Genomic DNA, 72,089 nt, shown 5'->3' with positions numbered 1-72,089 from the left:
TCCAACAACTCTATGAAACTTTTATCGGTCCATCCATTCCTGCTTTTAAACTAAACAACTTCAAAGTTACAGACAGACGTGTAAAGTTCGAGCATCTTGAGAACAACGGTTGCTCTGATTCATTTATAAGAGAATCATACAAATTAGCTCTTCCAAATTTATCTTCACCAACATCACGTATGATGTCCTCTAAATGATCACTCATCCATTCTTCCAAATAATCTGTTCCTTGTGACGTGGTAGGCTGGTCCAATAATTCTCCATGCCAAGTCCAAACGGTATAAGTTCTCATTATGCCGAGCATGAATAGATGGTCACGCACATTGCCTAAGTCTTGTCGTATTTCATTAAGACAATGAACACAAGGACAAAAATATGTCTCGTTCATAGACTTTTCATTTTGTTGAACATATTGCAAGAACACCGAAACACCCTTCTCATACTATGTTTGTAACATACTTCATCAATTTCAATTTTTTAACTCTCACAAAGTTCTACCCATTCAGAAAAATTATTTTTCATAATTTGCTAAGTCACGTGCAAAGAAGTCTAACATGATAAATTTGATAAAATTTCGACAGCATTTCGCATTGGTCTCCGAAATACACGAAATGAGAGTGGTCACGAATGACCACAATCAAATATGCATCCGGAGAACAACACAAATAATCTGAACCGAAATTTTATCAATCTTATCCATAAACTCCAACGTACATGTTATAACAACTTATGAAAAATAATTTTCTCAAACTGTCTAATTGGACAATTCAAAATTTAATACAAACGATTAAAAGATTAATCATTTGTGTTAAATTTCAAATGGGAACTAAGTTTCACTCAATGATTTGATACTTATAATCTAACATGCCAATCATAATAACACAACAGAACTTTATCACATGCATATTCAAAAGCCAATAACACATGCATACGTAAAAGCCAATAACATGCATACGCAAAAGCCAATATATGCATACACAAAAGCCAATAACATGCATACACAAAAGCCAATAACATGCATACACAAAAAGTTTTCAATAAGTAAGCTAACCTTCTTAGCAGATTAAAAACACAATGGAAGGAAATAGAGGAGTGCACGTCCAAAAACACAGGCCAAAAAGGGTAAAAAGTTTAATCACGTCCCTGTCTTGATTATGTTTTGTTCATTTGATTATGAGTCGTGTTTATTTTTTTTTTGTTCATTTCCGCTTTGTTTCAATTAGTATCGCGTTTTCTGTTTTCCTTGTTTTCTTAGTTTTGTCTTTTTGATCTGATTCAATTTGTGTTCATGTAATGTGCAAGTTATTGATTTTGTCTTCTCTATTTGAGATTCAAATCTCAATGTTTAGGATTCTATAATTGTGTGTGCTTGTTCTATGCCTTTGAGTCATTATATTGAGTATTATTTCATTTTATTTCGGTGCAAGTCTTGGTTTGAGTCTTTTAATTTGAAAATCACATGTTTGTCATGTTCTAGTCTTGTGCTTTGTTTTAATTGTCAATTAAATTCGAGTTTAACTAGCTGATGCTTGTGTTTTGTGATTCATTTGAGTTGCCTACACTAAGTAAGTTATGTTCACCATATATAAGTTATGACATTTGGATAAATGAGCTTGATGGCATATTTCAGTGGTAGAGATAATGAATCTCATATTCCTGAATCTGTTTAATGATAGCTTTGCTTAGTTTTTGCCTAATCAATAACAAGTTCATACCAAGTGAGCAATGAAAGGCTCAGCCTAGCTCGGTTGCACATTGATTAATTAGCAAATTTGAGATTTGGCCAGCTACATCGAACTGGTTTTTCTTTGAAGAATCTGTGAGTCATTCATACTTGGTTTTAAATTCTTTGCTAAGTTCGGAGTCAATTTTTTCCATTATTGTCTTTGTTTCTTTGGCATCTATTGAGGTATATGAATCTATAGAATTGCATTAAAATTGTTTACAACAGTGCTTGAACTTAGTTTGAATTTCTGAGTTTGTGATCCATAGTGTGCATTCACTATTTTCATACTTTGCTATCAATTCTGCAATTGAGAATAAATTTTTGGTCACTCAAGGAAGCCTAAACCAGTGGTATTAGAAACTATAACTGTGGCTGAGAGTGATTAGCCTCTTGTTTTCCTTTGGATTTTTTTTCTTTGAGTTGAACCATGTTCACTTTCCTTTTGCAAAAATCTGATTAAGTTGAAAAACTGATTAGGTGATTTGTTGTGAACTGTGACTAAAAATAGAAAGTTCTAAAGTGTCATCCAACTCTGATTTGGCTATGCAATTGTAAAAAAAAAAGAGCAAAGAGAACTAGTGCATATCACAATAGAGTTCACTGTTTCAGTAGACTGTACTGCCAAAATCAGATATCATTTTCTTCAATCATAACTGGTTCAACTTAAGTCCTTTTTCTTGCTTTACTAATCTGTTCTAGTTCTATTCCTTAGGTTCTATTTGAGTGCTTACTTTGATCAAAAGTTTTGTTTCTTGCTTGTCATTGTTGAATGTTCTGGTTTTGTCTTAGTGCACGTGTAAACTCTGATCAGCTATTCATAATTGAGCTTTTGTTGCTTTCATAATCTGATCTAGAGTCTGTCTTGAGTTTGTCTGATCTGTTGTGCTGTCATTGCTTTGATTTGTCCTGTCTTGTTCTGTCATCCCTTTTCCTTAGCCTAGCCTTTATTGCTTGAGAAGTTGTTTACTTTGGTTTCTAGAATTTGAAAGAAAGGTTGTGTTTGGTAGCATCTTAGGTGGTGGTGGTCTGAAAGACTCTCCAACCTTGAACTGCTAAGGGAGAATCTCCCTTCCAAACCTTTCATTTGTGCGATTTAAATTTCTAAAGAGAAGCCTGAGTGTAGTGTGCTTTGTAAGGCTGACTTGGCCTAATTCCTTGGCAATTTGAAATAGAGAATTTCATTGTTCATCTAACTGTGTTGCTGATTGTTCACTGTTCAGGAAAAGGAGTTTGAGTGATCAAACTGGAGCAACTGTGATTGTACTCATTTTAATCTGCTCTTGACTTCATTTTGAACCTTAATTTGTTTGTTGAATCACTGCTATTTTACTTGTTCTGATTGCATTTTGAACTTCTTCATTTCTGCATCAACACTATTTTAATCGCCAATTCCTGATTTCATGAGTGACTTATTTGACTTGTTCTTGCTTCATTTTTTTAAAAATTGTCACTACACATATTTCTGCACATTGTATTTCATTGGTTTGATCAGATTGGTCTGCTACTTTTGATTAGTCTCGAACATTGTTGTCACCAGTTTGGTCCATTGATTATGACCAGTTTAACTCACTGATTTGTTGTACAGGCTATACTGGACATTTAATTGTGAATCAACTTGTTCTTCATTTGTCCTGCACTGTATCATGTGGTGTATCTGTTGTTTTTGGTGTAGCTGTGCAGACCTGATTTAATTGGTGTCATATAGCTAGTGCATTAGTTTACAAGAATACAGTGTAGGATGTCTACAAGTGAAGAATGGATCTGCTGATTAGTTGAGCACAAGGAAGAACATACAGCAAAGTCCACTAAAACCAACAACTAGAAATAACATTAATCAGGGAAGTTGCTTAGTTATCTTGCTTCTGTTTGTTTAAACTGTTTGTGTTATATCTTGCAATTTGTTGTGATTTGTTGAATTAGGTGTTATTTTCTTGCAGTTTATTCCTAGAGAGCAAAAGACATTTTCTTTGTAACTGCATTAAGGGCACAAGACTGAGAAAAGGGAAGTTATTACTGCCATATCTATACAATCATCTTGTGCAATCTATTGTAAATAAGGGAATACTCACAAATTTTTGTACATGTGTTTGTAGGATTGGACTGACTAGGAAAACCCAAAGAGAATTGATTCTAGAAGCAAGAAAGGACCAGAAGCAAGAAACCAGATTGGGCACAAGATATTCCTGCAAGATGAAGCATGACCGTAGCATTGAGCAGTAGCATAGTTTTGTTTTCTTTGTATTTGATTTGTTCAAATTAATTTGTAATAGGCTTGTGTTTGTAATAGGCTTGTGTTAGCCTACTATTAGTGTAGTTTTGTTATGTAAAAGGCCTTTTTTTTAAAAAAAAAAGTCGAAGTATTTGGAAGAGTCCTTGGTGCTCTTTCAACTCTTGGCAACTTTCTTGCTTTTAATTTAGCATAGCTAGACAGGTGAGTGTGTCTTGTTAGCCAAAGTTACAAGCCTCACCATAGGAGTAGACTTTAATATTGATTGTGTGATTTGTGTTTCACGTTTAGGTGTCATTAGAGTCCGTTAGTCTTTTTATTGTCTTTGATTGTGTTTGTTTTTGAGTGGTGTCCTTTGATTTTAAAGGTGATTTTATTTTAAGGGGTAGTTAGTTAGTAGCCTAAGACATTTCTGTTAAGATAAGACTTGGTACTTAAGCAGCTCTTTAGCTCACTTCTCTTACCTGATACTTGTCTAAGTGGAAGCTTTTAATCCTTTAGATTAAGAAAACTTTTAAAAACAAAGATGTCTTCATATAGGTCTTTTAGGTCATCTTGGATAGAAAATTATGATGAAATGTTTAATCAAGCTAGGAATCTTCCATTCTTTGGTAAAGACATAGGTGCCTTAACATACCTAGCTTGGGAAAAAGAAATTGATAAAATAAATCCTTGGTTGTATAGAGAGAGTGAATCTTATGTTCTTGGCATATATCTCTCTAAGTTAGAAGAGCATGCAAGAGAGTGGTGAGATGAAAGAAAATATCATGTTAGGAAAGGTAGAAAGTCCTCCATACATGATTGGTATGATTTAAAAACTTGCATGAGAAGAAAGTTTGTGCCTTCAAGCATTAAAAGAAACCTAGAACTAATTAAATATTGCATTGAAGATGGAATATTATTTCTTCAGGGTTTAAATGATCATGGGTTTCTTCATAGAGAACTAAAATTTGGGGCAAGACTTAAAGAGATCAAGGATAAGAAAAGAGAAAGAGAGATTGAGAGAAAAGAAGAGGAAGAAAGGAAAGAAGAAGAGAAGAGAGAGAGAGAAGAAAAAGAGAAGAAGAGAAAAGAAAAGAAGAAGAGAGCAGAGAAAAAGAGAGAAGAGAAGAAGAAAAGAGAGAATGGCAAGAAAGAGAGAAGAAAGAAAAGGAGAAACTGTTACTGATGACAAATCCTATTCTTTCAAAGACCATGGAACCTAAAAGGGAAGGATTCCAAATCTTTACTTCTTTTCCAATCATGGTTTATTCTTCAAATATTAACTTCTCTTTCAAATCAACTACCATCTCATATTCATTGCAAATTTTTTCAAAATATGGCAATTCAAATCTTGAGTTATTCTTATCTTTAAAGAAAGAAATAACTCAAGACAAAAGTGAATTTGGACTTTTAAAATTTCAAAAGACTACAAAACAAAATATTAGAAGTCCTTATTTCCATGCTTTTATAGAAAATTTCTTTCTTGGATCAATATTAATTGCAGATATATTTGATGTGTATTGTAGGTTTGTGTTTGATCCAGGAGGAAGAAAAGTGGATATAAAAGAATAAGCTCACTCTAAGATGGCCATGCTCCCAAGACTGTGTGGAGCTTCTTCATAAGGCGATTGTCAGATTTAAGGACAAATCTTTTTTTAAGAGGGAGCGTATGATGGAATCCTGCCTGATGTACCTTTCTTAGTGTGCTCTTTTTGTATTTTTACATTTCATTGTATACGTAGCTTAGCTTGCAAGGAGCATGGGTTACTATAAATACCCAACTATTCACTTGTAATGGGACTTTTGGAGATGAATGAGAATTGAGTTTTCTGAAACCAGAACCAATACAATTCTCTCTTGAGAGTCAAGGCTAGAGAGTCCAAAGACTCCCTCTAGCCACCTTCCAAACACACTTCCTATTTTTCATTCTTCCATTTTACTCCATTGTGCTTCCATTAATGCTCTCCTCCACAACACACTGTTCATTCCTCCAAGCCAGCTTCTTACGCACATCATTCAACCAATCTTCATTCATCATGCGTCAGAGGCCATTGCCTCGTCATTTTCTTTCTCACGCATCAGAGAGCATCTTCATTTCTCACATTTTCCACTTCCAAGAAACCTCATCTTAGGTTTTCCTCTCAAGTGCATCACCATCACTATAGGTCTTGTTTTCATCACAGATTCACTTTGTCACTCTCATTTCTCCCTCGCCACAGCCTCTTCTCACCATTTCTTCATATTTTGACCGATTAAACACCTCTCCTCACATCGTTTTCAATTTTCCACCGATTGAACCCTCTTTTGCTTCGATCTAACACATTTCCACTGATTAAACTTTGTTTCTAATCGATTAATCGGTTCTGTTTAGTGATTCCTCACTGTTCTAGGGTTTTCCACCGTTTAAACCTAGGTCTAGGGTTTTTCCCGAGTTCTTCTCTGATTCTGCTTCGATCTCGAGTTCTCCTTCGATTAGGTCTCGAGTTTGGTTTCTTCTCCAAGTTATACATCTTTCCGCTGCGTATTTCTTTGTCAGAGAAGCTTTGAGGAGGTTTGGTTCGTGTTTCCACAGCTTTAATCGACCTCTCCTTGGAGCTCGTCCATCACCTGTTGAATGATACATGAAGATCTTAAAGGGATATGTCAAGAATCAGTATCGACCAGAAGCTTCAATCATAGAGCGGTACGTTGCAGAAGAAGCCATTGAATTTTGTTCAAGTTGTGAACCAGTGGCTCTTCCTAAGAGCAAACATGAAGGAAAATGTGAAGAAGGGTTTTCGAGGTGTGAGAATTGAAAGTGTTAGTAGAAAAGAAGTTGATCAAGCTCATTTGTACATCTTAAACAAGACATGTGATGTGATTCCTTACATTTCTGAACATGTTAATGAAATAAAGGCAGCACACCCAAGAATGAGTGAAAAATGACATCTTAATGAACATGTCAAAACCTTCTTACAATGGTTTAAGAAAAAGATTTATGCTACTCGAGATGTTTCTGAAAGTATATTGAGGCTATCTCGTGGATCGAACACAAATGTCATCACGTATGGTAGGTACTATATAAACAATATTTCTTTTCAGATAAAGGTAGAAGATGCCAAAAGTAGAGTTCAAAATAATGGGGTTACACTACAAGCTGAGGCTAGTTATTTTGGAATAATACAAGAAATATGGGAAGTTGATTATGTCAGTTTTAGAGTCCCAGTTTTCAAGTGTAAATGAGTTAATATAAATTCCGGTGTCGTGATAGATGACTTTGGTTTCACATTGGTGGACTTTAACAAGATGAATTACATTGATGAACCATTTATTATGGCTAGTCAAGCAAGACAAATATTCTACGTAAATGATCCAGCAAATGAAAAATGGTTAGTGGTTTTTGAAGGAAAAAACATGCACGGATATGATGATGAAGATTCTCTTGATATACTTGAGACAACATCTGTTGCATCAAGACCCATTGACGACAAGGTTGATGACGTAGCCGATGACATCCATGCAATTCCTAGTGATCATAATGAAGGGATCTGGGAGAAAACAATATCTTAATAGGTTTTGTGATATTTTTTAAGTTAAATGTTGTTTTATTCATCATATTTGATGTAGTACTAACCTTGTATATAGTTTTCAGGTATGTCGACCTTAGGATCAGGAAAGACCAGACGTGGTCGATCTGTCACACGATTGCCAGATGTGACATCCCGAAGCATTGATGGTCAAAGGGTACATGTTGACATTGACCTTAGATCAGGTGTGCCATCAGGGCGAAATGCTTATAGGTTTAGGAGTTATCTGGGTGTGTTAGCAAAAACTCATGTTTCTATCCTTCTTGCATCTTGGGATGACATCCTAGAGGTCGACAAGAACATGTTGTGGCAAGATATTCAGGTATGTTTACTTAAAAACATTTTGATATACTTTTTTCTTTGTTCTTATTATGTCATTGATATGTTCTTTGTTTTAAACATCATAATTATGATATTCCAAACACTAGTCAAATTAGAAAGAAAATGTTATCCCATGTAGCGACTAGATGAAGAGATTTCAAGACAAGAATGACACATTTATATGTCTTTGGAGACAGACAACATGAGAATCCATGTGAGCAATACACTTTCACAGAGGAGAAGTGGATGCAGTTTCGTGCATCTAGAGAATCTGAGGAATGGAAGGTTTGTTTCTTAACATCTAGAGAGTCTTTAGTTAATGCATTTTATTATGATTTTACATTTATGAATATACATGGTTTCACAGGGTAAAAGGTTAGCCACCCAAGAAAGACAAAGGCTAAATGATGCATCACACGTGTTATCACGAGGTGGTTATGCAAAACTTGAGAAGAAGAAGAGAAAGAGTCGAGCGGAGGCCTTAGGACTTGAGTCCCCGACCTAGCACCTACACCTGCTAGGTACGAGATGTTAAAGGCTGCTCGGACTAAATCTGATGGGAACATGACATCTTCCTCAACTGCCTTGATCTCACAAAGAATTATAAGTTCAAACCAAAGCATTGTTTGATTATGTATTTATCATCGCATGTATTTTATGTAACAAAGTTTTTTATTATATGTAGGATGAGTTGGTTGAGCAGCAAACTCAAGGAACATTTGTTAGCCAAGGTAGGGAGACCATTCTAACAACGGCCATTGGAAAGCCCAAGCACCTAGGACATTTACGTGGAGTTGCTGGGGTGATTGGTCTTCGTGACTACTTTGGCCCTACACAAAAAAACACTCAATCCATAAGTCAAGAGGCATTGAGGAAGATGGATCTTCAGTGGGAGGAAAGACTCAACCAAAGCATGAGGTCAATGGAGCAATGATTCTTGGAGCAGCTACAAGAACAAAAAGAAATACAAAGATCGCTTGAAGAGAAGCTACACTCCATGACTCATGGCACTATGGGGTTGCCCACTGAAGCTCCCACAACACCTCGGGTCAGCACTAGAGGATCATGCTCTGCTATAGACCCTACTGACCATAGTGGTCAGTATGAGCTGTTGGTTGATGGGGATCCCCCACACATTGTGGTTGTCGGACGAGTACTTGAGGGAGGCCAGACTATTCATGGTGTTCCCCTATTACCCCACCACGTGCGTATGACGATTGACGATGTTCAGGATTCCCAAGCTCAGGTGTTTGTACCCACTTCAGAAATTCATTTTGTGGGGAAGGCCATAGGAACATTTATAGCCTGGCCTAGAGCATTGATCATGTCACACATTGCTACACCACAGGTATAATATTATTATTATTAGTATTTCTATGTTAAATTTAAAAATATTTATTGATAATTTTGAAATTTTATGTTCAGTTCATATTTCCTCAGAGGTAGCCGATGCATGAGTCAGTCATAGATGAAGATGATGAGATGGCTGAAGCGGAGGATGATCCTCTAGCAAAGCTCATGAAAAAATTACCCAGGTTGAACAGAGGACCAGTACAAGAGTATTGGAATAGTAGAGTATTTGGCATCCTCCCCCATGTGCTAGTATATATCACATTCAATGATGCACTAGAGATCATTGGGGGAGACAAGATGTTGAATATTTCCATCCATCAACTATGGTGCATGTAAGATAGTTAATTTTGTCTTCCATATTAGTTTTATTTAGATTCTTAGTTTCTAACAACTTAACTTTATTGTTTTAGGTACATGAACACATTCATTGTGGACCAAGGTCGGTCTTCCATGTACGAATTTGTTGAACCTCAAACCATCCAACCTTCTGGTAACACAATTGAGGCCAAACAAAATTATTTGGAAACATGGATGGCTAAGTCAAATATAGACATATACCTTGTGCCATACATTGATGGGTATGGTTTTTTCTATGTAAAAGTTCATTAAAGTTTACTCAATTAGTTTACTAACTATTTATGATTCATGATAGGTCTCACTGGCAGCTGATGGTCATCATTCCCAAACAATGTCAAATTATACGGTTTTGTTTGCTACACAAGAAGATGAAAACTGACTTGAGAAACATGCTTCAAGGGTAAGTGTTTCTCTTTTTATGTTTCAAATTCATGTTGACCTTCAATTTTTATGATAAATATAGTTATATTAATATTACCTTGTGTTTTTAATGTAAATAGAGTTATGGGTAAATCCCAAGGTCAGCTAGTTCAAGTCTGTATCCAAAGGTTGTAAGTCATTTATAGTTCTAATTCATTTTTCATGTTATTGAGTGATCTAAATGTTTTACTATTTAGTTTGTTATTTTAGTGTAACAAGCAGCAATATTCATGGGAATGTGGCTACTATGTCATGTCTTGGATTAACACCATCATTTGAGCTGCCATTACAGATGACTGGAATGAGGTAATGGTGCTTACCTTCAATACTTTACAAATCAAATTCATCTTTCAACATATGAAAACATAATGAATCTTTCTTCATTTTGCAGCGCTTCAAGAGTACATCTCCTATACTAGAGGACGCAATTAAGAAGATAAGACAAGAGTGGACATCTTATCTTTTGGAAAGATGGACCTAGGAAGATTTATTATTGTTGTCGAACATTTACATTTAGTTTAACTTTAACTTTTGATAGTTTAGGATTTGAATTGATTTTTAGTACTTTGTTAACTTCAAATGCATACATATATTATATTATATTATTCTAGGACAATTTTCTGTATTTCAGGTGTGGTTTTATTGCAAAAATAAATTAATTAAAAAAAACATCAGTAGACGTCTGTTAGCGCATAGTCTGACGTCTATAGACGTTTGTTAGTGCACACACAGACGTCCAATGAATTACAGAGGCTAAATACGTTATAGGGCCTTAGACGTCGGCTTCCACCCAGTCAGATGTCTATATAGATGTCTGATCTGTACAGGTCGGACGTCTAAATAGACGTCTGATATGTACTCTGACGTCCCATTAACGCCACCCATAAAGACGTCGGGTCGAGATCGAATGTAAAAAGCCCAAATATAACAGACGTTTAAAGCCTTTTTTACACTAGTGTAATACTACTATTGTCATAACTTTTGTGTTTTTGCTTATATTTCATAGTTCATGCTATAGAACAAAAACTGGATTACATTTGTTATTTTTCTACTTTTCAAGTATCGTAGAGTTGTAAAAATGCATCACAATTAATTAAAAAAAACAAAAATATATTTCAACATCCAACATAGACCAATATAATTCTATGTCCAACGCTAATTAACGTCAAATTTTTTAAATCTGAAGATCAAATTTTTTAGATCTGATATCAATCTAGTATCTTTTAGACGTTAAAGATAAAGAAAACATAGACATCAAAAATCTTTTTCACTAGTCACGTCTCATACTATAATATGAGACATTCTATTAACTTCAAAATTTTAAGATATCATACATTAAAAACTTTTGATCACAGTTATATTACAAATTGTACGAAGATAAAACACAGTTATATTACAAATTATATCCTTCATCACACTAGAAAAAATATTGGCCCGAACTTGCTTGACAAAATCATATCAATCCTCTTGATCATGTTTCATGTATAGACATATTCACATGCGTATTGACTGGTTTAATATATAGTTTATTAAAATTTTAAACTAACAGAATAAAAAGCTCTTAAAATAAATATTAAAGTGTAACTCAATGTTACAAAATATAAGGTGTAATTTACATTGACTAAAGATTTTATTTTATTTCAAGAATAATTACAACGAAAATAGATACAGAGGAATGTATTTACTCTTTCGGAAGTTGGCATATTTCTTCGTATATATTAAATTAGGTTAATACAGTTAAAATAAAACACATCATTTAATACTTGTCTTCTCTGTCAGATAATTCTTTGTAGGCAAGTTTACGGCTTTGCTTAAGTCCTAAGATTATTTTAATAACTAAATTTAAGATTAATTTAATTTTGTAAAATAAAGTTTGTACAATATTTATATATTAAAATTGAATGATGCTGTTAATTGATGGGGACGTCCAACAATAATAAGGATTTGAAATTGATTAGTAATTTAATGACGTGTTATGTGAAAAAAACAAAACATAACCTCTTAGGGAATGGGAAGAAGTTATAAATGTTGAAATTCTAAATAGAAGAGCATTGGTGTTGGAGGAATGAGGATGTTCCAAGTGTAATCGAGATGTTCCTAGTAACAGTATAGCATCAACGTGGGGGATGGAAGCCCCGTCACGAGGTTGTCGACGGTGGTTGAGCCACGACTGTAGCATTCATACACAGCGAACGTGGCACAATCTGCCACCACAGATATGTCTCCATCACTAGCCCCACCTCTGTGCACCGCTTTTCCAGTTCTATAAATTCATTTACACTCCCATCACCCTTTTTACATTTCAGCTCGCAAAAAAATACAAGCACGAGTGGCTCGCTTGCAACTTGGAAAAGACAAAACACACACTACACATGATACACTTCTCCTAGTGTTCTGTTTTTCTTAAACCTGAGACATGGGAAGAGCTCCTTGTTGTGAGAAAGTAGGGTTGAAGAAAGGGAGGTGGACATCAGAGGAAGATGAGATCTTGGCCAAATACATTCAGGCCAATGGAGAAGGTTCTTGGAGGTCATTGCCTAAGAATGCAGGTATACTAACACTTTCATTTCCAACTATACAAATTTCTCTTTCTTTCTCACTTGCATTACCAATTTTTTTAAGGATTATTGAGGTGTGGCAAGAGTTGCAGACTCAGATGGATTAACTATTTGAGAGCTGACCTTAAAAGAGGAAACATTTCTGCTCAAGAGGAGAACACCATCGTCAAGTTGCACGCTTCTTTGGGTAACAGGTCAGCGCCACTATATTATACGTAACAAAATTAATTAAGCCCAAACTTTTTTTTAATTTTAAAATAATTAATGTTTTTTTTTACGGTTCAAATTACTGTTACTTAACACACACGACATTCCAATTCACTTTATTACCCTAAATATATCCAACTACTTTCTAACACGCAAAAGATAAAATAAGTAAACTGACTCACCCCCTTATTTGTCATCACCGAGATTCGTACAGATCTCTTTCAACCATCGTTTTAAAATAATAAATAAATGTAATATATAACACTGGTAAATAATTTTACAATGTTAGTCAAACATAAATTATTATGTTGTCATCTTCTATTATAACTTTTTCTAAAATCATAGTTATTGCAATATTTATAAAAATAATATAACGATATTCTATAAAAAATTAAGCTGTTAAAAATATTGCTTCTAGGATTATCTTTTAACATTAAACACTTAAAATTTTGGCTAATTTTTATGCCCTAATTTCGTATAACAAAATGTATCTTTGTATGTACTTTATTCCGACCAACTGTTGTAATAGAAAAAATTATATATATATATATATATATATATATATATATATATATATATATATATATATATATATACACATATAAAGTGAAAGAAAGTATACCCTTTAATCGTATATGTATATCTGGAAATCGGAGACTTTTGGCACGTATACCCTGTAATCGTATAGTATATGATGTTGAAAGAAAGTGAAATTAATTGCATCTCGTCGTACACTCATTTATATGTTAGGTGTGCAGAAAACAAGCGTGGATTGAATCACCTTATTGGTTGAGGCGAAATTAAAGAGAAAAAAGTTGCCAATGTATTTTGCTAGCTGTATATAAACCTTTTTCTTAATAATTTTTGCGTTAAATAATAATAATATTATTATTAAAAAATTAATAATAATCATTTAATGAAAATTATTTAACTCAATTAGGAAAAAAAATCATAAATAGATAATAAGTTCAACGGATAATTAAAATAAAATTATAAGTGCCATTTAAAAACAAATAAAATTTAAAGATTAACAGAAATAAAATTAAAATTGGTTGCTTATTTATAGATAGAATAAAGTTGATATCAATTAAAACAAAATTGGTTGTGTTAAATGTTACTTTTAAAAAATATGTTATAAATATCTTGAGCCATTTATTCGGCTTTTGACTCTTAAACGTTCCTGAAAATGAAGTATATACTATTTTTGTTCTTTTATCTTCTTTTGTATGATTGACAAGTACTTTTAACTTTTAATTAAGTAAATTTTTGTTTAATTTTATTGAAATATTTGAAAAATAAGTTTATTTTAGTAGTCTAAAATGATTTTCTTCTTTTGTTTTTTTTTACATAAGGTAGGTTTCATTATTATTTTTATTTACTTTTTCTTCTTGTTATTGTATTTTTTCCATTTTTTACCATTATTTTTAGATATTTTAATATCACATTCTTTAATAAAAGTCGTTTCATTATTTCGTATTTAGTAGAAGAAACTTTTTGAGATTTGGATATTCCTAGCCTCCTTTAGAGTGTGTAGGAAAGATGTTATTTAACAAAAACACCATTCATTTAATATCACGACCATCACTGAGTTGCTTATGCTTTTCTTTCAACGACCTCAAGTCTGATAAAAAAAAAATATTAGCTTTTCGTTCTTCTTAATAATAATTAATCTTTGAATACTTAATTTTTCTGTCTTTCCAAAAAAATAGAGGTATTATTTAAAAATTAATATTATTAATTAATTTTTTTCAAAATTATTGAATAGTATTTTTTTTTAAAAATAATTTATTAAATCTTTATTATATGTCTATTAAATTGTTTTATCACATTAAAATAATCATTCACAAATTTCACTCTCACATTTATTCACTTTCTCTTTCGAATATGTTAAAAAAACAAAAACTTTATGTTTATATTCATAACTCACTCAGATCCATATTCAAAAAAATAAATAAATAAATAATCACATACCATTAATGTCTCACATCTACCATGGAGTACACCCAAAGTAAACAAAAATAAGTTGAATACACAATCAAACTTGCTCTAAAGTAATTCATGAAGATAAAACGACAAATATTTAATTGTATAATATAGGATAATTTCCACACCAACAATAAAATAGACAAATAATCCTCACAATTAAATTTTAAATAATCCTTTTAATAATAAAATATTAAACTCAGATAATAATAGAATTATAATAATAATAATAATTTTTATTATTATTGTATTAATCCATTTTCGATTTTTATTTAATCTTATAATTCGAAAGACTGTAGTTAAAAAAGATTATATTTTATTACACCAGTTTTTTACTTTTGTCTAGTCTCATGTACCTATTTTGCAACTAGTATATTAGTCATATGAAATATAATTTCAACTAGTTAAATAATGAAATTTCAATATTTAATTCGAATAATGAAGTCATTAATTATATAAATACGTAATTATTTACACGAGATATTTTATGAATAAAATTTTATCGTACAAATTATTTAAATCAATCGAAATATTAATATGTTAGGTTTACATGTATATAAAAAGACATACAACATAACAACACGTTTTAATTTAAGGTCCCATTAATTATGACACTTATAAATAAAATTTTGAAATAAAATAGTTAGATAAAATAATAAAATTGTGAGCTTAGAAAATATGAGATAAATTTGTTTCTGACTGCGCATAAAGTCTCTGAACATTTGCATTACTGCTGAAATGTTTGAATGCGACAGCTATGTCCTATTTTGACATTCCTTTTACCTTGTATAGAAACTACCTGTCCATGCACCTTTAGAACATTTTGGATAATTTTATACAATTATAGAAGATTAAGTATTTGTAGTTTTTAAATTTGAATCCGAAATTGAATTTTGTTTTTATTTTTATTTTTAATATATATTGATGTTTAAATTTTAAAAACAAATAAATATAATTTTTTAATTAAAGTATTAACTTTTATATGTTAAACTATGTTTAAGTGATATTTAAATTTACAAATAGTGTAAACAATCTGAATTTCAGCTAACATGTAAAAAAGTTTAATATATTAAAGTTTAAAGGATTATACCTATTTATTTTTAAAATTTTATTAATATTTGGGACAACAATAAATTTTAATTTCACGTCATAAATAAGAAAGATATATGAAAAGAAAAAATAATATTGACAGAGATAAATCATGTGATGTCGTAATGTTTACTAGAGTTTAGGATGAATATTTTTCTAATTATATACTTAAAATAAATGCTGATTTTTCTTTCTTTTTTGTACTAGTACTACGTGATTGTTATATTGAAGTTTTGTTTATGTTTGATGATAATCTTTTACGAAATATCTTCCGTGATTTAAAATTATTTTAGTGAATTATACTGTAATTAGCATTAAAAACTAAGATAATAAAAGGTTAATTAGTTTGTCTGACAACTTTTTTCATGGTTCGTCTGATTAAGGGAAGGATCGAGAATAAAATTAGAGAAGACAATTATTTGTAGTATTCTAATATAATTTTAAGTGGTTAATTGTACAGTGGAAGAAAAATAGTAGTAATTGTGTGTGAGTTAATTATAGAAAGAGATTGATTATCCATTATGATGGACTGACGTAAATAACGAAGCGACGGTTTTGTTGGTATTATAGATGGTCTATGATAGCAAGTCATTTGCCAGGAAGAACAGACAACGAGATTAAGAATTACTGGAATTCTCACCTGAGCAGGAAAATTTACAGTTTCCCAAAGATGGAGAACCAACAAGGTGATACACCTAAAGTGGTGTGTGTTCCTCCGAAGAGAAAAGGTGGCAGAACAAGCCGTTGGGCAATGAAGAAGAACAAAAACTACATCGTAAATGCGGACAGAAGCAAACAGAGTTTGAGTGAAGAAGATAATACTGTTAGCATAGTTCCAAAGGCAGGCAGTTCGTGGACAGAGGGTAGAAGGGAAACAAAGGTAGATGAAAAGAGTGAAAGGGAGAAAAGTAGCGATGAGGAGATCTTAAAAGTGTGTGAAATTGAGGGCATTGATGAGGGGATGAGTGAGATGTTGGGAAGTTGCTTGGCAGAAACATGTGGGGTTTGGGACATAAATGAGGAGAGAGAGAGTAATGATATGGAAATGGTGGCTAGTGGTGATGCGTGTCTCAACAAAACATCGTCGTGTGATAGTAGCGTCAACGGTTATTCGTCTTCTTCTTCCGTGGCCCAGGGCTTGGATCAACACTGGGATTGGGAGAGCGTGATAGAGTTCAATAACATTGTTGAGTCCCAACTCGCTTCTGACCATTTTAATCACAAAGATGAACTGCTCACGTGGCTGTGGGAGGACGACAATTGGGTGGGAGAGACAGATTTAAAGATACAAGACAACGTTGTTGATTGGCTTCTCTCTTGATTCCTCCAACTATGTATTAGAATAGACCTAGTGTGTGCTTAGCCTTCTTTTTCCTTTCTCCCCTCTTTCAAATTTGTATGTCCTAGGCTTCCAATTCAAAATTTCCCACATTTCAGACAAATATTGCTGTTTTTCTTACTTCCATGCCTTGCTACTTCCAAATGCAGATTTCACTATGTCACTGTTACAAATTTATTTTATTTTACATAATTAATTTAGAGTTATGAATAAACTACGCTGAAGTTTTCCATACTATTATTATCTTCTTTATGCTTCTTTTAGATCTTTTTTTAATCTCAACTGACCTTTCAAATTTTTTAACTTTGGTATATTCCTTTTTCGGGTCTAATATACTATCAAGACACCGATACTCCTATGCAAGATATCGTAACATCTCAAAAATATAATATCAAAAATATAGTTTTAAACTATATTTAAGGGTCCTTACATTTACAATAAAATATAATAGTTACAAGAAAAAGTATAGTTAATTTACAGTTATCCTAAAATAACCATAAATTAAAAACTTTATAGAAATAATACTAATACACACCAAAGGAGCTTACCAATCAGTCATACAAAAAGTGTATCGACCAACGGTCCTACACAAATACAACAGGAGTACAAGACCGAACGGTCTTACTCTTAAACTTCCTTCTTCTTTAGTGCATGCTCCAGAGAGTCATATGCACCTTATGCTCACACCTACCAGGTGATCATTGCAAAGGCAAGGACGACCGAACGGACCACATGACAAGACAGGAAAATAAGGGTAAACTAGTGTAATTTAATTAATTAAGTACAACATATAATACACACAAATCTGAGATAAATCAATAGGTCAATCATGCAACAGCCAATATACATTTCCAACCATAACCATACAGTAATACATGCAATGACCGACCACTTTACTCTGACTGTCCGGACTGTATGAATTATGTGTAACTATGACGTTTTTGCACCCGAGTGATGTAATAGCTTAGATGCCTTCAACAGCTGCTACCCGAGGTTAGTCCGTTCCGCCCAAGTTCACCATATGGTCTAGGACCTCCTGACATTCTCACACATGACTTACTCCTCTCTACTTGAGAATGAGTAATCACAGAATATCAGGATAAACGCCAGCTAAGCATAACCACATTCATACTTTACCATTCCATAACCAATCCTGAGATATTCCTCCCCGGAATACTCCTTCATATCCATATTATTCTATTCATATCACATTATAAATATCTCATAATACCTTCACATTACACATTACATTAGAATTATCATACCATATTTCAATACCAACATACTTCTTCATCCATCACATTTAAGTATAATCAAACTGAATAGTAAAACCACCACCATTCTTGAATATGACCGAACAGAAAAGATCAACATAACCTATGAACAAGACCGAACACCCTATGAATAAGACCGGACACCCTATGAATGTTGGGGACCGAACGATTTCTCATTATCCTAGTATAGAACCGATCGGTAACGACTATCACACATAAGTATGACCGAAAGGTCAATTTGAAGAATAAGGCTCAAACATGAGCCAAATACAATTCGAGGGTCAAACACTATAACAATCGAACACTTAGAGCTTGGACCGAATACTAAGAACTTAGACCGAACACTTAGTGTAAGACCGAGCGGTCTTTCACTATCCACTGAATAGAACCGAACGGTCCATACTAGGTAAGGTTAAGGAAAAGGTCGAAAACTATTTAGGACCAAATCACTAATACGAGTCCGAGCACTACCAAGACAAAGTACCCACTTAAAATCGAACACTCTGGACTTAGACAAAATACTCTCTTAGGACCGAACACTAAAGCATGACCGAACGGTCATTAACAGGTAAGGCCCATCAGAGGCCGAACACAGTTAAGACCGAACATGAATGATAGACCAAGTACTAGTGCAAGACCGTCCGGTCATTAACTGAAAACTCCACAGAAGTAGAACTCAGTTAAGACCGAACACTAGAGGAAGACCACCCACACCTAATACCGAACGGTCATGAACTGGTAAGACTCCATAGAGACAGAACCCAATTAATGATCGAGCACCTTATGGCCGAACGGCCAATCAGCGCATGACCGAGCGGTCAACATTGAACCCTACGTTTTCTGCATAATTCTGCAAAAACTTCTGCAAAATTCTGAGTACATCAAATTTTACCAAAACTAAACACTTTTCCAACTTCTAATATTCCAAACACGAATCATATACACATTTACATCTATCCAAGAGTACCTAAATCTTTCTAACATCATTCCAAAGAGTCTCGTACCAGATTTCACTTCAAATTCTAAATAATTCACCACTCAAAGACCCAAAATATGTTTTCCTACTTTTGACACATTTTAGGAGGACTTAAAGGTTCTAACAGGTCTAAATACACTTGCTCAGACTCTTCCCACTGACCAATTTCACTCTCGGCTCCAAACTGTCATTTTCAATTATTCACTTTCTCAAAACCAGAATAGACCGGACACTTATGCAGAGACTTCAACCAGTTCACAGGTTCCATCATTCATCAATTCAATACAATTCAATCAAACATTCAATTCATATACATGCAACCATCCAAGCAATAATTTCATACAGAGAAAATCATAATTAAATTAACTAGCTTCCCTTACATCGAATTAAAGAGACCATTTTTCTTTCACATTTCAACCCAAGAATTTCTACAACAGCTACAATTTCTGATCGGTGCAGCGAAATCAACCGAAGAAACCAAAAGAGAAAAGACTCGGGAACAAAAGCAAGAACACATGCAAGTCGATCAATTCTTGCATGCATAGAACATGCAAAGAATTCACAGGAAGAAGGTTCGGACCTTACCAACTTCAAGAGAGGATTTTGATTGGTGCCAACTGAAGCCCTTTATACCAGGAGTGCTCAGGCACCAAGTGATTGTTGATCGGAAGAAAAAAGAAGAAGAAAATTTAGAGAAAAGGTGAAGAAAAGAATAAACTTGAATTTTAGAAACAAGTATAGATTCTGATAAATGAAATGAACTGAATTTTGGAAAAAATTCTATAAAATGTTAAATCCTTTTGACTGGGACATTTGTCCCTTCTTTATACGTGTCATTTTCGAAATTTGTCTCGTATGATAAGAATATATATATATATATATATATATATATATATATATATATATATATATATTACAATATTTGGAAATTACATATACCTGTAATCGATAGCATATGCTGTAGAAAGAAAGTGAAATTAATTGCATCTCGTCGTACACTCATTTATAGGTTAGGTGTGCAGAAAACAAGCGTGGGTTGAATCACCTTATTGGTTGAGTCGAAATTAAAGAGAAAAAGTTGCCATGTTTTGCTAGCAGCAAATAAACCTTTTTCTTAATAATTTTCGTTAAATAATAATAATAATATTACTATAAAGAATAATAATAATAATAATAATAATAATAATAATTTAATGAAAATTATTAAACTCAATTGAAAAAAAAAACATATATAGATAATAAGTTCAACAAATAATTAAAATAAAATTATAAGTGTCATTTAAAAACAAATAAAATTTAAAGATTAATTGAAACGAAATTAAAATTGGTTGTTTATTTATAGATAGAATAAAGTTGATATCAAGTAAAACAAAATTGGTTGTGTTAAATTTTATTTTTGAAAGGATAAATTATACATATCTTGGACCATTCTGATTCAGTTATTCGGCCTTTGAGTCTTAAACCTTCCTGAAAATAGTATATATTATTTTTTTTCTTTTATCTTTATGTTGTATGATTGACAAGTACTTTTAACTTTTAATTAAGTGAACTTTTTGTTTAATTTTATTGAAATATTTGACAATAAGTTTATTTTAGTAGTCTATAAAATGATTTTCTTCTTTTGACTTCTGTACATAGGTAGGTTTCATTAATATTTTTATTTACTTTTTCCTCTCGTTATACGATTTTTCCATTTTTTACCATAATTTTTAGATATTTCAATATCACATTCTTTAATAAAAAGTAGATTCATTATTTCTATCTTATTAATTTGATATTATACTTCAAAAAAATTATAAAGATACATTTTTTTTATTATAATTTTTATTTTATTTTTTAATAATTGTTTCTTCATATTATTCATTTTCACGTGGACTATTTATATTATTTAACATTATTCGTCTATATATATTTTAACTAATATGGGTGTGTTTAGTAGAAGGAGCTTTTTGAGACTTCAATATACTTAGACTTGTCTGGCATCTAACATGGAGTATACCCAAACTAAAGAAAAAAAAAATAAAAATAGGTTGAGTACACAATCGAACTTGCTCTCAAGTAATCCAGGTAGATATAACGATAAATATTTAGTTGTATAAAATAGGACAATTCTCACACCAAGAAAAAAATAGACAAATAATCCACACAATTAATTTATTTAATAATGTTTTTTAATAATAAAATATTAAACTCAGATAATAATAGAATTATAATAATAATAATAGTAATAATAATAATTTTTGTTATTATTATTGTGTTAGGTATATTTGTATTTAATTTTATAATTCAAAATAGTTAAAAAGAATTATATATTATTAAACCTGATATTTACTTTTGTCTAGTCTTATATACCTATTTTTCAACTAGTATATTAATCATATGTAAAATAATGTACTTCTAAATAATGAAATTTTAATATTTACTTCAAATAATAAAGTTATTAATTATGTAAATAAGTAACTATTTACACGAGATGTTTTATGAATAAAATCTTATTATACAAATTATTTAAATCAGCCGAAATATTAATATGTTAGGTTTAAATGTGTATAAAAAGACATATCACAAAACAACACGTTTCAATTTAAGGTCTCATTGATTATGACAGCTATAAATAAAATTTTGAAATATAATAGTTATATAAAATAATAAAAATGTGAAATTATAAAAATATAAGATAAATTTGTTTCTGACAGCACAGAAAGTCTATGAATATTTGCATTACTTTGAATACGACACCTATGACCTATTTTCCTATGACTTATTTTGACATTCCCCGTTACCCCTCTTAGGATAGAAACTACTTGTTATTCTTGCACTCTTGAAATATTTTTCATAATTTTATTTAAGTTTAATTAGTAATTTAATCGTCTAACGTTAGTTTGATTTATTTTTGTTTTTTTTTAAATTTAATTTAATTTTTTAATTTGGTCTTTGATGCTGACGAGGTTAAAATATTTAAGGAGTTAGAGTGTTTATATGTTATCTATGTGTTATGTGGTCTTGTAACATGTTAGATGACGTGGATTATTGGTTATGATGTATTTAAAGTTTGGTTGAAAAAAATAAGAAAGAACTCGTAACCTAAATTTGGGACAAGAATTGGAGATTTTGGTAGAGAAGAAGAAGTATTTGCATTTGTTCAAATTGTTCATAGTCAAAGTATTGAAGGCATTCAATTATTAGTTCGAAGGTCAATTTTAATGGTTTATATGTGATTATGGGTTTAAGGTTGGGGTTGTCTTATTGTTTTCTTATTCATACATCTATCCGAGGAAGTTAATTGTTGCTTTTGGTATGTGATGAAGTAAATATGAAGTTAATTGTTGTTGGTGTGTGATGAAGTAAATAGGAATAAGAATTTGTAACGTGTTGGTTGTTTCTATGGTGAGTGGTGGTCTTCGTTTAAAAGAGACTACATTTTACTTTTTTTGGAGTATAATATATGTTGTTTCCATGGACATTTCTATTTAATGATGTAACTTTTTATATTTTATTTATAACTTGAGATGTCTGATCATTTTTTTTAGGTGGTGGTCCACCATGGTGGTCACTTTGAAAACAACGACACCCTGAAATATAGTGAGGAAGCAAACACATGGTCTTGTGACTTAGATAGATGGAGTTATTTTGAAATTACTAGAATACTTAAGGAGATGTGTTATGTTGTAGCCAAGGAGTTATGGTATAAAATTGGTAGTGGTCCTTTGTTAGACAATAGGTGCAATGCACATGGTCAATGTTGCAAGAAGGAATGGTTAGGTGCACTTGTTTGCAACACAGTTTCTGATGATGAAATAGTAGATAATTTCTTGGAATATTTCCCTAATGAGGATAATAGAAAAAGAGTAGACGTGTCAGCATCTAAGAGCATGTACTCAGGGGGAGTACACCAGTACTTAGGGTAGTATAGAATTAGGAGGAGGTTTCTCTATATTCTTAGAGTTTCTCTTAGGAATCTATGTTTACATTCATGCAATAAGTTTTGTTTTAATACAAAGTTTATGATTTTGTGATTGTTGTCTATTTACTTTATTTGTTCTATTTGTTGCTTATTTACTATTTTATCTGTTGATTATATTTATTCTCGTTTATTCATTTATTCGCAATATTCTTTCGACTGTGACCACTAACAACATGCAAAAAGATAAAAACAGAAAAATATAAAACACAAAACTTAAAACTAAAAGCTGAACTAAAAATGACTACATCGTTTAAATGTGTGTTTGTTAAACATAAAAAAGAGGGAGATTGTTACAGACAAAATCGTCTATACGACCAAATGCTCTCATGTTTTGAAGTTTAATCAAATAAAATTAAAACTAAGTAATAATAAAAAAATAACTTAGGGTGAGAACACAAAACCTAGAGTCTAAACCCCAAACAAATGCAACCTAGAACTAGAATCCCTAAACATAGAAAAACATAGGAAAACACTTAGGTCCTAGGAAATAGAAAAACATCTAGGCTAAAACATTCAGACGAATGGCTAAACGATGTTCTTCCTAAGAGAGCTTGAGATAAAAGCTTAATGCTTATAATACTTGGAATAGGTATTTAACTTAAAAAGTTGTATTAATTTGATAGCTTCAACGACAACGTATCAAATGCTCTAGAGCTTCATTGTCAAATTGCTTACTCTTGTAACAGAAAAGAGAGAAACACCTGTGAGTGTTTGGACTGCATTGTATTGTATTCAAATCCTCTCATTGAGAGATATAGTCTGAACTACTTGTAAGCAATCATTGATTGCAACTCTGAAGAGAATTAAAACACTCACAACTGAGTAGCAAGAGTGGTTCAAATACTTAAAGGAAATGTCGGCTAAGGTTGTTGAGTACCAAGAGTGGTGCGAATACTCAAAAGAAATCTCTGCAAGGAGTTGAGTACTAGGAGTGGTGTTAATACTTAAAGGAAATCTCGGCGAGGTACTTGAGTACTAGGAGTGGTACTAATACTCATTTGTAATCGTGTGAAGAGTATAGTGGAACTCTCTGCAAAGGAGATTGGATGTAGCTTAGTTGGAGCGAACCAGTATAAAATCTCTTGTGATATTTTCTCTTTTCTTAACTAAACGATCCTTTTGCAAAACCTGCAGTCGAGCTTTATATTTCAAACACAGGAACTTCCAAGATAGACAATTATTTTTCTTTCAAATACGTGTTGGTCTAAGTCAAAGATTTGTATGAGTCAGCTCAAACCAAAGTTTGAGCCAAGTCGACCCGGGCTAAAAGCTTAAGTCAGCCTAGGTTGAAAAATCAAGTCGAGTCGATCCAAATCAAAGGTCTAGACATATCTACTTAGGTCGAAACTCGAGCAAAGTCAACTAAAACAAAAGATCGAACCGAGTAAGTCTGAGCCAAAGATTGAACTAAGTCAGTTTAGACCAAAAGTCAAGCCAATTTAACCCGAATTGACCCATATTTAATAGACCTACTAATAGTTAAGTATATTCATCAATCTCAATAGATTTAATTTAACTAATAAAAGTAAATTCTATATATATTTAATTCAATTTAAATTAAATATATATATATATATATATATATATATATATAAATCTAATTAATCCAATTAAAATGAATTTAAATTTGGATATAATCAATTTTATTGTACCTAAATCTAAGTTGTATTTTTAATCTATAACCATTGTAATTTCAATAAATAACTTATCCTCTATTCCTTCTATAAAAAAATTAAACTCATACCTAATATTTTTTTTTATTAAGAATCAAATACGTGAAAAACGCGTTAAGAAATGTGTCCCACCGGTGTATATAACACTAATTTTACTTTAAAATTGGAATTTGAAAGATTTAAGTTATTTTAGCAAACTGAAAGTAACATTTTATGAGTTATCTATTTTATTTTCTATTGAATGATTTTAAACTATCATATATGATTCCATACATGCTTTAAGATTAAAACTTTTACATGACCAGATTCAACTAAATAACTTGTCCACTATTCCTTTTATCAAAAAAATTAAACTGAAACCTGATTAATTCAGTATCATTTTAGTTGTGGTTCATTAATTAATTAATTCTAGAGTGTTTCTCCTTGTACTTATGAGTCATCTCTAAGAGATTATTCCTACACCTTCAACTATTTAAAAAATGTCATAATTGAACTTAGTAAACTTTTTTAACGTAGGTAAAATATTTTTAACCTTTTCACTTTCCTAATACATTCCCTCACTCACCCACAACAAATAATAGAAACCGTAGTCGTACTTCCTTTGCACTCCTTTATTCTTCTTCATAACAAACTTCTTCTCGTGCATCCTTTTGTTCTTATTCTTTGTATATTTTTTTTTCTTCATCTCCTTTCTTCTTCTTCATCATCTCAGTAGGTTGGTTCTCGTTTACATTTTTTCATGGATTATATATATATATATATATATATATATATATATTTATGATTGTTTGAAAATGATGAAGAAGGCCAGATATTCGATAGATTTTGAAAACTGTTGAGACTTTCAACGATTTCCAAGAATCGTAGAGCCCTTCAACGAATTTCGAAATTCGTTGAAGGCCACAACAGTATTCGAAAACCATTGAAAGTCTTGACGGTTTTTAAAAGTTATCGAATCTCAAGTTCAACGGATTTCAACAATTTTCCTAATCCTAAATCCTCTACAATATTTCACTTTTAGAATGATCATTGTTACAATGGTTGCTTATCGATCTATAATTTATTTGCTTCGAGCTTTACAGGTAGGAGAGTTTCTTTGCTTACTTGTTTACAAAGCGTAGATTTTATAGAGCTATTGTTCATTCTATTTTTCTCTATTACAATCTTATCATGTTTTTTTTTTAATTTTAATTTTATTTAAATTCTTAGAAAATTTAAATCTAGTTAATTTTAGAATATTGCCTTCTTGGATAGTTATTTTGTAAGTTGTATCTAAGTTGAAATCTAATTAGTTAGCCGTGTAATAATATTTACTGCTAAACTCTTTTTAATTTTTCAGTGCATACAAACATGATCATGTTATGTTGTAGAAAATAGTAGTTTTGATTTGTGCATGCTATTGGTTTTTGAAGGACATTGCAATTGGGGACTCTCTCTTGTTTGCTCCCAGGTTACCTTTGAGTATGTTGTTTGGGTGAGGAAGGTTAAGCAACGCTCCTATTTTAAGGTAACTCTTCCAAAAATAAATGTTTAATGGTATGTAGTAATTACTTCTTAACAACTCTCTTTTTAACATTTACTAAAGGTTATTTTTGTCTATTGGAGGTGCAGGAAAAAGTCCTTGGAGGTGGAGGTAGAAGCTCTATTAATTATAGATCATTTCATTTCTCGAGCCTAAGTTTTTGGGCGTGTTGTGTCAGTCTACCCATGCTATTCTTGAAAATGAGTGCTTCTCCATGCACCTTCAAGAAGTTCTTCCTACACCTCTAACTTTTCAAAAATGCCACAAATGACCTTAGTATTTTTTTTTAACCTAGGTAAAATATTTTTAACCTTTTTACTCTCTTAATAAATTCACTCACTCACCCACCACGAAGAATTGAAACCCTATTTGTTGTCCCACTACACTCCCTTTTTTCTTCTTCTTCATCGCAAACTTCTTCTCATGCATCCTTTTGTTGTTCTTCTTCAGATCTTTTCTCTTTTTGAATGATCATTGTTACAATGATTGCTTATTGATCCATAGTTTGTTTGCTTCGTGCTTCGTAGACACGAGAGTTCTTCGCTTACTTGTTTATAATGAGAGAGTCTGCATTCTATGGAGTTATTAATCATTATATTTTTCTCTGTTACAATCTTATTATGTTTGTTTCTTTTTAATTTTAATTTTATTTAAATGCTTGGAAAATTTAAAGTTATTTAGGAATTAACATGTATGGTAAGAATATTGCCTACTTGGATAGTTATTTTGTAAGTTGTATCTAAGTTTACATCTAATTAGTTAGACGCGTAACATTATTTACTCTTATAATTTTTTTTTAATTTTTGCAATGCATAAAAAATGATCACGTTAAGTTGTAAAAAATATTAGTTTTTAAGTTTAATGATTCACTAGGTCCTATTTTTCGGTCAAACTCTCACATAGAACCCCTACTTATTGGTTTTCTCAATTGGGTCCTTAATTTTGAAAAATTGAAACAAATAGAGGCCTACCGTTAAATTGGACAAATGTCGTTTAAGGGGTGTGTATGTGGAATGTTGATTGTCTTTTTTTAAATGATGTGACATAGTTTCTGCTGTAATAACATAGTCGGATGTGGAATTTTATAACTTTTGAATTAAAAAAGTTAAATTAAAAAATTAGGGGAACTTACCCCTTTCTTCTAATTAAATTGTCTTTTGTAATATATAAATTCATATCTTTTTAATTAACAAATTAGGGAAATTTTAATTACACTCAGCCCTTTGTTTGAATTAAGATTTGTGAAAAACAAATGTTGGAAAAACTAAGTGCTTCTTCAAATTAGGGTTCCTTCTTAAGGTTGATGTTTAAAAAGATTTAGGACGAAGATGTTGGGTTCTCTGACTCATGGCTCTCTCGCGGTAGATGGAGGTTTGAAGGATTCACTCACGGAGGAGATTGAACGGCGTTGTTCGAATGGGTTGTTGTTGTTTTTGGTTCTGTGATTCTGATTTCTCTTTGCAGGTTGGATCGTTATCTCTGTCTCGGCGGCCATGGCGGTTGCACGATTGAACTGACACGCGATTTAGGTTTCACGAAGGTGCTAGTGTTGATGCGTCAATGGAGGATGCGCAAAACTTAGGTTCTCCATGGTTGCTGACTTTGGGTTGCTCATGATTTGGATTCACGGTGGGAGCAATGGTGATTAACGAAGAAAATGATGATTCTCGAACTAGGTGATGAAGAAGGTGGTTGAAAACACATAGCACACAATACCCACCAAGAAAAATCCAAAATTCTCACCAACCCTTATCCCAGAATTCCAAATTTAAAGCATCCATGAGACGATAAAGGTGTTTTGATAAAAGGGTTCGGATCAAAGTAGGTGGTAGAACAACTTGAAGAAAAAGGAAAAAGCAGACAAGATGTAACACCCCTTTTTAGAGTATTACAGTAATTTTTTTTTTTTTTTTAAAACAAAGCATTGATTCGCATTTGAAATCACAACACTTAATATTATTACACAATAATATCGTCAAAGTTTCAAGAGTATTTATTGAAGTACAAACTAAATATTAAAACTCTTGAAAATTACAAACCACACATTTCACAATTTAAAATACATGTTCTAAAATCCCATAGAGGTTTTCCCATCGCATCCTCGCACTAAACTTCTTCAACTTTACCTGAAACATCATCTACTCTCGTATAACGTTACGAGTTATACGATCATCGTAGACACATAAATAGGGTGAGCTAACCAATTACAAATAGATATACATTATAAATAAACTTATTTTCATAGCTTAAATATCAATAGTAACATTAAATGTTAACTCCTGATATTATATCGTATACAAATAAATGTACACAAGTCTCACTTCTTTTTCCATTCCTTACACATGAATAATAGACTTATTATCCTTCACACAAAGTTAATGGACACTGGCCCTTCACACGCAGCTATTGGACCTATCTCGGCTCTATCCTTCATATATCAACACCGGTTCCTCATATGAACCGCGGATAAGATTTGTCCTTCATCCGCAACTTCGGACATATTTTCCTTGTTCTTCAAGGTCTTACGAATAAAAACTTTGGTGATTAACATCTATTCACCAAGCACAATACTCAGCACGAGAGAGAAACTTAAGGTAAGACATCCATATTCCCTCGTAAGAGGAAAATAACAGGACTCGAATCCTCCTATTGCCTTACTCAGGCAAAAAGGAAATTTCCTTTCTTTTAATTACCGAGAATAAGCATAAATCTTCCCCATATGAAACTAAATAATCATCCAAGACTATTTTAAATACCTTAAGAAACTATCCAAAATGACAATTCAAAATAAATCCCAAAAATCTTGTTCAAGACTGTTTACTGTAAATTCTGACCTTTGCTCAGTGTTTTACTCATAACTCTTTCTACAGAACTCTAAATGAGTTGATTCTTGTTTTGTTGGATTCTATATTCAAATATCTTTCATAGGACACAAAAATCGAAATTTTTGGATTTTAAGGTTAGCTGCAGTAAAATATTTAACATCAACATTTTAATTACGTTTTTCTGTAATTTCAGCAATGACCTTGGCTGACTATTTTGGTAATAACTCTATTTACATAACTCCAAATGAGATGATTCTTTTCAGTTTGGAATCTAGATTGAAAGAACTTTCATTGGACACCAAATTCATAATTTTTGGACCATTGTACTAACTGCAGTGAAATTTTCAAAATTGATGTTTCTCTAATCTTCTCAGGTGAGTTTACTTTCAATCTCTCTTTAGTTCAAGTTTCTAATTAAGATTGAACATATGGTTTACGTTACAGAATGAGTTAGCAACTCAATTCTATTTTTTACTAATTGAATGAGTATTATACTCTACACTTAAGGACCCACATCTTTTGATAACTTACAAAATTTTCTACATTGAGAGATAAGGTTGGACATGTTTGATTAAAAAAAAGGAATTAAAATTTTATTCCCATGCCTATCTTCTTCTGAACATTTACGTAATGTTTGGTCATCCAAAGTTAGAAAGGTCAAATTTTAAAGAAAAACACAATCAAGTTTTATAAGGAAATAATTTAAAATTAAGATATGACTCATTGAAAAGGAGAGGATCAATAATTCAAAGGAAAACAATTTCCTTCACTTATTTTTTTTTTTTTTAAGCTTGCCGTGAGTATCCAACAACACCTCAATTACAGAGAGAAAAAGGAATTTGCAGCATACAACATATTGAGAATCAAGATCTCTTTCTTCTTTCACATTTTGAAGTCAACAACACTTCTATCAAGCTATATCATTCATTCAATATAATCTAGTTCACACTTTCAAAGTCAAGATGTGTATTTCAACCAAGTTCATGAGGTAAACTATAATTACATGTGAAGAAATTACACTATCATGCATGTTGAAGTAAAGAAAATGGTTTAGCTTCCCTACCTGTACATGTCTAAAACCTATAGTAAAAATTTCAAATCAATCTCACGGTTGATGGGATGAAACTCTTAATTTCTCCTTAGTTGGTCCAGGCATAAAACCATGCTGGAAAATTGGCTACTTCAAAATGCGAAATCTATATCTCTTATTTTATAACTTTAATTGATAATCTAAACGGTCAAATTCAAAATCTATGTCTTAGGAACCTCATATCAAAATTTCAGATCCATCCGACGGTTAAATTGACAAGAATTTATGTTTTCCTGAGGGAACTTAGTAACAGAAAATAAGGTGATTATTAACTTATTCCATCATGCGAGACTTATTCCTTTAAATACAGGCCTCAAAATAACAATCCGAACGGTCAAGGCAAAATAATATATCTTATGGTCCATATATCAAAATTTAAGGTCGATCTAACGGTTCACTAGGTGGGAATGTATGTTTTACCGTGGAGACTTAGTAGCAGAAATAAAGCAGTCATCAAATTGATCCAACATGCGGAAATTTAATTCTCTAACTACAGATGATAAAATAATAATCCGAACGGTCAAAGCAATTTAATATGTCTTATGTCCCATATATCAAATATTTAGCTACATCTAACGGTAAATGAAGTAGAATTGGACAGTTTACTGAGGTAACTCGAAAAATAGAAAACAATAGGAAATTAAGATTCACAAAAGTAGATAGCTAGCTATTGTTAATAAATTCCAATATACTTAGATTCATGATCATGAAATATGAAATTGTAATATCTAAGAGATGGTTTAGCTGCCCCTACCTCTTTTCCAGCAAAGATCTTGAAATTTCAGAGTGTTCTAAGTCCCCAACTATTCTCCTTTCTTCTTCAACCAAGAAACCCTACTCACCCTCACGATTCTCTCTGATTTACTTAGTACTTTTGTTATGATTTCAGTGAAGAGGAGGATAGGTTTTTATGCTTGTCCTCAGCAGCCTACGATGTCGGATGGTTTCAAAAGAGGGAACCTATTGAAGTAGCTTTTTTATAGCCTCGAAGAAAATTTGATAATGAAGCCAAAAGACATTTCAATTCCTACGATGGAAAGTAGACTACCTACTGTGTGTGGGGAAAAGAGAAATTGTTTTGCATCAATAATGAAAGTTTATAAGTTTGGATGTCTCTGTGTTATGTCTTATTTGACTATTCAATAAAAAAAATCAAATTTTTAGATATACAATCAAGTGGTATAAATTATTCGGATGTCATTGTGAACTTTGAACATTACTATGTAATATAGCCGAATAATTAAACTAATATAATCCTATAATAACACACGATTTTATGAATATTGTCACACAACAAGAGATTCTTACAACTAAATTATATATAAACAAAATAATATTGATTGTAATTATTTTGGGTCTTACACAAGAAACTCAAGATCATTGTTTGGAGAAATCAATAATCCAAACCCAATTGAAGTTCAATCCTTTGGCTATTTTTCTTCCTAAATTTTGAGAAAAATGCATAGAGGGTTGGTGCCTTAGCGGTAACCAAGAAAGTAACAAGGGATAAAAAGTGGTACTTTCGGAGAAAGAATTTAGACAGAAATTTTTTATAAAACAATAATTAAAGAAGAGAAGAAACAGAAAGGAATGAAGGATATTGGTGACGATGATTAAATGAGGAATTATGAGATTGACATGTCTTAAATCTTCTTTGAAAAATAGTTTATTATTGCAACCAACGAAGTTGCATCTGATTTCTTCGTCGTTGGTGGGACAGAAAAGAACTAGAGAGATAGGTCGAAGGCACCACAGGAGAGAAAAGTTTGTTACACTCTCAAACAATGCAGTTAATTTAAAAGAACAAAAATCCACGTCAGCTAAAATTATCTAACAATTTGCCACGTCATTTAAAAAAACTAACATCAACATCCACGTCAACATAATTCCAACGTCCGTTAGTCCAATTTAACGGTAGGTCTCTATTTGTTTCAAATTTTCAAAATCAAAGACCCAATTGAGAAAACCAAGAAGTAAGGGTTATATTTGAGAGTCTGATCGAAAAATAGGACCTACTGAATCATTAAACATAGTTTTCATTTGTGTATGTTCTTTTGAAGGACATTGCGACTTAGGACTTTCTCTTGTTTGCTCCCTGATCACCTTCTAAGTATGTCGTTTGGTTGGGAAAAATTAAGCAGTCGGTAACTATTCCAATAATAAATGTTTAATGGTAAGTAGTAATTATTACTTAACAACTTTTATTTTAATACATTTGCTAAAGGATATTTCTATCTATTAGAGGTGAAACAAGAAGCCCTAGAGTTAAAGGGAGAAGCTCTCCCTGAACATTCCAACTTGGCCCATGTTAGTTGGCACATTTTACCTTCAAAAATCCATGGTTATTGCTTCCTACACCCACATAATTACCAACTCTACCAAAAAGTAGTGAATTTTTTTTAGGCTTAATTGCTTATTTGGTCCCTACACTGGGAGGTTTTTTTTTTCTGTTTAGTACCTGCTTTTAAAAATGCATGTATAGCGTCCCCATGTGGTATAATTTGCACCAATCAAGTCCCTTCTATTAAATGGGTAGAAACGGAGTTAACTCCCTGACATGGCTATGAAATCTGATCTTTTTCTTCTCTCTCTTCTGCTCTCCCGCCCAACTTTTTCTCTCTCTTTTATACTAATGATTTTCATAATTGTAGGACTTTTATTCCTCTTTTGCATTATTCTGGTATTTAAATCCCATTTAATAAATTAAAAAAAAAGACTAAAATCACATAACCTTCCTTTTGTCGTTAAAAAAAATATAATTTTTATTAACACTAATATATAAAATTTCAAGTCTACAAAATTTCATGATAATATTTTCTTAAATCCTGATCAATATCCCCAATAAAAAGATAATATAGACAAAATAGAGGAGCAGATTTCGATGGCGTTGCCGGTCACAAACTTCGACATCGTCATGGACGCGCTCATAGATGGGATGATAAACAACCTCCACGATATCACGAAGCGAATGGTGGTCGGCGGGTTCGGTAAGGAGTGCTCCTACATGTACAATAGTTGCACGAGGGAGTTCCTGGAGGAGAGCACGTCGAGGTTATGGTTACAGAAGCTCAACATCGAGGACGTTCACAAGATGACGTGGTAGAGAACCTAATAATTGAGCATTACCAATTCATTAACACCTCACATTCTCAGATCGCAAAGATAGAAAAAAAGATTAGAAATTCCAATTCACGTCTTGAATCTACGGAGAACAAATAAAATCCAAACCCAAACGCAAACTTAGGACCACCCCCAATTCGCAAACCCACAGAGAAGAACAAAAGCCAAAACCCTCAACCTGCAAACCACCCTGCGAACTAGTTGCCATCCACTTGCAAAGCAGAAACATAAATCATTACCCAACGCGATCCACCACCAGTGGCCGCGGGGGCGCTAATGAATGAAGACCGCCAGACCGCAAAACACCAGGTTCACTATTTCTCTCCATGACGACGCCATCAATAGGGTTTCTGGCACGACGGAGATTTCTAATGTCGAAACCTCGCGGAGGCGTCGCCGCTGCAACAATCACCACACCGCGAGAAAGGTGTTCGCGCCTTACCTGCAAAACCCAGAACCAGAACCGCGAAGGAGAAGAGGAAAGAAGTCCTTGCGACGCGGTAAAACGAGAAAAGAGAAAGGGAAGGAAGCTTCCCTGTTGCGTGAGCTCCACAAAGGCAGCCCAAAGTTGGTATGCCTGCGAAAGAGAAAGACCAAAAATTAGGAAAGAGGAGTGGGCTTTGAGAGAGAATTACCAAATATGAAGTTTAGGGTTCTTCAATCTGAATTTCAATTTGGGGAAATTAATCAGGGAGAAACTAATTAGAGTTTTAATTAGGATTTAAAAAATAACATTTAATAAAAAAAACTAACCGAATCAAATTATAATTATATTTAATAGAACTCTTCTTACTATTGTTCTCTTTCCAAATTTTATTAAAACTAATGGAAAAGAGGAATAAAAATCCTGTGCAATTATGAAAATCATTAAGGTTTAATGTCTCAATAGGTCCCTATTTTTACCCAGAATTTCAAATAGGTCCCTTTCTTTTTCGGTATCTCAATTGAGTCCTTATTTTTGTAAAATTGAATCAAATAGGTAGGACCTTTCCGTCAAATTGAAATGACGCCATTAAGAAGGGTATGCTGACACTGCCAACATACCCTTCTTAACGGCGTCATTTCAATTTGACGGAAAGGTCCTATTTGATTCAATTTTACAAAAATAAGGACTCAATTGAGATGCCGAAAAAGAAAGGGACCTATTTGAAATTCTGGGTGAAAATAGGGACCTATTGAGAGATTAAACCAATCATTAATATAGAAAAGTGAGAAAAAGTTGGGCATTGCAGGAAGAGCAAATGAGAGAGAGAAAAAAAATCAAATTTCATAGTCACGTCAGCACAAAATTAACTGTCAATTTAACGGAAAAAACTTGATTGATGCAAATTATACCACATGCAATAGATAATTTTTTAAAGCATGTACTAAAAAACTTCCCAATATAAAGAGCAAGTAAACAATTAGCTTTTTTTTAATATCATTTATTATTGTACCACACTACTCCACTATTGCCACTACCGTCTCACAGTTGCTGCAAAGGAATAAAAAAAATAGGAAGAAGGTTACAAAGAAAAAAGAAGCAAAGGGTCGCGGAAAAAAAACTCATTTCAAAATATTATTTTCAGAATACATTTTATGTGAGTTGTTTAAGAAAATTGGTTCTAAACGACACTATAAGTATTTTAAAAAAAAGTTTATTTCAGAAACCTTCCTCTAAAAAATTTGTTTCAGAAATCTTATTATGAAAAAGTTGTTCCAAGACATATGTCCTGCGATTTCTATTTTGACAATCTTGTTCCAGAAATCTTCTTCCGAAAATTTCATAAAGTTTGCTCCTGAAAATTTCCGGAATATATAATCTGTAAATCAGTTTTACAAACACTAAAATATTCATTTTAAAATTTTGTTGGTTGTGAGAATAATTTGTGGGAGTACAGAAAGCAAAACCCGAAATCATCAAGAGAGAAGTTTGTATTAAACCCAAGCAACAAGAAAAAACTTTACACTTCCTGGAGGATGAAATTGATAGAGAATCTGATCTACCATCATAATTGTAATTGGTTTTGTATAAAATAATAAACAAAATAAAATATGCCCCTCCAACAAAACTTTGAACAATGTTTTACTATGTTTCACTATTGTGTTAGAAATAAAATAAAATTTACAAAGTCATTTAGTATAGGTTTAAAATGAGAGCTAATGCTAATCCCTCATATTTAGCTTATATTTATCTCTGTTATTGTCCATTTCTATTTGGTTTCTTCGTCTATTTCTTTCTAGTGAAATTTCTCAAAATATTGTTTCCATTCAAATAATTAAAAACTTTGGAAGTAAAAATTGATTGAAAATTAAAACTTTTAAAGTTTCGTTTTTTCTTGTTTTCTAGTCAAATTTGATATTTTAAATAAAAAACTTTTGCGCATTTAATTAGGGTTAAAAATTAAAATTTTACGTTTTTATGTCGGAAAAATCGATAAATAGACCAAAATTTTGTTTACGTCAGAAAATAAAAGTGGGAAATAAATAACTAAAATCACATAGTTCAAATTAAAGAGATACAAATACAATTCCATCAAATTTATAGATTAATAACACACGTCTTTATGCCATGTTAAGTGAAAACTTTATATCCAATGATGTCATTATATAAATTACGGGACGATTATTTATATTACTCTAAGGCAAAAGCATTAATAAATTAATGATATAAGTAAATATTTTCATTATAGAAGAAGACATACGGTTTGTTTATATTGAAAATAATAAATGAAGTATTTTTATATCCCAAGTACTTATTATGAACTAGCTAGATAAAAGTAGCTTAATCCCCTCCAAAGTTTCTATTTCCGTGGGATTTTTTCAATTAGATCCCCGTTTTATAGGTTTCGTCAATTTGGTTCTTAATATTAAAAAGTGGACTCAATTGGATCCCTGCCGTTAAATTGTTTTAATGGGGTGGCCTGACACGTTAACATGGCCAGTTTTTGTCACATCACTCCTACCACGTCAGCGTCATCAGAAACCCTAATTTTTCTCTTAGTAACCACATGGAAATAAGGAGATTCATATTATAACAACCCCAATATTAAACTGGAAAAGGAAATGAACAAGAGGAATGAGTAAATCAAATTTTGTGGGATCTCCTTATTCCTGAAAACATGTATTAAAATATTGAAAACTGATCCAAAATTTTGCAGTTTAGTTACACCCTTCATGGCCAATCTTCTGCAGAAATCATTTGCTGCATGATATATCAATAAAATTAGACAATAATTATTATGAAGTCAAATAATGAGAACCCAGAATTTGCTGGTTATACCATTTATCTGAAAGCACCAATTGAACCAGAGAACTTCGAGTTTTTGTAATCTTTTGCATCGCAGAAGCCCATCATCCGCCACCATCACCACTGCGAGTTCGTCTCCGTTGTCGCTCAACCAGCGCCTCCCTTGCAGCATCGTGACCTGCAAACACACTCAGAAACCAAGTGCAAGAACTTCATAATCAACCACATCGTTGCAATCGCTCCACCTTCAACCGTAGCAAAACCTAGAATTGCGAGAAACCTAGGTTCCTCTTTTCCTCCTTCATCAATCGCCTCACACTTGCAAAGAAGAGGAGAACTAAAAAAAAAAGAGAAAACCCAGAGAACGCCAATCTCGCGACTTCCATGCGTGAACACTACGAAACCCCTCGTGTCTTCGTCTTCCTCGAACCCAACTTCCATAGAGCCACCAAACCTACAATCAGAAAATCCTAAAAACAATAGCCACCCTAAATCGCGAACACCATCGAACCAAAGCGCCAGCCCCAATTTGCATAAAGCACCACTGAAACGATGAACCCTAATTACAAAGAAATTCCCAAATCGTAGAGAAATCCTTCTTCACAAATTTGGTGATAAACCCTAATTTGGTGATGAACTCTGAGCATCAATCGCTAAAGTTGAAGATGGTGAAGGGGGGTTGAAGACGATGAAGGGAGGTTGAAGATGAACCCTAATTTGGGTTTCAATTATCAGAAACTTTATTTTTTTTATTTTACATTCCATGTAATTTGCTTGAATGTGCCACGTATAAAAAACTTACCCCATAAACGTATCAGATCATAAAAAACTTAATCTCGTTAAGACAATTTAATGGTAGAAGTCCAATAAAATCAATTTTTCAATATTAAAGATCAAATTGACAAAACCTATAAAACAAATATCTAACTAGAAAACCTCACCTAAATAGCAACTTTCGAAGGGGTTTAACTATAAAAGTAAGAGTCCACGAAATGAATTTATTGATTAACAATATAAAAGTCTTTAAATTAACACAAATAATACTAAACAAATCATAAAACTTATGAAACCGTCGCCTAATAGACACATATATACATGTATTTGTACGCGCGTAACGTGTCTTTTCCACGTGGCTCACATGTCTAGATATTGACACCGTGTTCCTTTGAAAGGTTGCCACGTCAACGATAAGACGTCACAGGTAAGAAAGTAGAATGATGTGGTAGCGGCGTGGGAAATGCAAAAGCCAACGATGAATTTGATTACAAGCGATGCAATAAAACGGTGCCACGTGACAAATACGGTAGCGATACATTTAATGCTTCAAACGGTGTTTCGTATATAAGCCTGCACGTGCCGAAGCAGTTGAGCTGAAATCGAGAAGAAAGAAAATAGCGAAGACCAGAAAGAAGAAGATGGAGAAGTATCAGATCTGGAGCAGTAGGATAGTGTTGGGAGCTTTCGCGTTTGCGCTACTGTTTCTAGCGGCCTCAGCAGACGACGTCGTTGTGCTCTCTGAAGAAAACTTCGAGAAGGAAGTTGGTCAGGACAGAGGAGCTCTCGTCGAGTTCTATGCTCCCTGGTAACTTACAATCTTTTCGATCTCTTACTCTCTGTTTCCATTAACTACCGCTTCTTCCATTATTGTTTTTGAAATCGTTAGGTAGGGTTTTTGTTGACGGATTCCGGTGTTTTCCTTTATTTTCTTCGCTTCGTTCCGATCGCATGTGTTCTTTGCGTTTAGCGTTTCAACTTGTCGTTTAACTTCTATTGGTTTGTAGTTACTTATCGACTTATAGATGATACAATACGATGCTGTTTTGACTTTTGGTGCAATTTAGTTCCTCCAGATTCTATTGGAAGCAATGTCCTTCAGTTTAGTTTGTAAACTTATTTTTGAAATTAATAAATTAAATTAAAACCACTACTCTACTTTATTTAAATTCAACTAATTTAACTAATCAACTGTTTGGATCCTTTGGTCAAATAATTAGAGGATAATATCCCCTGTAATTATACAAGAAGGACTGAATGCTGCATAACCCTGTCCAAAACTCTTGCATAAAAGGTCGTGATCAGTCATTGTACATTTAAAACTTCATGAGAATAACCTGTTCGTTGCACCAGTCACTGGTGAATTTCTTTATGTTGTGTTGTATACTAATGTTCTGAATATGTTTTATCCCTCTTTTGTCATAATAGGTGTGGACATTGCAAAAAGCTAGCTCCAGAATATGAAAAGCTTGGAAGCAGCTTCAAGAAAGCCAAATCTGTTTTAATTGGGAAGGTCAGTTCCATGGTGTTTCTTTCAAAACTTTGAATATTGTTTGCTGTTTTCTTCTGTTTATTTAATTTCTTTTGTGGTATTTTCTAATCTTCAGGCATTTTCTCTATTTATGATTGTCTGTTTATTTTATTGAATTGATAGTCTCTCAGTGTGGTGTGGAGCATGTTCATTTTATGGACTTCCTTCTTATCGAAGAAGTCTAAGCTACAACTTCAACATTTACTACATAATTGTTCGAGTTATCTTTTCTCCTACCATGCACCCTTCGTATAGAAAAAGTCTAAGCTACAACTTTAACATTTACTATATAATCCTCGAATTATCTTTTCTCCTTTCTTGAACTCTTAGTTTCTTCTTAGCAAATGTCATCTCCTCCTCCCTTCCTTTATTATCTCTAAATACACACACAAACAATCAAAATGGATAGTCAGGATTAGATTTCAGTAAAACAATCTTAACCATTCATGTATAGTTATATAATCAAAGATTAGTTCACCTCTCACTCTCCCACTATATATGCACCCAATCCTCCAGGCCAACTACCAAACACACTCAAACACATGTGCTGATCCTTAACCATAACTAGAAGGGGTTGGAACATCTATAAAAACTGGCATGCTTTGTGAATGTGGTTGTATGTTTTTATTTTTGCCCGTTCTCAACAGCAAGGCAATAATTTCATTACCCATTAAATGGACATTAGCTTACTTCTTAATGTACTGTAGGTTGACTGTGATGAGCACAAGAGTTTGTGCAGCAAATATGGAGTCTCTGGGTACCCAACACTTCAGTGGTTTCCAAAAGGATCTCTTGAACCCAAAAAGTGAGGAGATCTAGGCTATTGGAATATAACATGCAAATGATTTTACGTCTCATTTCATGGTTATTTATCTTTCGTTTTTCACATATATCATAACTTCTGCGTTCAATACTTGATTTTGGAAAATTACCACAGGTATGAAGGGCCACGCACTGCTGAATCACTTGCTGAGTTTGTAAATACAGAAGGAGGTACTTTTTGAAGTCTTTGAAGCCTTGTGCCATACTATCTTTAAAGGAAAAACGCATTGTGATATTAAAATATCTGTAACTTCGTAGGGAGTGTAGTATCTGGAGCATCTTGCACAAGCTTTTAAAAGAAAAAAAAAAATTTGTGGGACAAACTTACAAACTCACTAACTTTTAGGTTTCATTCGTGTCTAAGAAAAACATTGACGTACACACTTTCCCTAGATCTTTTAGCTTTTAATCATGTTGGAGATAAAAATCATCAGTATTGGGTTTCCCCTGTGTGTTCTGTGTGCTTCTGCCTTGCAATTTATATTGATTCCTAACCAGAAAATATGATTGCAGGAACAAATGTGAAGATTGCTACAGCTCCTTCCAATGTAGTGGTCCTAACACCTGAAAATTTTAATGAGATTGTGTTGGATGAAACCAAAGATGTCTTGGTTGAGTTTTATGCACCATGGTACTCAGCAATAATTTTCATTTGTTTCTATTTTTTCTTTAACCCATGCTTTGTTTTGGTCTAGAAGTTGTTTGGTAGAACTTAGTTCAAATTACATATTATTTGAAAACTCTCATACTGCTAGATCTAATAAATTTTACGATTCTTCTAGGTGTGGGCATTGCAAAAGTCTTGCTCCTGTAAGTATATCTCTGAGCATTTCATGTTGTCAATTTAATGTTGGGCCTTTAATTTCTGTAAAGCCAATAATATGAAACCTGACTGTGCTCTTTTTACCTTCAGACATACGAGAAAGTTGCCACAGCATTTAAATTGGAGGAAAATGTAGTCATTGCTAATCTGGATGCTGATAAATATAGGGATCTGGCTGAAAAGTGAGTTTTATCTATCTGATCTATTATTCTAATGAGTTGTGTTTGTTCTGGCAAATCAAACCTTAGCTGCAAAGGCCGGTAGAAGTGAACTTAGAGGCCCTAGTGCTCGTTTGTAGTTCCTCTTTTCGTGTGATGATATGAACCTCTTTACCTGTTTAGCGAATACATTTCAATGCAGTTCAGATATGGGCTTTGATATAATATGGGAAAAGAAAATAGTAAAGGAGCTGAAACAGATGGATGTGCTAATACTGCTAGTGCGGTGGATACGTTACTAATGTGCTTACAATGGTTACGTAAACAAAAAAATTGAGCTTACTGTAAAGGTTGACGAATACAACATAAATAATTGAAGTTTCCTGGAATAATGTTTGCAGGTTTGATGTGAGTGGATTTCCTACCTTGAAGTTCTTCCCAAAGAGCAACAAAGCCGGTGAAGAGTACGGAGGTGGAAGAGACTTGGATGACTTTGTGGCTTTTATCAATGAGAAATCTGGTTCAAGTCGAGATGGAAAAGGGCAACTTACTTCCCAAGTGAGTGAATTCACATCAATGAGGAAAAGCTAGAATTTGTTTTGTTTTTGTTTTATCTTTTGGTGGGGGGTGGAAGTTAAACTTGTTACACTTAGTATCTTATTCCTACGTTTGGTATTTCTGTCTAGGCTGGTAGAGTAGAAAGTTTGGATGTCTTGGTGAAGGAGTTTGTCGCTGCCAGCGATGAAGAGAAGAAATCCGTGTTTACCCGAATTGAAGAAGAAGTTGAGAAGCTTCAGGGTTCAGCCTCAAGGTAAACTTGAATATTCTTGCAAACATCATCCTGTAGAATATTTATGAGTGGCGTATGCTTTCAACTGTTACTTAAGAATAGCTTAATTCGTATTACTGTGTTGCGTATATTCTAGAAAACATCATCCTTTAGAATATTTTTAAGTGGCATATGCTTTTAATTGTGTCACTTAGACAATAGCTTATTTCGTATTACTGTAATGATCCAATTAACTAGAAGTAATTATCCAATTAACTTTTTTTATGATCAGTTACGGGAAGATTTACTTGAAAGCTGCCAAGAATTCCTTGGTAAAAGGTTCCGATTATGCTAAAAACGAAATCCAACGCCTGCAGCGCATACTTGACAAGGTAATAGAAATATTCCCCCTCGATGATAAATATAATTCACTGTTTGATGATTCACCTTCACCGTAAAAAATTAATTCACTTTTTCTCGCTGTAAAGCTATTCCAAACACTATGATTTTTTTCTCGCTGAGAAGCTAATCCAAACATGCTATATATTATTCAAATTTAAAGACTTCCTTGAGAAAAAACTTGTAATCTCGAAATAATTGTTTTGCAATAATTAAATTTGGTCGTAGTTGAGATGAAAATTGAAAGTGTAACTCGCTTTTATTTTATTGATTGATGCAGTCTGTTAGTCCTGCTAAGGCCGACGAGTTTACTCTAAAGAAAAATATCCTGTCTGCTTATGCTTGATTCAATGGTGCAATTAACCATCCTGCTTGGAAACATGGGATATCCACCACGACTTTGATATCAACATTGCTGGGAGATATTTGACATGGAGACTTGTAGTGCTTAATTTGAGTCTGTATTAATGATCCTATCTTTTATTTGGGGATGAAAGATTACCATTCTTCTACCCCCATCGAATTATACCTGAGCGATTTAAAATTTTGAGGACTACTGACTTTTACTTCGGCCTTTAGCTATTTGATTGTGGCCGTAAATTTATCACGCTTATAGCATGTCAATTATCTATTCGATTCTTGTGGTCAACTTTTTCATTTAAAATCCTCAATTATATTAAAATAAACTAACGAAATAAAAAATTAGTAAGGTAAAATTCCGAAGCCATACAACTATTTACTACATAGAGCTGGGCCATAAGATAAAAGACGAACACATTTTGGCCATAGCTAACACAAGCAACCATCCCGCATTGGAGACACTGGATTGACACAATACAATGCTACTTAACACCATTCCTTTCAGTACTCTCTCTCATCAACTAGAGATTTTATATATGAGCATGATCTTTCCTCAGGATCTATGTTAGGAGCAGGGTCTTGGTTAGAACCAAAAGGCAGGTCCAAAGATGCAGAGGATGGTTGTGTTCTCATCTGCACAGATCTTAGAAGTGCAGCTCTTCTCAAGTCAGCTGAGTGGCATATATCACTTGGAGATGATGGGAAGCGACCTTCAGAATCTGACCCTCGCTGACGAGGCTGGGGGCAAGTTGCAGTGGAAACGGTTGAGCCATGAGAAGCATTTGAACTTGAGGAAGGTGCCGAAGATAATACATTCTGCGACTTATGGTACCTATGTGGAGAAGAAACTGGACTACTGGGAAGACTGTCGGGCTGGGACGAACAACTGTGCACAGGAGTCTCACAAAACCTCAAGTCATCTGAATCTTCTGACATAGGTGAATATTGTAAAGATATATCATCTCTGAAAATAAATTCAACACAATTAATTATTGTAAACGTTGCTAATCATTGGGTAATAAAACTAATTAATTTTAACAACAGATTGCCTGCAGTTCAATTCTTATGTAAAAGATGTCCCAAATTATATACTCTTTCAATTTTCAGAACATGAAACTAATCTAACAGTCATATAAAAACCAAAACAATCTTGTTTTCGGTCCTTATTGTTAATCTCTGAACTACACTATTAATATACTTTATCGCTTTTCTAGTTATACACCCATATAAATTTCGAGTATTTTAGTTATTTGCTTAATCTGCTAGTATTTTCAACATTTGATAACATGATAATATGGAATTTTATGCGTGCGGGACATATTAAATATGTTAATTATGCATTTATGATACCAAACCATATATGACTAAATTGACTATGAATAAAGCCGTCTACAGTCATGTTGATTATGAGATTTGAATGTAACCATAAACTAAGACACACACCATATGGAAATATAAATATGAATATGTACCAATTATTCAAGCATATAGGATATGAAACAAATGAAGTAGAGTTAGCAACAATTTTTATCATGCATGATCATTTTTACGGGTGTGTATGTATACATTGGAAAATAATTTTAATAGATTTTGGGTCATTTAAAGATGGGAAAGTTTTAAAGGTATATATACTGCAAGAGAAATCAAGCAACATGTCTAAGGACTAGAGTCACTTCATATTTGACCCAGTTGGAAATCTACCAAAGAACTCTAGTCAATCCTCTGCAAGCTATGGCTACTTGCTAGTTCAATCTTTGTCTCCCCCTCCACAAAATAAAAATTACAACGCATGATTCCATGATTTGTTTGTAGTATTTTACTTTTTTGAACCAAAAATCCGCATACTTGAGTCGGGTGAGTTGCCTATTTATCAGGAAGAAGGGATATGGGGTTCACATACACATCTGAATCTAGGGTGCATCAACTTTTGTCTAATGACTAGAAAGTATCTGGTTGTGATTTCTAGTCCCTACACCTACCCATTATTACTCCAAAAGTACACATCAAATAGCCCACATAAGAGGCACAGTAGTAAGGAGGAGCTTTCGACCATGAAAATGACAAATTTCATGGCTAACAAGGTTCTGTTTAAAGATAACCAAGTGAAGAGACTAATATTACCAATTATATATATGTTTGCATGACAGCAAAATGATAAATGGATGTCTCAGCGTCCAAATGACCATTTGACTAGACACAAACAAGGGCCTTCTACCCTTTTCAGGTTTGGGGTTTCTTTGCAAAGAAAACCAAAGTAAGGAAAGTTTTAGTATTCCTGCACCACCCCACCGAAAAAAATATAGAGCATAATAACATGCACCACTACAGGTGAACATTAATTCAGACTCAAGATCTGCAATAGAGATACCGACAGAACTATCTTCTGTATCTATCAATGGCCAAATGATGATTTTATGAAAACTAACTGAACTCTGGCATATAACGGAGAGAAGAATAATCACAAAAGTAACAAGGAAGATGAAAATAGTATAATTTACACAAGATTTCAAAAGCCAGCCTACACTGCCAAACCAAAACATGTATATTAAATGTAATAATGCAAGTGACGATAACTAATGTCCTGAGCAATTAGCAGCTTACTCAAGTTCCACTAATATCCAACTGTTACAACTGAAATGCATCAAAATAAACCTCAATCATAGAAATAGTTATTCATAAAACCCCAAAGAGTGAACAAATCTTACACGGAAAAGTAGTTATGATTTTACCTGAAAGAGAACACGCTTTCAGACCTTGCCGGAGATTCCATGAGATTATCAGGAAGCGAGTCCCCAACTGTCAATCCATTGAGACTGGATGCCATTATCTGGGCACAGAAACAATAAATGTAAGTTACTCTAAATTAATGATGGTTAATTTCATTTGACTTCAACAAAAACAAGCACGAAAATAAAATATTAAAACCACAAGGTATCAACTCAAACAAAGATCTATGTGACGAAAACAAACACATGTTCCAACAAAAAAAAAACACGCTCAAGACAAGTCTCTCAAATCCAAACAATACTTAAACCAAGACAATTATTGATAAATTAAATCGAGATTGAGAAACATATATTAGAAAAACACAGTTAAGCTGAAAGGCCATGGCAGGGCATTTCACAAAGATAACTGCAGAATGATTAAAAAGTCTAACTTAGCGAAAAACAAAAAGACAAAAGAAAAACAATTAAGAAAGTAGGTTAGTGTAAAAACATTAAAATAAAGGAAGTAATAATAAAACGACAAAAGGGGGAAATTTGTGTAACCTCGCTTAGGTAACGTTTGTGGGAGCGAAGATTGTCGAGGTAAACTTCCTCTTCAGGATCTCTGGTGCGCTTGGCACTGGGCGAGGATGTTGAGGGTGTCCCTCCCAAATTGGAATCAGAACCCATTGTTCAGACCAACTCATCTAAACCAAGACTTTCTCTTTGGGGTGGGAAGAAGAGTCTGTTCAATGCTGAAACCCTAATTTATTGTGCAGAGAAGGCTTACGCTTCGCGTTCGGTCTTCCTTCACAGTGAAACATAGCAGTATCAGAGTTGGTTCGGTTTTGAGGCCTCAGAAAAACGATTGGAGGGAAACCTACTATGTTCTCTTTGCTCTATTTCATGATCCTAGACGCGCACCTTATTCCCGACACGTGTTGCAATGCTAAACACTTTTTTTCGTAAAACTGTTTTTATTCCCTGTGTTTAGCATCATCAAAATTTAAGAGAGAAATATTCATTCTCAAAGATGATATTACATAAAAAAAAAAAATAGTGATATAAAAAATAGGGCAATAATTTTGAACAATTTTATTTTAGAAATTATATCTATGTAAATCAACAAAACGTTGATTCTCCGATTGAGGAAAATAGGTAAGAAAAAAGGTCATCATATACTTCGTAATTCTCCATTCAATTTATTATACACGCAACATAATCGGTGTAAGAAACAATGTAATGAAAATGAATATGATACATTAGAATAAGACTTATATCTGAAATTTATTTGTAAACCATATTTTTTTAGATGGAGATGCACTGTCGTGTTCCTCTAATAATATCATTTATAGTTTTTTTAGTTTTTATTTTAGACACGATTAATGAAAATTGATCATGCATAAATATAACGTGAAAGACATTTTTCAAGTTAGTGTTTTTAACTATCACTTTTATTCTTGCAAAATATATAATCAAAGGATATTAATAATTTGATTGGAAAGGACAAAAGTTAACTTCTGGTATATTTTCTGTATCCATGTGTTCTTTTTTTATTCATAATAATTGGAGTTGAGTTTATATTTGTTCATATGTAATTAAATTATAATTTTGTAGTGTAAAGATAATTGGTTTTAATATATATACGGTTATCAAAATGATGTGTCAATTCGTAAACTCGTTTTAGTTTATGTTTTCATATCTCTAATCCCATTTAATTAGTAGGTACAATCGTTTTTTTTTATAAACTCGTGTAAACTTGAGTAAACTTGCTTAAATTCGTCTTGGGAGTTTAAAAACGATTCAACAAGCTTAATTGGATATTAAAGAGTTCTCTATGGAAGCTCCTTCCGCTCTTGATCGAGGTGTTTGACTATGGAATCACCGAGCGGCGTGCTGTGGTTGATTGAGTGGTTTGTGTGTAGGGTCCTTTAATCTACACTTAAGAGAAAATAATAATTCGAATTCAAATGGTCAGAAAAATGTAGCCAATCAAATTAATATCAAAATAGTTTAGGTTATGAAGTCAGATGGCCGGGCAGACAAGACTGTTTGGTCTTCATTTGAACGTTTGAAGGCCAAAAATAAGAAATCTGTATTAGGGTGTGTCACGAATGAGCTGTAGGTGCTTTATTGCCTTGTGACCTGCAAAATACATGAGGACAATGACTATGATAATATAAATATGCGTTGCTTGGGATACACTAAATGAGGGTAGAGGTGCCCAGTTGATGCTTACACGAAAGCCAAGCCATTGGAACCTGACAAGGCCAAACGCAAGACTGAACGTAGGTGATCCAAATGTATGAGCGTAAAGGGACTGAACCTTCTTGTGCAAGATATTTTTACTCACAAAAATATGCATAAAATAAAATAAAATAAATGCTTCGACATTTGATAATTTATTTTTATAATGAGAAGCCATTAGAACCTGACAAGGCTGAACATAGATGGTCCAGTCGATCTAACGGGAAGAGACTGAACCTTCCTATGCATGATATTTTTACTAAAAAATATACGCGTTAAATAAAATAAAGCGAACGCTTCGATATTTTATAATTTATAAATTATAATGACAAGTCATTAGAACCTGACAAGGCTAAACGTAGGAATGAACCTTCTTGTACATGATATTTTTACTCACAAAAATATGCGTTAAATAAAATAAAGCAAACGTTTCAATATTTTATAATCTTTTTGATTTCATGGTTCATTGGCTCTCTCTTGCAACAATCAAACTGTTTTGGGTGTTGATGTTGATTTGCCTATTGCACCAACTAATTTCTCCTTATATCTTCTTCATACTACTCCATCTTTGTGTTTTTGTTTTTATTCTCCTCCACACTTTGCCATATCTCACTATTTTCAATTATCTCTCAACCTTAGTTTTAGGGTCGATGACACCACATGTTAAGGTTTTAACTTTAAATTTTAATCACCTTTTACTATTTTGGACCATTGGACCTCCCTTTTACCTTCTGAACTTTTGGACCAACATTTAAGTTCAACAACTTTTGGATCAATATTTAAGATCAATAACATTATAAATATTAAATTAATATGTTATTTATAAATATTTTAAAATATTTTATATGAAGTAAACTCTTACGAGTTTACGAGGTTTTCACGAATTTACGTATTTGACAATCTTTATATATATATATATATATATATATATATATATATAATAAAAGTATAATCAGCTCAAAATATTGTATTATTTTTACAAAAAAATTATACATCTAAGTAGAAATTGTTTTGGTTGAATTTGTCCGAGGGTCGGTCGTCCTTCTTTGCTCTGCTCTCTTTTGATCCTCCAATCCTCTCCGAGAACATAATTCACTCTGATGAGTTGTTGACCTACAGAAGACACTCCGACGCTCAAGTCAGATATGTTTCATAAAGAGGTCTTTATTTTACTAAGATGGATTCAGGTTATTTTACCTGGACATCAATAGTATATTTATAGGGCTTGCGGCAACCAAACACATTGATTAATCATTAACACAATATATATTTAGGCAATAAAACCCAATAATCAATTATTAATACCGTATAATTGTAAAACATGAGACAATCTGACCCATTAATACATGCTAATATACCTACTAACTGCCCATAATTGATCGGTATATTTCATATAGTACATAACTCCCCCAAGCCCAAGCAAGCTCTTTGATAAAAGAGGTGCGCAAGGATTACTATGAGCTTAAGAGAGGTAGCTTACGTTGTATTTAAGAAGTTTATTTTCGATGCGCCTTAAGTCTTCATTCCTCTCTACACCGAGCGACGATCTCTAGAAGTTTTCTTTGGAATCACCGAGCGATGTGCTGTAAGAGTTCTCTTTGGAAGTTCCTTCCACTCTTGGTCGAGGTGTTCGTCTATGGAATCACTGAGCGGCATGATGCAGGAGCTCTCTATGGAAGCTCCTTTCGCTCTTAGTCGAGGTGTTCGACTATGGAATTACCGAGCGACTTGATGCAAGAGTTCTCTATGGAAGCTCCTTCCGTTCTTGGTCTAGGTGTTCGACTATGGAATCACCGAGCGACGTGATGCAGGAGTTCTCTATGGAAGCTTCTTCCGCTCTTGGTCGAGGTGTTCGATTATGGAATCACCGAGCGACTTGATGCAGGAGTTCTCTATAGAAGCTCTTTCCGCTCTTGGTTGAGGTGTTCGACTATCGAATCACTGAGCAGCTTGATGTAGGAGTTCTCTTTGGAAGCTCCTTCCGCTCTTTGTCGAGGTGTTCAACTATGGAATCACCGAGCGCATCACGCAAGAGTTCTCTATGGAAGCTCCTTTCGCTCTTAGTCGTGTTTGACTATGGAATCACCGAGCGACTTGATCCAGGAGTTCTTTATAGAAGCTCCTTCCACTCTTGGTTGAGGTGTTTGACTATGGAATCATCGAGCAATGTGATGCAGGAGTTCTCTATGAAAGCTCCTTCTGCTCTTGGTCGAGGTGTTTGACTATGGAATCACCGAGAGTCTTGATGGAGGAGTTCTCTGTGGAAGCTCCTTTCGCTCTTGGTTGAGGTGTTCGACTATGGAATCACCAAGCGGTGTGATCATGAGTTCTCTATGGAAGCTCCTTCCGCTCTTAGTCGATGTGTTCGACTATGGAATCACCAAGCGGCTTGATGCAGGAGTTCTCTATGGAAACTCCTTCTGCTATTGGTTGAGGTGTTCGACTATGGAATCACCGAGTGGCTTGATGTAGGAGGCATTTAATTTTTTGCCTTGTAAACCTCTGATGGTTACCTAAAAGTTTTCAAAACAAAAGACATGCCTCTAGAAATTATTACAGAATTTTTTTTCTCTTTTTGCAAAACCTGGTATTGATCCGAAGTAGTGATGTCGAGAGCAAGCGCACGTCTGGTTCCTCGTGGTTTCATGGGGACGCCGCTCGGCCCCACGGTGGGCGCCAAATGTTTCGGTTGAATTTGTCTGAGGGTTAGTCGTCCTTCTTTTCTATGCTCTCTTTCGATCCTCCAATCCTCTCCGAGAATACAATCCACTCTGATAGGTTGTTGACCTGCAAAAGACACTCTAACGCTCAAGTCAGATATGTTTCATAAAGAGGTATCTATTTTATTAAGATAATTCAGGTTATTTTACCTAGACATCAATAGTATATTTATAGGGCTTGCGACAGCCTAACACATTGATTAACCATTAACGTAATATATATTTAGGCAATACAACCCAATAATCAATTATTAATACCGTATAATTTGAGGTAATCTGACCCATTAATACATGCTAATATAACTGTTAACTGCCCATAATTGATCGATATATTTCATATAGTATATAAATATAAATAAAATTTCCATATTTTTAAACCAAACAATTCATATACTTTTTAAAGAGCCAAAAATAACATAAACCTTATAAGGTTAAAAGAATTTTATCAACTCCAAGAGGTGTTGGAGAAGAGAAACTTCATGAATTAAAAAAAAAACAAAGAGAACCATGGAGAAATTCATTTGTGTTGTATTAATTTCAAAGTAAAATAAAGAAAGTAAAGGAATAAAATTAAAAAATAGACTAAGACAAAGAAAATGAGTAAGAACACACTACATTGAATCCAAGAAGCATAAGATAAGTGTAAGGAGATTCATCATTTCAAAAAGCTGCTCAAGATAAGAATCAAAATAAGATAAAAGAATTCTCAAACTCTTAATAACTCACAAGGAAAAGATTCACATTTCATTCAATTTTTAAGGTGTGTTTTTAAGGTGTTATAAAAAACAAAAACTTTAAAAATATTTTTCCCAAAAAAAATGATGCCTTTATACTTTTCTTGAATTGCAAGGTAAAAGATTTTCAATGCAGCAAAAACTTAATCGAATATTACAGAAAGTAATCGATTGAATAAAAGAGATTAGGGATCAGAAAATTCAAACACTGCGTTTTTATTCTGGTTTGGCCAACCTGCCTACATTCAGTGTCCTTCCAACCACGGGAAGCAAATGCACTATAATGATCAAGGTTTTTACAACAAGGTTTCTACAGAAGACCTCACATCAAAAATGTAAAACACCTCTCTAACCCTGTTATAAAAATATAGGCAATACACAACAAAACCAGCAGCAAGAATCCCCTCTCCTATCGTCTAACCCCTTTGAGGCACCCTCAAAGTCAAGAACACACACGTTCTTCTTCCTGTAGTCACAACAGGGAACTCAAACCAATCTTCAAGAGATTGCAGAATCTGATCACGCAGTAACACCCAAATGTGCAAATTTGATCAGTCTTTGAAACCCAATAGTCTTTCTCTTCAAGAAATCACAAGTTGTTGATCACCACGGTCAATCTTGTTTCTTGGAGCTTTTCCTCTCTTTCTGTAAGATCATAGTTTTCTGTGAATGATATGAAATTATTAGAATCATAAAAGTTTTTTTTACAGAATTCAAATATGCGTCAATTTATAGTATAACACATATCAGACACATTTTAATCGATTGATCTACTAACATAATCAAATATAACAATCAGTTATAATAGAATTAGCAGCAGTCAAACAAACAATTGAATGTACAATTAATGCAATCGACATATGACTGTTGTGTTAATTATTACCAACATTTAACAAATTTTGAAAACATCAACTAACTTATTCGAATACAGAGTGCATGCATTCGATTAAGTGAAATCTCTTTGCATAGTTTTGAAAACTTTTCTCTTTGAAAAAACTCATAGCACACTTCAAAAGAGTTTGTGCAAACACACGAGTTTTAATCGATTCACCCCATAATGTAATCGACTTAAAACTGTTGTTTTACCACACATTTAAAGTTCAACCATAATGCTTATGATTTTCCTTTTCCCAAAAACATATGTCATGCATACACATATAAAATCACATATTTCACACAGTGATATGCAATGAACAACTCAAACATGTTCTCAGATATGTTTTAACAGATTTAACACATTTAGGAAAAGCATATTACATGTAAACATAGAACATGTAACATAGAATACACATGTGTTATTAATTATGTATTGTCATCATCAAAAACTCAGATATCACTGAGATTGTGGGTTAAGCTAAACATGTGTTCCGCTATCCACAATCTCAACATTTATGAAAGATAAAAATATTTTATAGAAGGTGAAATATTTTAATCTAAATTTGTAATAATTACTCTAAATTATATGTTTTATGACACAATTTTTTATTTAATAATTAAAAATTAAAACAATAACTCTTATTATTCAAATATAATTACAAACTTTGTATATTCCATGAGTCAACATACTTTGTATATTCAAAAAGAAATATTAAATATAATATACATTTATATAATTAATTAATTAATTAACAACTAATTGATAGAATTATGTAGCGAAATATTCACATTTGGATAAAAATCAAGAAAATAGTGAATTGGTTTACTTAATAAAATTGTGTCTTTTAAGAATTTTCCATTTTTAAAACTGATACGTTGTCGTTGAAGCTATCAAATTAATACTACTTTTCAAGGCAACTTCAGTATTGTCAAGTCAGTAGTCAAGAAAGTAGATAGGGTTAAAGTAACCCTGAGTCGTCTCCCAACGAATACATAATTTTTTTTCAATATTTGAATCTTATGAATGCTATGCAATGCTCAAGAATGAAAGTGAGAAACTATACTAATGAAATTAATGTTTAGAGAATGTTTGAAGAACAAATAGGAAACCTAGAAACAATTATGATGGAATAGGCTAATTCCAAGATATATTCATCATCGGTTATTCACGGATCATTGTTCAATTGATTATTGTTGAAGTTTCAAATTAATTAAAGTACATTCTTAATTAATTTGAGGGTGATCATGCAGTTAACCAAAGTAGATTCTCAATCAAATGCAAGACCTTTTTAGATTATTCACAATGAATTCAACCAAAGTACATTCTCAATCAAATTCTATTGTGTTTAATCATGTTTATTCTTAAATCTCTTAACCAAATTAAAAGCTAATTAATCAAAGTAAATTTTAAATTAATTATAGTTGAAATTATTACCACCAATCAAAGTACATTCTCAATTGAGAGCAAAAATCCGTTTAATCATATGAAAGTTCCTAAATTCAATCAAAGTAGATTCTCAATCAAACCTAGAAATCCTTGAACTCATATGATTAATATGCATGTAGATTCAAACACCTTATGGTGCAAAAATCATTGCTTTTAATATGATTTGGAGATGAAAGACATAGAAGAAGAATAACTCAAATCAATAATCAAAAGAAACAATTGCATTAATTCAACTTAACCTCAAAATCCATAATGAAATTACAGTGGAATAGCCCTAGAAGCTTAGTCATTCATGAATGGAGTGAAACACATGATGAAATAAAAGTGAGAGGAGTGGTAGATGTTTGCTTCCAGTGGAGGGGACTGAGAATGAATGACTTATGATTTCTGCCTCCCCTGGGTCTCTTTATATAGGCTTGATTGGGCTTGGACTCTAAATCTTTTGCTGATAAGATCTTTTTTCTTATATCTAATATCTTCCAAATATTCAACAAATTTAATCGATTTTTGAGAATATTTGATAATATCTTTTCTAGATTAAAAAATATTTGGCAAATATTATCTTTTGATATTTATTGATATAGTTAAATAAGGTAATTATTTAACAATATCAAATAAAATATCTTAAGATATATTTTCTCCAAATTATCTTTTAAAATATTTAACAGATAATCTATTATCTAAAGTGATAATCGATTATCATAGAAACATTTCGAAAACCTTTTTCTTAATGTGATAATTGATTACCAAAAGGTGATAATCGATTATTAGAAAGACTTTTATGAAAATATGATTTCAAATTGGATAATCAATTACCACTTAAGTTAATTGATTATCTCATAGCGTTTTTAGAATATTCTAAACTTTCCTGAATGATATTATACAAGTTGTTGTGTAACCTTCTAACATAAGTGATAATTGATTATCCAATTTAAATTCAGATTTTCAAAAAAGTTTTTATGATAATGAATTATCATCTTGTAGTAATCAATTATCACATTGAGAAAAAAGGTTTCGAAATGTTTTTGTAATAGTCAATTATCACTTTAGATAATCGATTATCAACGATAGGTTCGATTATATTCTTTAGGTTATTCAATTTCAGTGATAGTTGCAAAATCACACACCTCCTTACCTCATACCTATATTTATAGATTTTGGTGTGAGCGCTTGATTAACAACGACCTAATTACGACCCAATTAGAGTTAATCACATTTTACCTTAAATTATTCAACATTAGGGATAATCCTTTAATTGATGATGATACACTTGAAGACTTGAAGAACCTATATTCTAAATGTTAAAAGAATTCATTGTAGAAATCATTATATAGGAATCATTTTGCAATTGTAAAAGCACTTAGAAGTTTCATAACTTAGTGATTCATTATTGCAATAATCGGTTATCACAAGGGATAATCGATTATCACAAGCCAAAACAGAAAAGGGTTTGTCGTAGAAATAACCGATTATCGTAGGGGATAATAAATTATCACTGCAAGTTTTGATATTGTTCGGGGTTTGACAATAATCGATTATCACTAATGATAATCGATTATCACTAATGATAATCGATTGTCACGTTTTCTAAAAACCTATAGCGGTCTGAAATAATCGATTATCACTAATGACAATAGATTATCATTGGGAGTTGGGAGTAGTTTGTATTTTTCTGACCCCTGACCTATATATACAACCCTCCTAAACCTTTAGTAGGTAACCTAAACCATTTGAGAGCACAAAATAGTTCCGAGGAAGTTCTCTAAGTTTAAGTGTGAGTTCAATCAAGTCTTGTGAAAGGAGAAGCTTGTGGTTAGTGTGTTTAAAGGTGCAAGTGGTTCTCTTCAAGTTGATTGAGCTGGTATTCATTCCATCGTGTGTCGAAGGAAGGTGTAATCTATTCTTATTGTTTTATTATTCTCTTTGTAATATGATATTGATTTCTAGGGAGAAAGGTTAATCACTCTTTATAGTGATTAATGACTAGACGTAGAATCTGTTGATTTGAACCAGGATAAAATTACTTGTGTAATTTTCTCTATCCCTACTTTAACATCCTCAAAATATAGCATAATACTATATCATAGATTAATCACATATAATAATATGATAGATCAGTTCATTAAGAGTTAGTAAAGTATTTAACAATTACAGTTATCCAAAAATAACCATAAAACTAAAAACTTTACAAAATATCATAAGTTTGATACAAAACATAGGAATAAATCGAACGGTGATACAACACACTGTATAAATCGATCGGTTTGCAAAAGGAATACTAAATCTATTGACCGAACGGTCCAACTCAAAACTATACACAACAGATGACCGAGCGGTCATAACTTAAGCGACATGATCTTCGCCTTCCAACACTTGCTCCACCGAACAATCGTCACCTTTTGCTCACATCCACAGGATGATCATCGCAAGGGAAAAGAAAACCGAACGGACAAGACATGACAGAACAAGAAAATAGGGTAAGCTATTGTAATTTAATTATAAATATATATATGCATTTCATGCAAGTTCAATCTATATGAAACCGAACGGTACATCATACAACAATGAATACAAATCATCACATACAACCAAAACATCATCATTCAAATAAATATATATATAAACCGAACACTATGACTTGACCATCCAGATTGTATGAATATGTAGCTACAATCGTCCTTGCACTTGTGGTAGTGTAACAACTGACACCAATCAAGCTACTACCCAAGGTTAATGCCATACTACCTACCTCGGCACCCTGAGGCGGTAGGACCTCTTGCCATTCTCACTCATGAGTTACTCCTCTCTACTTGAGAATAACTAACTCACAGAATATCAGGATGAACGCCAGCTTAGCATATCCATATTCATACTTTACAATTCCAAAACCATCCATGAGACATTCCTCCTTGGAATTCTCTTCCACAATATTTGAAAGTATAAATCTTCAATTCTTAACATACACAATCATTCATCAATTAAATTTTCACATAATAAAGAGAAAACATGTGAACATTGGAGACCGAACACCTTCACACTACCCAACCGAGAGTACCGAATGATTCATAATAGACAAAACAGAAGGAAACTGACCGAACGCTATTATTGACCGACCACCATAGAAACCAACTACTAGGCTCTTAGCTCAACCCAAAGAGTTTAAACCAACACTCATAACTTACACTAAAACTCTTCAAACTTATACCGAATATTATACTAAACCGAGTACTTATAGGTTATTGCATACTCTATCCAGACTAAACACTAGTTTAATATTAGAACACTGTGATTTAGACCGAACGGTCATAAATAGATAATATTGCTAATAGACTGAAACCAGTTAATGACTGAGTACGTAACACAGCCGAACGATCAACAGAACAAATATTTGAATTACAATTCTTAAACCAAAATAAGATATTTTCCTTAATCTCTAACCCTCCAAACGTGATTTCTAAGTTATTTTAAACCTATTCCATTGAACCTATTACACACTGCTCACTACTCACCTTTTCACACACTCTCTTCTCCCACCCAGACTGACCGAACGTTCTACAATAGGAACTCCAATCCAGTTCCCATGTCTCGGCCAAACACAGAATTTGAATACAATTCAATCAAACATACCATCATTCATACATGCAAACGTTCACACATCAATTCCAAACACAAGAAAATATAATTAAACCACTAGCTTCCCTTACCTTGAATAGACTAGGAATTTCCTAAGCCTTCAGCACTTTGAATAACCAGCAATCACTTCTAAAGCAACCCACTACAATTCCGATCGGTGAAAAGGGACCAACCAGAGGATCAAAACAGAAACAGGTTCAGAGAGAGATAGATGAAGAACACATGCAAGTTGAACAGTGCTTGCATGTATTAGAAATTACAGAAACTTTAACGAACGAGAGAAATTACTTACCCTCTTTGCATAGTAGCTAGATTGATGGAAAAGAAAGTCTTGCCACTAAAGAAGAATTCAAATACGACCTAGATGATGATCAGTAGAAGAAGAAAGTGAGGAGTTTTAGAGAGAAGAAGGAGGATTGTAGAGAGAAGGAGGAGAAACTCAGAATTCTGGAGAGAAGAGGTGCATGCAAAAGTGGCTTAATGTTTGAAAATTTTGCTTATATACTACCGTTAAAAACCGATCGGCCAACCAGATACACACACATGTCTTCCACTTTCTAAATTTTCTAAACCCTCACACTAACACCTGGATTCCACTAAAAGCTGAATTTAATGGTTCTAACATTCTCCCTAACAACAAATAATTTTCGTCCTCGAGAATTGAACTTACCAGAGAACAGGTGAGGATACAGATCCTTCATGACTTCTTCTAACTCCCACGTAAAGTCACCTGTACTCTTATCCCAGATAACCTTAACTAAACTGATGGATATTCCTCTAAGATTCTTGGTTAGGCTCTCGGCAATACTGACTGGTTGCATCTCCACCGGTCTTCTCGTACTTGAATATCATTCACTTCTAATACGTGAGAAGGATTCGATACATACATTCTGAGTTGAGAAACATGGAAAATTGGATGCAGGTTGGATAGTTGAGGAGGCAATGCTATTTTGTAAGCAACTGGTCCTATACGCCTTAAAATTTGATAAGGACCAATATACTTAGGATATAATTTCTTAGACCGAACGACTCTCCCCACCCCAGTAGTAGGATTCAGTCTCAGAAATACATGATCTCCCGCTGTAAACTCTATAGGTCTTCATCTTTTGTCAGCATAAGTCTTCTGCCTACTCTGCGACGCCTTCAACCTTTCTTGAATTAGCTTCGCTTTTTCTGTAGTCTGTTGAATCACCTATGGTCTAGTCAATACTGCTTCACCTTCTTGGAACCAACAAAGAGGTGTCCTACACCGTCTTCCATACAAGGCTTCAAATGGTGCCATGCCAATACTTGATTGATATTTATTAATGTAGGTAAACTCAACTAATGGTAATACTTCATCCCAAACTCCCAAGTGATCCAAAACACATGTCCTCAATAAGTCCTCAAGTGTTTGTATTGTCCTTTCAGACTGACCGTCCGTTTGGGGATGATAGGCTGAACTCATCTGTAACCGGCTGCCCAATTCACTTTGTAGTGATTGCCAAAACCGAGAGGTAAATGTAGTGTCTCTGTCAGAGATGATACTAGATGGCACTTCATGCAATCGAACCACCTCTCTAATGTAGAGTTGAGCCAACTTGGTCATTGACATCTTCAAATTAACTACAAGGAAGTGAGCACTCTTAGTTAACCGATCCACTATTACCCAAATGACATCATGATTTCTGATCGTTCGGGGTAGATGGGTCACAAAATCCATAGCGATGCTATCCCACTTCCATTCAGGAACTTCTAGTTGTTGCAGCAAACCGCCCGGTCTTTGATGCTCCACCTTGGCTCTTTGGCAAGTTAAACATGACGACACAAACCAAGCCATATCATTCTTCATACCTGGCCACCAATATGACTCCTTGAGATCTTGATACATCTTAGTCATGCCTGGATGTATGATAAAACGACTTTGATGTCCTTCCTCAAGGATCATTCTCTTCAACTCACCATCATTAGGTACACAAACTCTTCCTCTGAACCGTAAGATATCGTCCGGTTCCAAGGAAAAATCTTTACCTTGCTCGCTACCGATCAATCTTCTTAACTTTTGCAACTCCTCATCTATAGAGTGCTTCTCCCGTATTCGGTTCAGCAGTCCGCTTTCTACTACTAAGCGACAAAAACTGATATCGTTCAGTTCTAACTCAACTTGTAGCTTCAAATCTCTAAAACTCTCAATCAAATTCCACTCTCGGACCATCATAGCAAACACATGCACGGTCTTCCTGCTCAAAGCAACAACTACTACATTAGCTTTTCTAGGATGGTAAAGTAAATCAAATTCATAATTTTTTATGAATTCCATCCATCTTCTCTGCCTCATGTTTAGTTCCTTTTGATCAAAAAGATACTTCAAGCTTTTGTGATCACTAAACACCTGAAATCGAGCACCATAAAGATAATGCCTCCAAACCTTCAATGCAAACACCACTGCTGGTAACTCCAAATCATGGGTTGGATAGTTCTTCTCATGAGTTTTAAGTTGTCTTGAAGCATACGCCACCACCTTCCCTTCTTGCATAAGCACACAACCCAATCCTTGATAAGAGGCATTACAGAAAACTTCAAAGGGCTTACTTGTGTCAGGAATAACTAACACAGGAGCGCTCGTCAACCTTTGCTTTAACTCTTGGAAACTATCTTCACACCGATCGGTCCATGCAGAAGGTTGATCCTTCCGGGTTAATTTAGTTAACGGAGCTACTATCTTAGAGAATCCTTCAATAAACCGCCTATAGTAGCCCGCCAATCCCACAAAACTCCCGATTTTTGTGATCGAATGAGGTTTCTCCCATTGAAGCATCGCCTGTACTTTAGCAGGATCCACAGCAATACCACCTGCTGATATTACATGTCCTAAAAATTGCACTTCTTTCATCCAGAAGTCACACTTAGACAGTTTTGCATAAAACTTCTTCTCCCTCAACACACCAAGCACTTTTCTAAGGTGATCCCTATATTGTTCATGATTTTTAGAATAAATAAGTATGTCATCTATAAAGACAACAACAAATTAATCTAAGAACGGTCTGAAGATCCGGTTCACGTAATCCATGAATATGGCGAGAGCATTAGTAACACCGAACGACATTACTACATATTCATAATGACCGTACCGAGACCTGAAGGCTGTCTTCTGCACATCTCCCTCCTTAACTAAAATCTGATGGAATCCAGACCTTAGATCTATTTTAGAAAACACAGTAGCCCCATGTAATTGATCCAACAGATCATCAATTCTTGGTAAAGGGTATTGGTTCTTAATTGTCAATTTATTCAGGTTTCTATAATCTATACAGAGCCGAGAACTGCCATCTTTCTTCTTAACTAGTAGCACAAGAGCACCCCAAGGTGATACACTTGGCCGAATAAATTGTTTATCCATCAACTCTTCAATTTGCTTCTTTAATTCAACTAGCTTTGCTGGAGACATTATGTAAGGAGCTATAGATACCGGCCCTGCTCCTAACACCAAATCAATTGAAAATTCTACTTCTCTAGGAGGAGGCAACCCAGGTATCTCTTCCGGGAAAATGTCCGGAAATTCAACTACGACTGAGCGGTATATCTTCTGATTACGCTGCACCGATCGGTCCAAACTCTCCTCACCCTTTTCCACTTCCAAATGAGATAGTATCAAGAAGCAGCTAGCACCTTCCAATATATACTGCCTCAACTGGCCGATTGCCAATGACTCTTCTTGTTCTTCATCTGGAAACAATAATTTCTTCTCTCCATAATCAATAAGAATGTGATTGGCAGATAACCAATCCATTCCTAATATTACCTCTAAACCTTGAAGAGGTAAGCAAATCAGGTTCACTTTGAACCGACGACCCTCAACTACTATTGGACATTTAGCACAATAAACAATCGTCCTAACCTTCCCAACTGCTTGGGGTTGACACCACCAGATCAAACTGAAGCTCATCTACTGACAATCCCAACTTCTCAACACATTCCTTTGAGATAAAGGAATGTGTTGCCCCCGAATCAAAAAGCACACAACAAGATATTCCATGCAGCAAGCAAGTACTGACAATAAGATTACCTGAACTTGTTGCTTATGTTCCTGTTAGTGCATAAACTCGTCCGCAAGCCTGAGCTCTTCCACCACCACCACCACCTCTTGGTTGAAACCTGCCTGCATATTGTGGTTGACCACTAGCTCGTCGTCCCATATTACAGTCTTTCTCATAGTGCCTTGCACTTCTACACCGATTACATCATCTGTCACTCTCCTTCTGAGGACAAACTGACTGATAGTGTGGACCCCCACAAGTAAAACACCTAATATGTGCTGGAACGGTTTGCTGCCCGAACGGTACTGGAGGTCTTGAAGACTGACCTCTAACTCCTGAAGAAGAAGGCCGAGCATAAGGAGTCTCTTAGGACCGAGACTACTTATGGAGGAAACCGGCCCTCCAACATTTGGTTGTTGCCTTTCCACTTCCATCTTGGTCTTCTATAAGACCTTATCCTGTTCTACTAAAGAGGGAAACTGCTTGATGCACAAACCAGCCACCATCAACTTGAGATCCCCTCGCAATCCATTTTCAAATTTCCTACACTGCCATTCCTCATTCATGGCCAGCGTATGAAACCTCAACAAATGTTTGAACCGGTTGGCATACTCTGATACCATCATCTCTCCTTGAACCAGTTCAAGAAACTCCACTTCCTTAGCAAACCGAACACTATCTGGGAAGTATTCGACATGAAACTTCATTTTGAAAATTTCCCAAGAAATGGGAGTTTTGCTGCTTTCTAGTAGCATCCTCATGCTACTCCACCAGTGACTAGCTTCTATCGTCAACATGTATTCAGAATACGCCAATCTATTTTCGTCCGGACATCTTTTGGCATTATAAATTCGTTCCATATCTCGAAACCATTGGTCTGCTTTATCCGGGCTGCACTTGCCATCAAACTTGGCCGGATGATGTTGAAGAAAGCTCTCAAGACTCCACTCTACCTGATGATTGACAGAAGAGGTAGATGGTCCAGTTGTGACTCTACCGCTCGCCATCAGATCCACATACTGTCTCTGAGATACCTCCACTGATAACCGAGCAGTTTCTAGATGTTGTAGAGCGACAATGTTCTGTTGCACTAATGCAGCATTCTGTTGCTGCATTGTCGTGAGTACCGACTCCATCATCCTCATTAAATATGATGTATGAGAATTCGCTGTCAGAGAAGAAGGAGGAGACTGAGATGCCATCTCTGATGATTCATAGAGAAAGAACCATCAGTCTAAACCAAGGAGACAAGGATACTGTCTAAACTAACACTGAGTACACAACACAACCTACAGGGTTCTAAGGAAAGAACTGCTCTGATACCATTAATGTAACATCCTCAAAATATAGCATAATACTATATCATAGATTAATCACATATAATAATATGATAGATCAGTTCATTAAGAGTTAGTAAAGTATTTAACAATTACAATTATCCAAACCATAAAACTACAAATTTTACAGAATATCATAAGTTTGATACAAAACATAGGAATAAACCGAACGGTGATACAACACACTGTATAAATCGATCGGTTTGAAAAAGGAATACTAAATCTATTGACCGAACGGTCCAATTCAAAACTATACACAACATATGACCGAGCGGTCATAACTTAAGCGACAGGATCTTCGCCTTCCAACACTTGCTCAACCGAACACTCGTCACCTTCTGCTCACATCCACAGGATGATCATCGAAAGGGAAAAGAAAACCGCAAGGACAAGATAGGAAAAAACAAGAAAATAGGGTAAGCTATTGTAATTTAATTATAAACACATATATGCATTTCATGCAAGTTCAATCTATATGAAGTAGAACTGTACATCATACAAAAATGAATACAATTCATCACATACAACCAAAACATCATCATTCATATAAATATATATATATATATAAACCGAACACTATGACTTGACCATCCTGATTGTATGAATATGTAGCTACAGTCGTCCTTGCACTTGTGATAGTGTAATAGCTGACACCAATAAAGCTACTACCCAAGGTTAATCTCATACTACCTACCTCGGCACCCTGAGGCGGTAGGACCTCCTGCCATTCTCACTCATGAGTTACTCCTCTCTACTTGAGAATGAGTAACTCACAGAATATCAGGATGAACGCCAGCTTAGCATATCCATATTCATACTTTACAATTCCACAACCATCCATGAGACATTCCTCCTTGGAATTCTTTTCCACAATATTTGAAAGCATAAATCTTCAATTCTTAACATACACAATCATTCATCAATTAAATTTTCACATAATAAAGAGAAAACATGTGAACATTGGAGACTGAACACCTTCACACTACCCAACCGAGAGTACCGAATGGTTCATAATAGACAAAATAGAAGGAAACTGACCGAACGCTATTATTGACCGACCACCATAGAAACCAACTACTAGGCTCTTAGCTGAACCCAAAGAGTTTAAACCAACACTCATAACTTACACTGAGTACTTATAGGTTATTGGATACTCTATCCAGACCGAACACTAGTTTAATATTAGAACACTGCGATTTAGACCGAACGATCATAAATAGATAATACTGCTAATAAATCGAACCCAGTTAATGACTGAGTACATAACACAGCCGAACGGTCAACAAAACAAATCTTTGAATAACAATTCTTAAACCAAAATAAGATATTTTCCTTAATCTCTAACCCTCCAAACATGATTTCTAAGTTATTTTAAACCTCTTCCATTGAACCTATTACACACTGCTCACTACTCACCTTTTTCACACACTCTCTTCTCCCACCCAGACTGACCGAACGTTCTACAATAGGAACTCCAATCCAGTTCCCATGTCTCGGCCAAACACAGAATTTGAATACAATTCAATCAAACATACCATCATTCATACATACAAACGTTCACACATCAATTCCAAACACAGGAAAATATAATTAAACCACTAGCTTCCCTTACCTTGGATAGACTAGGAATTTCCTAAGCCTCCACCACTTTGAATAACCAGCAATCACTTCTAAAGCAACCCACAACAATTCCGATCGGTGAAAAGGGACCAACCAGAGGATCAAAACAGAAACAGGTTCAGAGAGAGATAGATGAAGAACACATGCAAGTTGAACAGTGCTTGCATGTATCAGAAATTACAGAAACTTTAACGAACGAGAGAAATTACTTACCCACTTCGCATAGTAGCTAGATTGATGGAAAAGAAACTCTTGCCACCAAAGAAGAATTCAAATACGGCCTAGATGATGATCAACAGAAGAAGAAAGTGAGGATTGTTAGAGAGAAGAAGGATGATTGTAGAGAGAAGGAGGAGAAACTCAGAATTCTAGAGAGAAGAGGTGCATGCAAAAGTGGCTTAACGTTTGAAAATTTTGCTTATATACTACAGTCAAAAAATCGATCGGCCAACCAGATACACACACCTGTCTTCCACTTTCTGAGTTTTGTAAACCCTCACACTAACACCTAGATTCCACTAAAAGCTGAATTTAATGGTTCTGACACCTGCTGATTTTGTTTACAAACTTTTCGATAAAATTTCTGAAAGAAAACCATAACTTTTAAAAGAACTAATTCACCCCTCCCCTCTTGGTTATGGACTATTTATCACGCTCTTTAAACGTTCCGCTACGCGATACTAATCTCAATACGTCGCTTGGTCGCAAGTATCTCAATTTGTTTCGTTTGAGTAACAATTAATCGTCCGATCTATCTCTGACTAAGCGGTTGGTAATTGGTTAAGGAAGAGTTTTAAAATATATAAATCCCTACCGAGCAATTCAAATTGTTTATAACCGGTTAAGGAAGAATTTTAAAATAAACCCTTACTAAGTGGTTAAATTTGTTGTTAATCATTTAAGGAAGAGTTATGTGATAAACCTTTACCGAGCAACTAAAACAGTTTATAATTAGTTATGGAAGAGTTCAAAAACGTAACTAAAAGACTAAGGTTGTTGAAAATCATCGCCAACATCTTGGCCTACATTAGGCGGGGCAATGGTTTCATAATCATTTCCCCTAACGGCCAACATATCATGAAGGGACATGAGCTTCCCTTCATAGAAGTCCTTGAAGACATCGAACTTGCCTTTGTCAAGGGTGACATTATAATAGTAGGCCGCCTAAGCTAATGCATTCTTAAAGTTGGCCTTATGTTGGTTGAAAAATATTTATTTTGCTTTGTTAGACCATCCATGGTTTCCTTATCTTTTTTACGATCCCACAACAGATTGTTTGTTTGCCTCTAGAGATGAAAATTCTTGTCATTCAGGCGCTTCTCCGCGGTAGTTGCCTCTAAAAGGTGGGTCTCAAGATCTTTTTTATTTCTCTGGCAGCCGGCGTAGGCAATAAGAATTGGCTTTAACTTGTTATCCATATCATCATTGACTTTCAAGGCCTAATCCAAGTCCAATTATGCACTAAACAATTCCTTTCTCTTGCCACTCGACCTCAACTTTGTTAGCACAAACAATGGTGATCAATAGCGCAACTCATACACTAAGCTTGACCAGGGCATCCACAACCTCCTCCTTAGTGATGGTTTTCAACAATCCTTCTTAACTCTACTTAAGTTCAACAAACCTTAGCACACAAGTGTAACTCGATTGCAAAGATGTCCTACGACAAGGGTGTCATATGTTCTCAGTCTTCCCGTCGATTTTTTATGAGACTTGGAAGACGAACACTTCTCCCCTTGGCATCTATTCTTATCCTTCATTTTTTTCCTTTTCCTTGACGACACCCCACCTAGTAGGAAAAATAGTGGTAAAGGAAACATTCTGAAGAATACGTTACCTTCAATTTCGACATCAATAATGGACAAGGGTTGTTGGAAGGGTGAAGGATGGGAAGAATACGTTACCTTCAATTTCGACATCAATTCAACCTTCTTTATATTGTTAGAAGCCATTACGTCTAAAGAACAACAAAAAAATTAGGTAAGTTAACACCAATCAAATATCAAAATAAGAAGAAAATTCACTCATAAAAAACATCATCACAAATGGTCAATGACCCTTGACATTGGAGAAGTTTCCATGTTGGGAGGTAGTAGGGGAGCTGATTGAAGGATCCCAACGCCGACGTCTCTTCAGGTGTAAGAAAAGATGGGCATTAAAAGCTTAATCATTCAAGATTATGAGTCCAATACAAAGGAATTTAGGTCGGTCATCAATATAAACAAAATGCTCTTCGAGTAGTATCTTTTATGGAGACCTTAAAAAATCATGTCTTAAACCTTTTGTACTAAGTCACATAAAGATTAAAGAACCATTTCTCCTTTTTGGAAATTAAAGACACTAATCCTTTCTTCAGTGTTTGGACGGATACAGAAGTGATGAAGGAACAATGTCGACGCAGGAGTCAATCCAACACGGAGCATAAGATTTAGAACACTTAGATGCCAACAATAATAACAAGTTCACTACAAGAATTATAAATAGAAGTCTAAGATAAGATGATAAAATAAGTATTAATTGCACATTTATTACTTTAACTTTCATACCAAACTAACTTTAATATCGAAAAACCTTTTATAAATACCAACAAATTGATGTTAATAGAAGCTTGAAGCAAAAATTATTGAAGACTTACCCTTAAAAAAAGTTTGATGACCCTACTTGCTTAAACAATCTTTAATTGCTTTTACTATTTTATTGATTAGGAACTACCAATCACAATTAAAATCTCTATTTCAAAAGATGAAATCCAAAAGTTAAATACACTTTCTATCCGCATTTCATAATTTTCATTTTTTAAAATGCATTTTCTAATTGTGATGATGGAATTCGACAACAGGGATAGATTAAATATTATAATAATGGTTGGGAATTATTTAAAAACACTTTTTGCATAACAAAATGAAATGAAAATTAAATTTAAGGATAAAAACAAAAAATAAAAAAATTAATAATATACTGAATGATGAACACGCACGTCAATAGAACGTAGGAGCAGAAACTATTTAAATATTTGAAATTAAATTTGACTTGTGAAGCAAACCAAAATATAAAATTTGCCACTTGTTTACAAAATCCAAGTTCTGAGCTTAACTTATTATCTAAGTTTTTTTAGTTAAAAATTTTCAATTGGTTTGTTATTATTTTTCAATTAACTCTTTCTTGAGATATTTTGAAGTTTACCAATTCAATACACATTTTTACTTTAAGAAAAATGAAATTGAAGATGAATAGAACAAAGAATATTTAAACGCAAAGTATATAGATTTTTGAAATTAAGTATGCATCTTTAGAAATTATGAAAAAAATTGTAATATTTAATAATAATTGATCTGGCTAACTCAAATGAAAAATTTCTGTTTTATTAAATAAGATAATTAATATGTTATGTTGGATCACTCATATGAGGAGGAGAAGAACAAACTTAACAAAACAAAAGGGGAATATGATTCTCTTGAAGAGGAAAATAAAGAAAGGAAAAGGATGGCAAATAAAGTGTTTTTTCTGTTGGTGGGAGAAAAGTAGTGACAGTATATATTTTTTCCTCCAATATAAGTTAGGGGTTCTTAGGATACAAAACGAATATCTTGGGCCATGCCACTAAATATCATCGTGGGAAAAAGTAAAACAAAAAAGAAACGTTAGGGAATAACTAAAAAAAGTATTTGGTTTGATTCGTTGGGATTTGCATATTTGCACTATCTCATGAAAGCAAAATATGTGTTCCTTCATGTGAGAATATGAATATGAATATGACTTCTTATCTCACAGCTTCTTCACGTGACAATATTACTTCTTATCTCACCGCTTCTTCACGTGACAATATGACTTCTAATATCCTTTCAACTCAACTTAAATTGAAGAGATGAGTGTTTTCTTTTTGGACGGTAACAGTTAACATGTATTTTGATCTATCATTATATACATAATTTATCTCTCTGTTATGCTTAAAATTTAAATTTTCATTATTCTTATAAAATATATAAAATTTGAATTCCAACATTTTTTTTGTGTACTGCATGAAGTGCACTTGCATAGAGAATAAATACTTGTATAGTACCTCACTCTTGTTTCACCTAACGACCGAATCTCTTTATGGTAATGGACTGATCGACAAGGATGATCGTGGATAGGTAACATTGTTAACTTGAAGCAAAACACAATTAACATTATAAAACATCAATACGACCTTAAATGAAGTTTATGTTTGAGATTTCGTCATGACTAGGTTAACAAAAAAAATATAAGTGCAAAAAGTATAATTAGGTGGTCCAAGTAATGAATAAGATGGGTTACTCTTGTTATTATTATCACCTAATTAGAATTTAATCTTATTTAAATGTCAAAATGTTTGCATATACTATTCAAACGATAAAATTGAACAGGACAAAAGAACTTGAAAGAATAACAACGAGAAGCGTATGGTGAACCGTTTAGGGACCTTTGGATCATCTAACCCTACAATAACATTTTGGTACCCACTGTAGGACTGAACGAGTTTTTCCTTTATTTCTATGGTGACCACAAGACACATGACGAGCAACGTAGATAGAGGAGGCATCAGACAAACAAAAAATGGATCCAATGGTAATGGTGAGAGAGATGAAGGGAGAAATGGACGTGATGAAGATCAAGTACGAAGGTGAGCTAACAAACTTGCAAGCCAAGAACTTGTTTTTAATGCAGGAAAGGGAAATGAGGGAGCCTGTGACTTCTATGAACTCAATCCAAACCCACCACGTAGTCGTGCAATGAATTAGACCAAACAGTTCAAGAAAGTAGCATCGGTGGAAGCAAACAACCTGACTCGTCTGGCACGATCACGGTGGATATGTCGAAAATGCACTTGTTTAATGCTTATATCATGGAGATTTCCTCACTTGACAATTGGAGGATGTTAGTTTTTAACAAGTACGATGGGTCTACCAACTTGAACGAGCACGTCAGTATGTTTGTTATGCAAATGGTGTTATACACCATGAGTGACACCATTTAGTGTAAAGTCTTTCCAAACTCACTCAACTCTAAAGACGTTGTTTCCAATTCGTTGAAGGGTACAAACTTGACATGGTTCACACATCTTTCACTTAACTTCATAGACTATTTTGCAACAATCCGAGAGTGAGGTTTGACGCTTAGTTTGCTACCAATTGAGCGCATCACATGACTTTCATATAGCCTTCATTTTTCGCAAACAAATGTAGTCAAAAGCGGCAACTGAAAAGACAAAAATAGATAAGAAACCATTCAGTAAGAACCATGAATCACGATCCAAAGAGCTAATAAGGGGACTACGTTTTCACCACTAAACACCCCTAAACGCTCCTTGTGTAAAGATCTTGGAAGAAGCTCTTAGTGTATATTTGTTGCCCCCACCTAGGAAGAAGGTCACTCAACCAAACGCAGATGGAAATGGGCACTACTGTTAAGACCTCGACAAGTGTACCGAATCGTATCAAGTAATAATAAATGGTAAGACCAAGTATCGTTTCCCAAAAGACTCACAACACTAAACAATTGTGTAATTACTTAACTAATTAAGACGAAAAAGATATTTTGTTGGTTTTCAAATGCAAATGCAACAAAAGTAAATATGAATGCAAATTGATCAATTGAGGCTAAACACTAGAATGAATGGCTGAAGTTGATAATATGAGATGATAATGTTGTTGGGGTTTAGATTTCACCTAATCACTCTCATGCATATAAGAATTCTTCTTCTTTATTAAATGTCAATGTCACTTTCTAAATTACTTAGAACCGATGTCTCGACGAAAGAAGCCTATCCTTAATTACTAGACTACAATGTCTTGCATCCCTAATAATTAATTTTGCATTACGAATGAAAGCTTAAGACAACCAAGCGTTCTATCCCTATGTATAGGCAATAGTTCCCTTGGGAGAAACTCTCCAGATCATGAATTGTAAGATATTTGTCAATAATCAGACAAATCAAATATCATGTCGTGAATGAGTTAAACATAACAAGCATTGAGCAAAGAAGAATAACCATAACAATTAATGAAAGAAGCATATATAAATAAGAATCAATTCAAATACATGAGAGTTTAGAGGTTACATCTTCCCCAACAACAAATAAGGTTTAGTTCTCCATTATCATGGACAAACTAGATGAACAATGGAATGGAAGAGATAGAAAAACCCTAGAAACTGAAGAGGAGAGCTCCCACATGCCCAAATCTGCCTCCAAGGGGCAAAACGTGTATTTCTATGCTCAAGCCATCAAGAGATACCAACCTTAGGTTGTTCAAGTCCTTAAATAGATCAAAATTGGATCATTGGCCAACGTCACTGGCGCTCAGCGCCCTAAGTGGAGGCAAGCAGGCAACACTACGAGAGAACTGGCGCTCAGCGCCCCTGAAAGGGCGCCCAAGCTTTGTGCGATACATGAAACTAGCGCTTAGGGCCCCTGGCTGGCGCTCAGGGCCCCCTCAGCTTCAGCTTGACTTTTCTACACTGCGTTTTTTTCTCTTTTTCTGCATTCCAACTCCTTGGTAATTTAACTCCTCTTTCATATCATTCCAATAACCTACAAAATCAAGGGAATTTAGTGATAAAATATTCAAGTATACCCTCTACTCACTTATTCACAAAACAAAACTAAAAACATGAGTTCAAGCAAGCTTCTAAGTCAAAAAGGGTTGATTTAATATCAAAATTGCATCACAGATAACAATATTTTCAAGAACCAAGCAAGAATGTTATCATAAGTGCATGGAACAATTCCTCACCCAGGATAGTGTTTCACTCAAACTCAAAGGTGTATAGTGAGGTGACACTCTTACACTCTACCATCACAATGTCACATGAATCAACTTTTCCTTCCATTTAAATACCATCAAACACACTCACAAGCAAGTTATCATCACAAGAACTTTTTTAGGCTTGTATTGAGGCCGAGCTAAGAAGAAAATTGGTTTTTCTAGACAACAAAATCCTTGAGTTAAGAGAGTGCATAATTCATTTATTCACATTAACAATAATCTCTCTTTCTCCTTTTATGTGAGAAACCAATCTTCAAATCATTCCCAACTTTCCTTTCATTGAGCTTAACCTTTTCTTTTCTTTCTTTTCTTCTCTTTTCTTTTTCTTTTGTTTTTTGCTTTTGCTCAATGCTCTTTAAATATTTTCACAAAGTTCTTTCTGGTTTCTCATAACCCCAAACTTGAACCATTCTCCATTACCACATAAACATAATCTACTCAACTCAAGGCAAGGATTTCAAAAAGGATTTTTTTTTCAAATTTCAAATTTAGGCTCAAGGTTCGAAGGATAGAAAAAACATTATTCTTTATTGGGTTCACATATTGGCATTGGCTTATATGGGAGAAGAACAAATGGCCTTGATCATGTGTAACAAGCAAGCAAGAGGTTTAATCATAGAAACTTAGGCAAAATCAATCATGCTTCCAAAGCAATAACATTCAATCAATCAAAAACTCTAGAGTCCAACCTCTCACCGGTTAATTCAAGTTCCACAATTTGATAAACATCATGCCCAAGATATTAATCACAATTGAAATCATGCATCTGATTTTAACAAAACTATGAGCAACCACCATCTATGCTTAAAAGCCTCACCAATCATTAACTCAACATGCTATTAAGACCTCGACAAGTGTACCGAATCGTATCAAGTAATAATAATTGGTAAGACCAAGTATCGTTTCCCAAGAGACTCACGACACTAAACAACCATGTAATTACTTAACTAATTAAGACTTTGAAGAACAATTTTAGGGTTTTTAATACAAAGACAAGAAAGTAAATATGAATGCACTTTTGATCAATAGAAGAAAAACACAAAGATGAATGAATTATATTGAAAATATGAGATGAATATGTTATTGGGGTCTAGATTTCACCTAGTTTACTCTCATGCTTATATGAATTCATCTTCTTCATTAATGTTAATATCACTTTTTAAATTACTTAAAACCCGATGTCTCGGCGAAGAAAGTCTATCCTTAATTACTAGATCACAATGTCTTGTATCCTTAATAATTAATTCTGCATCACAATTAGAAGCTTAAGATAACCGAAACTCATATCCCCATCCCTGAGCAATACTGCTTTTGGGAGAAATTCTCCAGATCTAGGTTTCCCCGCATGTGTCCATATCACGAAAACCAATAATCATGTCATGAATGAGTTAAACATAACAAGCATAGAACAAAGAAGAATAACCCTAACAACTAATGAAAGAAGTAAATATCAATTAAAACCAATTCAAATACATGAGAGTTCATAAGGTTACATCATCCCCCAACAACAAATTGAATTTAGTTCCCCCTTG

The 72,089-nt window shown here is 33.8% G+C and overlaps 3 protein-coding genes and 2 long non-coding RNA genes across 5 annotated transcripts; 2 read left to right on the top strand and 3 right to left on the bottom strand.

Annotated features, from left to right (window-relative positions):
* The first annotated feature begins 12,240 nt into the window (after positions 1 to 12,240).
* LOC108325376 (transcription factor Y1) lies at positions 12,241 to 17,328 on the top strand. The gene is made up of 3 exons (XM_017558442.2): positions 12,241 to 12,501; positions 12,575 to 12,704; positions 16,360 to 17,328. The coding sequence occupies exons 1-3, from the start codon at positions 12,369 to 12,371 to the stop codon at positions 17,108 to 17,110; spliced, it is 1,014 nt and encodes a 337-aa protein (XP_017413931.1). The 5' UTR covers positions 12,241 to 12,368; the 3' UTR covers positions 17,111 to 17,328.
* An 11,179-nt stretch (positions 17,329 to 28,507) lies between these two features.
* On the bottom strand, positions 28,508 to 31,422 carry LOC128195978 (uncharacterized). The gene is made up of 2 exons (XR_008247979.1): positions 31,207 to 31,422; positions 28,508 to 28,675 (listed from the first exon to the last, which is right to left on the bottom strand). It is a non-coding gene; the product is annotated as an uncharacterized LOC128195978 (long non-coding RNA).
* A 5,209-nt stretch (positions 31,423 to 36,631) lies between these two features.
* Positions 36,632 to 37,778, bottom strand: LOC128195897 (uncharacterized). Its single transcript, XR_008247739.1, has 2 exons — positions 36,835 to 37,778; positions 36,632 to 36,756 (listed from the first exon to the last, which is right to left on the bottom strand). It is a non-coding gene; the product is annotated as an uncharacterized LOC128195897 (long non-coding RNA).
* A 292-nt stretch (positions 37,779 to 38,070) lies between these two features.
* Positions 38,071 to 42,711, top strand: LOC108326116 (probable protein disulfide-isomerase A6). The gene is made up of 11 exons (XM_017559392.2): positions 38,071 to 38,383; positions 39,004 to 39,088; positions 39,814 to 39,911; positions 40,044 to 40,099; positions 40,442 to 40,559; positions 40,711 to 40,738; positions 40,842 to 40,933; positions 41,311 to 41,467; positions 41,596 to 41,720; positions 41,971 to 42,070; positions 42,358 to 42,711. The coding sequence occupies exons 1-11, from the start codon at positions 38,217 to 38,219 to the stop codon at positions 42,421 to 42,423; spliced, it is 1,092 nt and encodes a 363-aa protein (XP_017414881.1). The 5' UTR covers positions 38,071 to 38,216; the 3' UTR covers positions 42,424 to 42,711.
* Positions 42,712 to 42,764: 53 nt separating this feature from the next.
* Positions 42,765 to 46,070, bottom strand: LOC108326117 (uncharacterized). Its single transcript, XM_017559393.2, has 3 exons — positions 45,707 to 46,070; positions 45,167 to 45,264; positions 42,765 to 43,401 (listed from the first exon to the last, which is right to left on the bottom strand). The coding sequence occupies exons 1-3, from the start codon at positions 45,830 to 45,832 to the stop codon at positions 42,939 to 42,941; spliced, it is 687 nt and encodes a 228-aa protein (XP_017414882.1). The 5' UTR covers positions 45,833 to 46,070; the 3' UTR covers positions 42,765 to 42,938.
* Positions 46,071 to 72,089: the final 26,019 nt, after the last annotated feature.

Source organism: Vigna angularis, chromosome 3 (genome assembly GCF_016808095.1).
Source record: "Vigna angularis cultivar LongXiaoDou No.4 chromosome 3, ASM1680809v1, whole genome shotgun sequence".
Classification (NCBI taxonomy): domain Eukaryota; kingdom Viridiplantae; phylum Streptophyta; class Magnoliopsida; order Fabales; family Fabaceae; genus Vigna; species Vigna angularis.
This window is presented reverse-complemented; position numbering and strand designations above follow the sequence as displayed.

Coding starts and splice junctions, on each gene's coding strand:
- LOC108326116 (XM_017559392.2), top strand. CDS start 38,217: ATGGAGAAGTATCAGATCTGGAGCAGTAGGATAGTGTTGGGAGCTTTC. Junction 41,468..41,595: donor AAGGGCAACTTACTTCCCAA/GTGAGTGAATTC, acceptor ATTTCTGTCTAG/GCTGGTAGAGTAGAAAGTTT. Junction 42,071..42,357: donor TGCAGCGCATACTTGACAAG/GTAATAGAAATA, acceptor TGATTGATGCAG/TCTGTTAGTCCTGCTAAGGC.
- LOC108326117 (XM_017559393.2), bottom strand. CDS start 45,832: ATGGGTTCTGATTCCAATTTGGGAGGGACACCCTCAACATCCTCGCCC. Junction 45,265..45,706: donor ACAAACGTTACCTAAGCGAG/GTTACACAAATT, acceptor TTCTGTGCCCAG/ATAATGGCATCCAGTCTCAA. Junction 43,402..45,166: donor GAAAGCGTGTTCTCTTTCAG/GTAAAATCATAA, acceptor ATTTATTTTCAG/AGATGATATATCTTTACAAT.
- LOC108325376 (XM_017558442.2), top strand. CDS start 12,369: ATGGGAAGAGCTCCTTGTTGTGAGAAAGTAGGGTTGAAGAAAGGGAGG. Junction 12,502..12,574: donor GTCATTGCCTAAGAATGCAG/GTATACTAACAC, acceptor AATTTTTTTAAG/GATTATTGAGGTGTGGCAAG. Junction 12,705..16,359: donor CACGCTTCTTTGGGTAACAG/GTCAGCGCCACT, acceptor TTGGTATTATAG/ATGGTCTATGATAGCAAGTC.